This window comes from Salmo salar, chromosome 29 (assembly GCF_965601325.2).
Source record: "Salmo salar chromosome 29, fSalSal1, whole genome shotgun sequence".
Taxonomy (NCBI): Eukaryota; Metazoa; Chordata; class Actinopteri; order Salmoniformes; family Salmonidae; genus Salmo; species Salmo salar.
Genome location: NC_138319.1, coordinates 26,850,996 through 26,923,084, shown reverse-complemented (window position 1 = coordinate 26,923,084; position 72,089 = coordinate 26,850,996). Strand labels below are relative to the sequence as shown.

The 72,089-nt window shown below is 40.7% G+C and overlaps 1 protein-coding gene and 3 long non-coding RNA genes across 4 annotated transcripts in view; 3 read left to right on the top strand and 1 right to left on the bottom strand.

Moving 5' to 3' along the window:
• LOC145865781 (uncharacterized) overlaps nt 1-5,488 on the top strand; it is a 7,525-nt gene extending 2,037 nt beyond the window's left edge. The window contains exon 2 of the long non-coding RNA XR_014383087.1: nt 1,860-5,488. This is a non-coding gene — a long non-coding RNA (uncharacterized LOC145865781). The remainder of the gene's footprint in view (nt 1-1,859) is intronic.
• A 10,780-nt stretch (nt 5,489-16,268) lies between these two features.
• Nucleotides 16,269-50,541, bottom strand: LOC145865780 (uncharacterized). The gene is made up of 2 exons (XR_014383086.1): nt 50,463-50,541; nt 16,269-17,041 (listed from the first exon to the last, which is right to left on the bottom strand). It is a non-coding gene; the product is annotated as an uncharacterized LOC145865780 (long non-coding RNA).
• Nucleotides 50,542-52,900: 2,359 nt separating this feature from the next.
• LOC106590391 (uncharacterized) lies at nt 52,901-56,070 on the top strand. Its single transcript, XR_001325039.3, has 2 exons — nt 52,901-53,119; nt 55,280-56,070. It is a non-coding gene; the product is annotated as an uncharacterized LOC106590391 (long non-coding RNA).
• Nucleotides 56,071-61,800: 5,730 nt separating this feature from the next.
• On the top strand, nt 61,801-64,170 carry LOC106590392 (class E basic helix-loop-helix protein 22). The gene has a single exon (XM_014181365.3). It carries the CDS (start codon nt 62,382-62,384, stop codon nt 63,207-63,209), a length of 828 nt encoding a protein of 275 aa, XP_014036840.1. The 5' UTR covers nt 61,801-62,381; the 3' UTR covers nt 63,210-64,170.
• Nucleotides 64,171-72,089: the final 7,919 nt, after the last annotated feature.

The following is a 72,089-nucleotide window of genomic DNA, read 5'->3' as shown; positions in this document are numbered from 1 at the left end:
GAACTTAACATCTGCAGCAGAGGTAACTCTGTGTCTTCCATTCTTGTGGTGGTCCTCATGAGAGCCAGTTTCATCATAGCTCTTGATGGTTTTTGTGACTGCACTTGAAGAAACTTTAGAAGTTCTTGACATTTTCTGGATTGACTGACCTTCATGTCTAAAAGTAATGATGTACTGTCATTTGTCTTTGCTTATTTGATCTGTTCTTGCCATAATATAAACTTAGTCTTTTACGAAATAGGGCTATCTTCTGTATACCCCCCTACCTTGTCACAACACAAATGATTGGCCAAATGATTGGCTCAAACTCATTAAGAAATAAATTCCACAAATTAACTTTTAACAAGGCACACCTGTCACGTCCTGACCAGTAAAAGGGGTTATTTGTCATTGTAGTTTGGTCAGGGCGTGGCAGGGGGTGTTTGTTTTGTGTGTTTCGGTGTTTTGGGGTTTAGGTTCTATGTGATCTATTTCTATGTTTATATCTAGTTTTCTATTTCTATGTTGGGGTTTTGGCAATGACCTCCAATTAGAGGCAGCTGGTTGTTGTTGTCTCTAATTGGAGGCCATATTTAGTTGTGTTTGTTTCACTTGTGTTTTGTGGGTGGTTGTTTTCTGTATAGCCTGGGAGCCTTATGGAACTGTTTTTCATCGTTTGTTTATTTTGTTTAAGTGTTTTCTTTAAATAAATTAAGAAGATGAGCACTTTACCCGCTGCGCCTTGGTCCAATCCTTACGACGCCCATGACAACACCTGCTAATTGAAATGCATTCCAGGTGACTACCTCATGAAGCTGGTTGAGAGAATGCCAAGAGTGTGCAAAGCTGTCATCAAGGCAAAGGGTGGTTATTTGAGGAATCTCAAATATAAAATATATTTTAATTTGTTGAACACTTTTTTGGTGTACTATTTCATGGTGTTGAGATCTTCACTATTATTCTACAATGTAGAAAATAGTAAAAATAAAGCAAAACCCTTGAATGAGTAGGTGTTCTAAAACTTTGGACTGGTAGTGTATGTCCTATGTTAATGTTACAGTTTGTCCTATATCAATGTCACATTGTGTGCTATATCAATGTAACATTGTGTCCTACAGTATATCAATGTAACATTGTGTCCTATATCAATGTAACAGCATGTCATATATCATGTAACATCGTGTCCTATATAATCGTAACATTGTGCCCTATATTAATGTAACATTGCATCCTACAGTATATCAATGTAACAGTGTGACCTATATCAATGTAACATTGCATCCTCCAGTATATCTCAATGTAACAATGTGTCCTACAGTATATACATGTTACAGTGTGTCAAATAGTATATCAATGTAACATTGCGTTCTATATCACATTGTGTCCTATATCAATGTAACATTGTGTCCTATATTAATGCAACATTGCGTCCTACAGTACATAAATGTAACAGTGTGTCCTATATCAATGTAACATTGTGTCCTACAGCATATCAATGTAACATTGTGTCCTACAGTACATCGATGCAACATTGTGTCCTATATCAATGTTGCATTGTGTCCTATATCAATGTAACAGCATGTCATATATCAATGTAACATTGTGTCCTATATCAATGTTGCTTGCATTCTGTCCTATTTCAATGTAACAGTATGTCCTATATCAATGTAACATTGCATCCTCCAGTATATATCAATGTAACATTGTGTCCTACAGTATATCAATGTAACATTGCGTCCTATATCATAGAAACATTGTGTCCTATATAAATGTATCACTATGTCCTATGTTAATGTTACAGTATGTCCTATATCAATGTAACAGTGTGTGTTACATCAGAAATTTGGCTTGTCACCAAAAACACTCACAAACTTTTACAGATGCACAATCGAGAGCATCCTGTCGGGCTGTATCACCGCCTGGTACGGCAACTGCTCTGCCCACAACCGTAAGGCTCTCCAGAGGGTAATGAGGTCTGTACAATGCATCACCGGGGGCAAACTACCTGCCCTCCAGGAACCTACACCACCCGATGTCACAGGAAGGCCAAAAAGATCATCAAGGACAACAACCACCCGAGCCACTGCCTGTTCACCCCGCTATCATCCAGAAGGCGAGGTCAGTACAGGTGCATCAAAGCTGGGACCAAGAGACTGAAAAACAGCTTCTATCTCAAGGCCATCAGACTGTTAAACAGCCATCACTAACATTGAGTGGCTGCTGCCAACATACTGACTCAAATCTCCAGCCACTTTAATAATTAAAAATTGGATGTAATAAATGTATCACTAGTCACTAAACAATGCCACTTCATATAATGTTTACATACCCTACATTACTCATCTCATATGTATATACTGTACTTTATACCATCTACTGCATCTTGCCTATGCCCTTCGGCCATCGCTCATCCATATATTTATATGTACATATTCTTATATTCTTATTCACTCCTTTACACTAGTATGTATAAGGTAGTTGCTGTGAAATTGTTAGATTACTTGATTACGGTCGGAACTAGAAGCACAAGTATTTCGCTACACTCGCATTAACATCTGCTAACCATGTGTATGTGACCAATACAATTTGATTTGATTTGATCAATGTTACATTATGTCTTACAGTATATCAATGTAACATTGTCTCCTATATCAATATAACAGTGTATCCTATATCACTGTAACAGTGTGTGCTATATCAATGTAACATTGTGTCCTATATCAATGTAACATTGTCTTCTATATCAATATAACAGTGTATCCTATATCAATGTAACAGTGTGTGCTATATCAATGTAACATTGTGTCCTATATCAATGTAACATTGTCTCCTATATCAATATAATAGTGTATCCTATATCAATGTAACATTGTGTCCTACAGTTTAACAATGTAACAATGTGTCCTATAGTATATCAATGTAAAATTATGTCCTACAGTATATAAATGTAGCATTGTTGCATATATCAATGTAACATTGTGTCCTATATCAATGTAACATTGTGTCCTATATCAATGTGACATTGTGTCCTATATCAATGTGACATTGCGTTCAATTTCAATGTAACATTGTGTTTTATATCAATGTAACATTGTGTCCTATATTGAAGTAACAGTATGTACTATATCAATGTAACATTGTGTGCCATATCAATGTAAATCTCTGTCTTGTATCAATGTAACACTGTGGCCTAAATCAATGAAAAAAATGTGTCCTATATTAATGTAACAGTGTGGCCTATATCAATGTAAAAGTGTGTCCTATATTAATGTAACATTGTGTCCTATATCAACGCAAAAGTGTTTCTTCTATCAATGTAAAAGTATGTCCTATATCAATGTAACACTGTGTCCTATATCATTTAACATTGTATCCAATATCAATGTAACATTGTGACCTATATCAATGCAACAATGTGTCCTATATCAATGTGACTGTATGTCATTTATCAATCTAACATTGTGTCCTATGTCAATATAAAATTGTGTCTTATATGAATGTAACATTGTGTCCTATATCAATTTAACATTGTCGTATATCAATGTAACATTATGTCATATATAAATTTAACATTGTGTCCTTTATCAATGTAACAATGTGTCTTATAGAATGTAATAGTGTGTCCTATATCAATGTAACATTGTGTCCTACCGTATATCAAAGCAAAAATGTTTCCTACAGTATATCAATGTAACATTGTGTCCTATATCAATGTAACATTGGGTCCTATATCAATGTATCAATGTGTCCTACAGTTTATGAATGTAACATTGTGTCCTATATAAATGTAGCATTATTTCCTAAATCAATTTAGCATTGTGTCCTATATCAATGTAACATTCTGTCCTATATCAATGTATCATTGTGTCCTATATCAATGTATCAATGTGTCCTACAGTTTATGAATGTAACATTGTGTCCTATATAAATGTAGCATTATTTCCTATGTCAATTTAGCATTGTATATCAATGTCACATTCTGTCCTATATCAATGTAACATTGTGTCCTATATTAATGTAACATTGTCCTATATCAGTGTAACAGTATGTCTTATGTCAATGTAACATTGTTTCCTATATCAATGTAATAATGTGTCCAACAGTATGTCAATGAAACATTGTGATCTAATTCAATGTAAAAGTGTGTCCTATATCATTGTAACGTATTGTAATATATCTATGTAACAATATGTCATATATCAATGTAACATTGTGTCCTATATCAATGTAACATTGTGTCCTATATCAATGTAACAATGTGTTCAATTTCAATATAACATTGTGCCCTATATCGATATAACCGTATGTCTATATCAATGTAACATTGTGTGCCATATCAATGTAAATCTCTGTCATCTTTTAATGCATCATTGTAAAAGTGTGTCCTATATCAATGTCACATTGTGTCCTATATCAATGTAACATTGTCCTTTATCAATGTAACATTGTGTTCTATATCAACATAACAATGTGTCCTAAAGTATATGACTGTAACATTGTGCCCTATATCATTGTAACATTGTGTGCTATATCATCGTAAAATTGTGTCCTATATCAACGCAACATTGTGTCCTATATCAATGTAAGATTGTGTCCTATATCAATGTAACATTGTGTCCTATATCAATGTAACAGAATGTCATATATCAATGTAACATTGTGTCCTGTATCAACATAATTTTGTGTCCTATATCAATGTAACATTGTGTCCTATATCAATGTAACATTGTCCTATATCAATGTAAAATTGTGTACTATATCAATGTAACATTGTGTCGAATATTAATAAAACATTGTGTTCTATATCAATGTAAAAGTATGTCCTATATCATTGTAACTTTGTGATCTATTTCAACGTGATATTTTATCCTATAACAATGTAACATTGTGTCCTATATAAACGAAACATTGTTTCCTTTATCAATGTAACTCTGTGCCTTATGTAAATGTTACATTGTGTCCTATATCAATGTAACAGTATGTCCTACCGTATATGAATGTAACATTGTGTCCTACATCAACGTAACAATGTGTCCTACAGTATATGACTGTAACATTGTGTCCTATATCATTCTAACATTGTGTGCTATATCAACGTAAAATTGTGTCCTATATCAATGCAACATTGTGTCCTATATCAATGTAACATTGTGTCCTATATCAATGTAACATTGTCTCCTATATCAATATAACAGTGTATCCTATATCAATGCAACATTGTGTCCTATATCAATGTAACATTGTGTCCTATATCAATGTAACATTGTCTCCTATATCAATGTAACATTGTGTCCTATATCAATGAAGCAGTGCGTGCTATATCAATGTAACATTGTGTCCTACAGTATATCAATGTAACATTGTGGCCTATATCAATGTGACATGGTGTACTATATTTATGTAACAGTATGTCCTATATCAATGTAACAATGTCTCCTATATCAATGCAAATAAGTTTTATATATCAATGTAACATTGTGCATATATCAACATAAAATGGTGTCCTATATCAATGTAACATTTTGTCCTATATCAATTTAACTGTATGGCATACATCAATGTAACATTGTGTTCTATATCAATGTAACATTGTGCCCTATATTGAGTGATCAGTATGTCCTATATCAATGTAGCATTGTGTCCTATTTCAATGTAAAAGTGTTTCCTCTATCAATGTAAAAGTATGTCCTACATATGGGATGCAGATGGCATTTGCTGTATGATTGATGTGGATCTCCATATTGCAAATTTACGGCCCCTTACTAGACGTCCGCAAAGTTTTTTGAAATAAGCCGACGGCTTCAGGCTGTGCCTCAGGGCCAGATCTTCCGGGAAGTCATCAAATAAGACTCTCGGACATTTGGTTTCCGTTTTATCACATTTAAAATGTTTGGCCATTTTTCCGCTATCCCGGTAAATTCCACCAGATGGTGACTGGTTGCTTATTGCAAATGGACAAAACATCACCAAAGTGACATGGCCATTTCTCCTAAATGGAAAAGACTGAGCACAGGTTTGGCTAAATGGGTTTTTAGCCCAGAAACAAGATAGCGTCGAGGCCTCCGCACTTTTTGAGTTAAGGCCCATTTTCTGGGATGAAAGGTCAAAAACAATAATAGAGAGCTAATTTGACCACTTCACGTCAAAGTACATGAACCTATGGTGTCAGGAAAAAAAGAAACAGCCGTTTATCTATCGTAATTTATGAGAAATCGTACAATGTACAATTGGTGATGGTTAAAGAAATGTGTTTTCCCCAAAAAAAAGTTACAGATCCAGTTGCGTCGTGTTCAGACGAATCCGTTAACCTGTTATGGATAGGGGGCAGTATTTTCACAGCCGGATAAAAAACGTACCCAATTTAATCTGATTATTACTCCTGCCCAGAAACTAGAATATGCATATCATTATTAGCTTTGGATAGAAAACACTCCAAAGTTTCTAAAACTGTTTGAATGGTGTCTGTGAGTATAACAGAACTCATTTGGCAGGCCAAAACCTGAGAAGATTCTGTACAGGAAGTACCCTGTCTGACCATTTCTTGGCCTTCTTTGCCATCTCTATCCATTACAGAGGATCTCTGCTGTTACGTGACACTTCCTACGGCTCCCATGGTCTCTCAGAAGGCGGCAAAAAGCTGAATCGTGGCTTTGCAGGCTCTGGTTGAAACAAAGTAGCGCATTTGGGTAGTGGCTGGTTACAGTACTGTGAGACTCAGGCGCGTGCCCGCGTCGACCGAATGCTTTGTTTTCTTTCCTCTGTTTACCTAAACGCAGATTCCCGGTCGGAATATTATCGCTTTTTTACGAGAAAAATGGCATAAAAATTGATTTTAAACAGCGGTTGTCATGCTTCGAAGTACGGTAATGGAATATTTAGAAATCTTTTGTCACGAATTGTGCCATGCTCGTGACCCTTATTTACACTTCGGATAGTGTCTAGAACGCACAAACAAAACGCCGCTATTTGGATATAACGATGGATTATTTTGGACCAAACCAACATTTGTTATTGAAGTAGCAGTCCTGGGAGTGCATTCTGACGAAGACAACAAAGGTAATCAAACTTTTGTAATAGTAAATCGGAGTTTGGTCAGGGCTAAACTTGGTCGGTGTCTAAATGGCTAGCCGTGATGGCTGGGCTATCTACTGAGAATATTGCAAAATGTGCTTTCACCGAAAAGCTATTTTAAAATCGGACATATCGAGTGCATAGAGGAGTTCTGTATCTATAATTCTTAAAATAATTGTTATGTTTTTTGTGAACGTTTATCGTGAGTAATTTAGTAAATTCACCGGATGTTTGCGGGGGGTATGCTAGTTCTGAACGTCACATGCTAATGTAAAAAAGCTGTTTTTTGATATAAATATGAACTTGATTGAACAAAACATGCATGCATTGTATAACATAATGTCCTAGGGTTGTCATCTGATGAAGATCATCAAAGGTTAGTGCTGCATTTAGCTGTGGTTTTGTTTTTTGTGACATTATATGCTAGCTTGAAAAATGGGTGTCTGATTATTTCTGTCTGGGTACTCTGCTGACATAATGTAATGTTTTGCTTTCGCTGTAAAGCCTTTTTGAAATCGGACAGTGTGGTTAGATTAACGAGAGTCTTGTCTTTAAAATGCTGTAAAATAGTCATATGTTTGAAAAATAGAAGTTTTTGGATTTTAGAGGAGTTTGTATTTCGCGCCACGCCCATCATTGGATATTGGAGCAGGTGTTCCGCTAGCGGAACGTCTAGATGTAAGAGGTTAAGGTGGGTTTTGGAGCTCTACGTGATTTCTGTGATTTTCTGAAATCACACACACAGTCAATAGGGAGTGACACAGTGTGAGGCTAATAGACACACAGAGCCTGCAATAGTTACATGCGTTCAAACTATCAAAGAACCGTCAAACCTAGAGCTCTGAAACTTTATATACCTGTTCTAGAGCTTAAGTCGATCATCCACGGTGAGTTATGTGGCTCTAGAAGGTTCTCCACTGCAATTTCACTGGATGTTGGCCAGGTGGCATCCCACACCCCCTAGTGAGGTTAACATAGTGATATAAATAATTTGGTCAGTATAAATGCCATTTGGACATGGATCACTGACTTTTGTGTTCTGAAGCCGACTTCCATGTTTACATTTTAGTCATTTATTAGACGCTCTTATCCAGAGCAACTTACAGTAGTGAATGCATACATTTCATACATATTTTAAAAAAAAATTGTACTGGCCCCCCATGGGAATCGAACCCACAACCCTGGTATTGCACACACCATGCTGGCGTCGCAAACACCATGCTCTACCAACTGAGCCACAGGGCTTCCTATGATCGTATATGGCAAATGGACATAACATCCTGATGTGGCACTTTCAATACTTATGTATGGCATTTGGACATTTCTTATGCCATTTGGCCATGGTTCACTGACTTTTGACTTCCTATGGTCAAATATTGCAAACGAACAAAACATAGGCCTTATGGACAAACTCAATAAAATAAGACAAAGGTATGTTCATATGGTTGTTATATATGTATTATTGACAACAAAAAAATCCAAAAATCCAAAAACGGACCAGAAAGCACTTTTTTAGAAGGAGTTGTATTTTTGATTTCTTTTTTTATATTTCCAAATTTGACCTTTGCGTCTTGACTTTATGTCCATTTGCAATATGAAAATTTACAGTGGAGGGCGCTCGCCGTCTTTGGGATTTTTGCTGTATGACACTTGGCATTTGCCATATGCCAGTTGCCATAAGCTTTGAATGAACTGGCGTCCATTTGAGTGGTATTTGCGATCGTGTATATGTTTTGCCCAATGGCAATAAGTTGCCATTCATTTTTTCCATTTCATGGGGGTATTCCCTTACCTATATCAATGTAACATTGTATGCTATATCATTTAACATTGTGTGCTATATCATTTAACATGGTGTCCTATATCAATGAAACACTGTCTTATATCAATGTGACAATATGTAATTTATCATTGTAACATTGTGTCCTATATATCAATGTACCGCTCTCTTCTGAAGAAACTACCTTCTTATTTATCATCACTCATCAATATTAGAATTATAATTCCTAAAAACCAGGTCTCAAGCATGGATTACACTTGAGGCCCATGCGATTTCCACAGAGTTGGGTATGGCTGCCTTTTCCTGTTACGCTCCTTGCCTAAGGAATAGCCTGCAGACTAAACTTAAACTTGAGACTCTTGTCCCCCTTGCCCATTTTAAACATTTATTGGAGGATTTTTATTTGTGTATTGCTTGTAACTTTCGGGTAATGCAAGTTCTTGTGCTGTTAGGGGAATAACCTATGTGTAAATGCAATAATCTGCTGCTGTATTTTCTTCTGTGTTATCTTTGATCATTTTGTTTTGTCTTGTGTAGTTTCTTAATCATTGTACCTAAACTGTATATGTAAACATGTATACGTAGGGCCCAGCTGTAAAAGAGACCTTGGTCTCAGTCTGTGTTCCTTGTTGAAATAAAGTTATTGTCAATGGTGTGCGTACTGGTAGCGGAGTCAGGTGCAGGAGAGCAGAGAGTTGTGAACAGGCGCACACTTTATTGAGACAGGAGAAACCAACAGACGGACGCCACTGCGTCAAAACCTCCAGCCAATTGGCAAAAGTGCAAAACGCGCAAACAGTCACAATAATTATGTTCAAACAAATAAACATACCTCGTGACAAAACACGGAATATACGAACACCAGTCTGGCGCATCAACACTGACACGTAACACAAAACAATTTCACACAAAGACATGAGGGGGAACAGAGGAATAAATACATGCAGTGTGATTGGGGAATGAAAACCAGGTGTGCAGGGAACAAGACAAAACAAATGGATAAATGAAAAACGGAGCGGCGATGGCTAGAAAGCTGGTGACGTCGAACACACGAACGCCGCACGAACAAGGAGAGGAGCCGACTTCGGCAGAAGTCGTGACAGTTATAATAACATTGCCTTATATCAATGTAACAGTATGTCATATATCAATGTAACACTGTGTCCAATATTAATGCAACATTTTGTCCTATAACAATGTAATATTGTGTCCTATATCAACTTAACATTGTTTACTATATCAATGTAACTCTGTGCCTTATATAAACGTTACATTTTCTCCTTTTTCAATGTAACAGTATGTCCTATATAAATGCAACATTGTGTCCTATATCAATGTAACAGTTTGTCCTATATCAATGTAAAACTGTGTCCTATATCAATGTAACATTGTGTCCTATATCAATGTAAGAGAATGTCCTGTATCCATGAAAAATTGTGTCCTACAGTATAGCAATGTAACTTTGTATTCTATATCAACTTAAAAGTATGTGCTATATCAATGTAACAGTGTGTCCAATATCACTGTAAACATCTGTCTTGATTCAATGTAACAGTGTGGAGTATATAAATGTACATTTTTTTCCCAATATATTAAAATAACATTGTGTTCTATATCAACGTAAAAGTGTGTCCTATTTCAATGTAACATTGTGTCCTATGTCAATGTAAAATGATGTCCTATATAAATGTAACATTGTGTCCTATATCAATGTAAAAGTATGTCATACATCAATGTAATATTTTGTCCTATATCAATGTAACATTTTGTTCTAATTCAATGTAACATTGTGTCCTATATCAATGTAATATTGTGTCCTACAGTATATAAATATAGCATTGTGTAAAACAGTATATCAATGTAACATTGTGTACTACAGTTTACCAATATAACATTGTGTCGTATATAAATGTAACATTTTGTCCAATATAATAATGTAACGTTGTGTCCTATATCGATGTAACATTGTTGTCTATATCAATGTAACATTGTGTCCTATATCAGGATAACATTGCGTCCTATTACAATGTAACATTGTGTCCTATATCGACGTAACATTGTGTTCTAAATCAATGTAATATTGTGTCATATGTCAATGTAATATTGTGTCATATATCGATGTAACATTGTGTCCTATATCAATGTGAAAGTGTGTCCTGTATCAATGTTAAATGATGTCCTATATATATCGATGTAACATTGTGTCCTATATCAATGTGAAAGTGTGTTCTGTATCAATGTAAATTATGTCTTATATCAAAGTAATATTGTGTTCTATATCAAAGACACATTGTGTCCTATATCAATGTGAAAGTGTGTTCTGTATCAATGTAAATTATGTCTTATATCAAAGTAATATTGTGTCCTATATCAAATTTAAAGTGTGTCCTGTATCAATGTAAAATAATGTCCTATATCAATGTAACATTGTGTTCTATATCAATGTGAAAGTGTGTCCTGTATCAATGTAAAATTGTGTGCTATGTCATTGTAACATTGTGTCCTATATCAAAGTAACATTGTGTTCTGTATCAATGTAAAAGTGTGTCCTTTGTCAATGTAACGTTGTGCCCTATATCATTGTTACGTTGTGTCCTATATCAAGGTAATAGTATGTCCTATATCAATGGAAAAGTTTGTCCTGTATCAATGTAACATTGTGTCCTACAGTATATCAATGTGTAGCAAAATGGCTTTCATTCTATCTGACTGAGCCATGGTAACATAGTTTTCTGTGAAATGATGAACGTGATGCTTAATGTGATGCAATGTGATGCTTTAAAGTGGATCAAGTCTCTCTGTGAAGCTGTGATGAAGTATTACTTGCTGCAAAATAATTTCTGCAAAGTTGGAAGAATATTCTCTCGCTTTATACGGAAGAATGGTAAAAGGACAACACAATACTTATGGTTTAACTCCAATTGCTATTATTGAATCAATTTTACACCAAGAAAATGTCCTTAGAGTTGAGCTTTTTTGAACATTATCTACACTCTTAGAAAAAAATGGTTCTATCTAGAACCTAAAACGTTTCCTCGGCTGTCCCCACAGGAGTACACTTTGAAGAACCCTTTTTGGTTCCAGGTAGAACCCTTTTGGGTTCCATTTAAAACCCTTTTAGCACAGGGTTTTACATGGAACTCTAAAGGATTCAACCTGGAACCCTACGGGGACAGCTGAAAAAGCCTTTTGGAACCTTTTTTTCTGAGAGTGGTATGTAGTGTATGAAAGAAGCACATGACTACATAGCCATATCAGTATGACTGAATATACTATGGCACAGTGTCAAAGAAGACTCATCTAATTGTTTTACAGCTATTCATTACTATGACATATTTTCAATCACAAATATAAAAACCTGTTATTTTACACTTTTATTGCAATGAGGGGGAAAACAGACATTCTAAAAATGTCAAAGATTATGGGAACCAATTCCAACAACCACCATTAATAGATACATTATTTTCTATGGGAATGGAATGTTTTTATTACTAGCCACCAATTTGTATATATTGTGTAAAATCTATATTTCAAGTGAGCTGCATTTGTTAAATTCAAGGTGGAAAGAGGGTTTAGTATGGCAGCAGTGTGTGTGTGTGTGTGTGTGTGTGTGTGTGTGTGTGTGTGTGTGTGTGTGTGTGTGTGTGTGTGTGTGTGTGTGTGTGTGTGTGTGTGTGTGTGTGTGTGTGTGTGTGTGTGTGTGTGTGTGTGTGTGGCAGTGTGTGTGTGGTAGTGTGTGAGTGGCAGTGTGTGTGGGCAGAAGCAGCACAGAAGAGCAGGCTGCCAACTCCCCAGTCGATAATATAGTTTGGGTCTGTGCCCAGTGAGTGTGACCTCTGCCTGTTGGCTCACAATGTCATCCATTACCCGCCACACACTACCTCTCTCTCTCTCTCTTTCTCCATAATCACACACAGAAAAACACACTTGCTCACAAAAGTACACACACACACACACTGGCGTATCCTTTGGCAGGGGTACAGGCTGTGCATGCCAAGGCCAATGATGGACAGAATGGGTGTTCAACAGGTGTGTGTGTGTGTGTGTGTGTGTGTGTGTGTGTGTGTGTGTGTGTGTGTGTGTGTGTGTGTGTGTGTGTGTGTGTGTGTGCGAGCGAGAGAGGAAGTTTAACAGTAAGAAAAGAGGTGCAGGACTGTCTGAACAACAGCTATGACTGAGAGAGGACACACACATACACACACCTCTGCAGAGAGAGGTAGCTCAGGGGTGGAGGGGTGTGGAGCAGAGCAGAGTACCTGCACAGATGGCAGAATGTCTTACCACAGCGCCCTGCCTGCCTGCCCTCCTCCCTGCCTGCCTCCCTGCCTGCCTCCCTGCCTGTCTGCCTGTCTGCCTGTCTGCCTTCCTGCCGTCACACTGCTCCAAGGCAGTAGAAGAGGAGAACCAGTTTCATCTTTGTCACAGAGAGAGACTCACGGCTCAGTCTTTGAAGCTAATATCACTGCACACCATATAAATAGAAAAGGAAAAAACCTGTATATCTCAATGTTGCATACACTAAGGAGACCAATCATTCAATTATCATAATATGTCCCCTACTAATGAAGTGGCCTACAGCTACTTTGACCTTTGTCATTTTCTGTGGATTGTTGGGCACATTGTGAAGTGCTTTGTAAATTAAATAAAATTTGATTGAAAAATACCCTCTTGACAGGGAGACTTGAAACACTTCTCCTTTAAAAATGTCAGTAAATATTACTGTGCAATTACAGTATGTATTAATGTATTGATAATGTACTGCGAACCTGCCAATTCAAGCTATTTCCTTTTTTCCTTTTCCAAAGCTTACAGTTGAAGTCGGAAGTTTACATACACTTAGGTTGGAGTCATTCAAACTTGTTTTTCAACCACTCAACATATTTCTTGTTAACAAACTATAGTTTTGGCAAGTCGGTTAGGACATCTACTTTGTGCATGACACAAGTAATTTTTCAAACAATTGTTTACAGACAGATTATTTCACTTATAATTCACTGTATCACAATTCCAGTGGATCAGAAGTTGACATACACTAGGCCTTTAAACAGCTTGGAAAATTCCAGAAAATTATGTCATGGCTTTAGAAGCTTCTGATAAGCTAATTGACATTATTTGAGTCAATTGGAGGTGTACCTGTGTACCTTCAAACTCAGTGCCTCTTTGCTTGACATCATGGGAAAATCAAAAGAAATCAGCCAAGACCTCAGAAAACAATTGTAGACCTCCACAAGTCTGGTTCATCCTTGGGAGCAATTTCCAAATGCCTGAAGGTACCACGTTCATCGATACAAACAATAGTACACAAGTATAAACACCATGGGACCATGCAGCCATCATACTGCTCAGGAAGGAGACGCCTTCTGTCTCCTAGAGATGAACATACTTTGGTGCAAAAAGTGCAAATCAACCCCAGAACAACAGCAAAGGACCTTGTGAAGATGCTGGAGGAAACAGGTACAAAATTATCTATACCCACAGTAAAACGAGTCCTATATCGACATAACCTGAAAGGCCGCTCAGCAAGGAAGAAGCCACTGCTCCAAAACTGCAATAAAAAAGCCAGACTACGGTTTGCAACTGCACATGGGGACAAAGATGGTACTTTTTGAAGAAATGTACTCTGGTCTGATGAAACAAAAATAGAACTGTTTGGCCATAATGACCATCGTTATGTTTGGAGGAAAAAGGGGATGCTTGCAAGCGGAAGAACACCATCCCAACCATGAAGCACGGGGGTGGCAGCATCATGTTGTGGGGGTGCTTTGCTGCAGGAGGGACTGGTGCACTTCACAAAATAGATGGCATCATGAGATAGGAAAATGATGTGGATATATTGAAGCAACATCTCAAGACATCAGTCAGGAAGTTAAAGCTAGGTTGCAAATGGGTCTTCCAAATGGACAATGACCCCAAGCATACTCCAAAGTTGTGGCAAAATGGCTTAAGGACAACAAAGTCAAGGTATTGGAGTGGCCATCACAAAGCCCTGACCTCAATCCTATCGAAAATTTGTGGGCAGAACTGAAAAAGTGTGTGCGAGCAAGGAGGCCTACAAACCTGACTCAGTTAAACCAGCTCTGTCAGGAGGAATGGGACAAAATTCACCCAACTTATTGTGGGAAGCTTGTGGAAGGCTACCCAAAACGTTTGACCCAAGTTAAACAATTTAAAGGCAATGCTACCAAATACTAATTGAGTGTATGTAAACTTCTGACCCACTGGGAATGTGATGAAAGAAATAAAAGCTGATATAAATCATTCTCTCTATTATTATTCTGACATTTCACATTTATATAATAAAGTGGTGATCCTAACTGACTTAGGTCAGGGAATTTTTACTAGGATTAAATGTCAGGAATTGTGAAAAACTGAGTTTAAATGTATTTGGCTAAGGTGTATGTAAACTTCCGACTTCAACTGTATATGAGGAATCAGAGGAAATTATGCGGAGTATTCATTTATCAGACAACCATATACATAGAGCACTGAATCAACTTACATTTTCAAAATCCCTTTTCAAAGAAGTCTCATAATCTCATCCACAGTTTCATAAAAATAAAATGTTGTTTGCTGCGGCTCAGATAAATCGTATAGGAGATAGAGGGCAGTAGTACTGGAGATATACAGGGTTTTATTAGTATCAGCCTGAGAAATGTCATGGTGATTTATATACTGGCTTCACTCCAATATTTTACTGTGAACACACAAGAGAGTCTGGAAATATAGTCAAGGCCCTCTCTACCGTGTGTGTGTGTGTGTGTGTGTGTGTGTGTGTGTGTGTGTGTGTGTGTGTGTGTGTGTGTGTGTGTGTGTGTGTGTGTGTGTGTGTGTGTGTGTGTGTGTGTGTGTGTGTGTGTGTGCGTGCATGTGTGTGACTCTTATGCTCTACAACTATGCTATAGACAGGAGAAAGGGGTAAAGATATTATCAGAGTGCTGAAACAGAGTGGTTCAACCTAAATCTCATTGTAAAACTTCAAGAAGTCTATTACAGGAAATGAGAAAGAGTGGGCATCCCAACAAGGCTATCCTTTACTTTCCTTTGGTCTTCTCTGCAGCCCTTGTTGTGTACCTGTCAATAACAACCATTCATCTAGGTGTGTTCTGTTGACAAATTGCTGCATATTAGCCCTTCTATAGTGCATGCACAAGCATACACACACACCCTCGGGCATTCAGGGATGTGTGGCTAGACTGCTCTCCTTGATCTGCCCTTGGGAACAATGGGAGAGAAATGTCACTAAACCGGTTTACACAGTGGTGGAAAAAGTACCCAATTTTCATACTTGAGTAAAAGTAAAGATACCTTAATAGAAAATAACTCAAGTAAAAGTGAGTCACCCAGTAAAATACTACTTGAGTAAAAGTCTATAAGTATTTGGTTTTAAATATACTTAAGTGTAACGTTTGTCGTAAGGAGTGGACCAAAATGCAGCGGGTATATTTATCATCTTCTTTATTGAAGGAAAAACACTTAAACAAAACAAACGATGAAAACAGTCCAATAAGGTGCACAGACTATACTGGAAACAACCACCCACAAACACAAGTGAAAACACACACAACTAAATATGGCCTCCAATCAGAGATAACAACAACCAGCTGCCTCTAATTGGAGGTAATTGACAAAACTAACATAGAAATAGACAAGCTAGATAAACACATAGAAATAGATAATCTAGAACATAAACCAAAAACCCCGAAACACACAAACCAAACACCCCCCTGCCACGCCCTGACCAAACTACAATAACAAATAACCCCTTTTACTGGACAGGACGTGACAGTACCCAAGGTGCAGACCCCGAATGCACCTAAACACAAAAACCCCACAAAAATACCCCCAAACTTAAAGGGAAGGAAGGGAGGGTGGCCACCGTCAACGACAGCTCCCGTGCTACACCCCCCCTCCAACCACGGAGGTGGCTCTGGCTCCGGCCTTAGTCCCCATTCTAACCTGCCCACCCCCGCTGAGGTGCGTCGCTGGAGACTCGGGGCTGAGGTGCGTCGCTGGAGACTCGGGGCTGAGGTGCGTCGCTGGAGACTCGGGGCTGAGGTGCGTCGCTGGAGACTCGGGGCTGAGGTGCGTCGCTGGAGACTCGGGGCTGAGGTGCGTCGCTGGAGACTCGGGGCTGAGGTGCGTCGCTGGAGACTCGGGGCTGAGGTGCGTCGCTGGAGACTCGGGGCTGAGGTGCGTCATTGCTAAAATATACTTAAGTATCAAAAGTCAAAGTAAAAGTATAAATACATTTTAAATTCCTTTTTTATTTACAGATAGCCAAGAGCACTCTCCAACATTCATAATTTACAAATGAAGCATTTGTGTTAGTGAGTCCACCAGATCAGAGGCAGTAGGGATGACCAGGGATGTTGATAAGTGTGTGAATTAGACAATTTTCCTGTCCTGCTCGTTACATTCAAAATGTAACGAGTACTTTTGGGTGTCAGGGAAAATGTATGGGGTAAAAAGAACATAATTTTCTTTAGGAATGTAGTGAAGTAAAAGTAAAAGTTGTCAAAAATAGAAATAGTAAAGTAAGTACAGATACACAAAAAAATACTTTAGTACATTCAAGTATTTTTACTTAAGTACTTTACACCACTGGTTTTACGTTACAGACATTCCACCTGCCGATTGGCTGAGGGGTATCAAATTCTAAATCCTGGCAATAAATTTGCACTGGAAAGAAATAGAATGTGTTCAAACAACGTGAGTAGAAGTGCAACCTAGAAATGTGTAGACATCAGTGGACAGATTCTGAAGAAGGTCATTGAAGATCGAAATGTCAATCTTTTAAACGTCTCTAATAAACTGACACATTTTTAATGATGAGCGAGCGTTGTGCCTTTTCCTGTCCAATCAATTTGCACTGTGCATAATGCAATAAAATGTATTATTCCCTCTTTCTATTTAGAATAGAAATTGAGCGTAATAGATAACATGTTGTGTAGCAAAATGTGTATTTCAATAGTCTTTAAAGAAATGACCAGGTTATAGAGGAAAATAGGGAGTATGATTTGAAAATGAAATGTAAAAAAATGTAGCTGCAAGACAACACATAACAGGAAATAATGAGTGAATGTAAACAATGTCAGCATTTCCTTTACTAAAAAGCTGGAGCTGGAACACACCCAGAGAACATTGTTTAGTGTAGAGGTGCTGACTAACGGCAAATAAACTGGAAGCTATAAAAATAAATAGAGTCAAACAGTCTGTACAGTGCCCTCGGAAATACTTTTTCCACATTTTGTTATGCTACAGCCTTATTCTAAAATGGACTAAATAAATACAAATCCTCAGCAATCTACACACAATACCCCATAATGACAAAGTAAAAACAGGTTTTTAGAAATGTTGGCAAATGTATAAAAGTCCAGAAATACCTTATTTGCATAGGTATTCAGACCCTTTACTATGAGACTCGAAATTGAGCTCAGGTGCATCCTGTTTCCATTGATCATCCTTGAGATGTTTCTACAACTTGATTGGAGTCCACCTGTGGTAAATTCAATCGATTGGACATGATTTTGAAAGGCACACACCTGTCTATATAAGGTCCCACAGTTGACAGTGCATGTCAGAGTAAAAACCAAGTCATGAGGTCGAAGGAATTATCAGAAAAGGATTGTGCCGAGGCACAGATCGGGGGAAAGGTACCAAAAAAAATTGCAAGCATTAAAGGTCCCCAAGAGTACAGTGGCCTCCATCATTCTTAAATGGAAGAAGTTTGGAACCACCAAGACTCTTCCAAGAGCTGGCCACCTGGCCAAACTGAGCAATCGGGGGAGAAGGGCCTTGGTCAGGGAGATGCCCAAGAACCCAATAGTCACTGACTGAGCTCCAGAGTTCCTGTGTGGAAATGGGAGAACCTTCTAGAAGGACAACCATCTCTGCAGCACTCCACCAATTAGTCCTTTATGGTAGAGTGGCCAGACAGAAGCCACTCCTCAGTAAAAGGCATATGACAGCCATGAGAAACAAGATTCTCTGGTCTGATGAAACCAAGATTGAACTCTTTGGCCTGAATGCCAAGTATCACATCTGGAGGAAACCTGGCACCATCCCTATGGTGAAGCATGGTGGTGGCAGCATCATGTGGTGGGGATGTTTTTCAGCGGCAGGGACTGGGAGACTAGTTAGGATCGAGGAAAAGATGAACGGAGCAAAGTACAGAGAGGTCGTTGATGAAAACCTGCTCCAGAGCGCTCAGGACCTCAGACTGGGGTGAAGGTTCACTTTCCAACAGTACAATGACCCTAAGCACACAGCCAAAATCCTCCCGCGCCGACAAAGATGGCCGCCTCGCTTCGTGTTCCTAGGAAACTATGCAGTATTTTGCTTTTTTATGTGTTATTTCTTACATTGTTACCCCAGGTAATCTTAGGTTTTACTACATACAGTCGGGAGGAACTAATGGATATAAGAGCAACGTCAACTCACCAACATTACGACCAGGAATATGACTTTCCCGAAGCGGATCCTCTGTTTGGACCACCACTCAGGACAATGGATCGGATCCCAGCCGGCGAGCCAAAACAACGGCGTCGTAGAACAAGCGGCAGATGGAGCGGTCTTCTGGTCAGGCTCCGTAGAGGGGCACATCGCGCACCGCTCCCGAGCATACTACTCGCCAATCTCCAGTCTCTTGACAACAAGGTAGACGAAATCCGAGCAAGGGTAGCATTCCAGAGAGACATCCGAGACTGTAACGTTCTTTGTTTCACGGAAACATGGCTCACTCGAGACACGCTATCTGAGTCGGTACAGCCACCTGGTTTCTTCACGCATCCGCCGACAGAAACAAGCATCTCTCTGGTAAGAAGAAGGGTGGGGGTGTGAACTCAAGTCATTTTGTTCACCTGACTTAGAATTCCTCACTATCAAATGCCGACCGCATTATCTACCAAGAGAATTCTCTTCGATTATAATCACAGCCGTGTATATCCCCCCCAAGCAGACACATCGACGGCCCTGAAAGAACGTCATTGGACTCTATGTAAACTGGAAACCACATATCCTGAGGCTGCATTTATTGTAGCCGGGGATTTTAACAAGGCTAATCTGAAAACAAGGCTCCCCAAATTCTATCAGCATATCGGTTGTACTACCAGGGGTAGCAAAACCCTAGACCACTGTTATTCTAACTTCCGCGACGCATATAAGGCCCTCTCCCGCCCTGCCTTTGGAAAAGCTGACCACGACTCCATTTTGTTGCTCCCAGCAATAGACAGAAACTAAAACAGGAAGCTCCCACTCTCAGGTCTGTTCAACGCTGGTCCGACCAATCCACGCTTCAAGATTGCTTCAATCACGTGGACTAGGATATGTTCCGCATTGCTGCGAACAACAACATTGACGAATACGCTGACTCGGTGTGCGAGTTCATTAATAAGTGCATCGGTGATGTCGTACCAACAGTGTCTATTAAAACATTCCCCAACCAGAAACCGTGGATTGATGGCAGCATTCGCGCAAAACTGAACGCGCGAACCATTTTATATTTTAGTCATTTAGTAGACGCTCTTATCCAGAGCGACTTACAGTAGTGAATGCATATATTTCATTTCATTCATTTAAAAAATAAATTGTACTGGCCCCCTGTGGGGATCGAACCTACAACCCTGGCGTTGCACACACCATGCTGGCGTTGCAAACACCATGCTCTACCAACTGAGCCACAGGGAACCACTGCTTTTAATCAGGGCAAAGTGACCAGAAACATGACCGAATATAAACAGTGTAGCTATTCCCTCCGCAAGGCAATCAAACAAGCTAAGCGTCAGTACAGAGACAAAGTGGAGTCGCAATTCAACGGCTCAGACGCAAGAGGTATGTGGCAGGGTCTACAGTCAATCACGGACTACAAAAGAAAAACCAGCCCCGTTGCGGATCACGATGCCTTGCTCCCAGACAGACGAAACAACTTTTTTGCTCGCTTTGAGGACAATACAGTGCCACTAACACGGCCCGCTACCAAAACCTGCGGGCTCTCCTTCACTGCAGCCAACGTGAGTAAAACATTTAAACGTGTTAACCCTCGCAAGGCTGCAGGCCCAGACGGCATTCCCGGCCGCGTCCTCAGAGCATGCGCAGACCAGCTGGCTGGTGTGTTTACAGACATATTCAATCAATCCTTATCCCAGTCTGCTGTCCCCACATGTTTCAAGAGGGCCACTATTGTTCCTGCTCCCAAGAAAGCTAAGGTAACTGAGCTAAATGACTACCGCCCTGTAGCACTCACTTCCGTCATCATGAAGTGCTTTGAGAGACTAGTCGAGGACCATATCACCTCCACCTTACCTGACACCCTAGACCCACTCCAATTTGCTTACCGACCCAATAGGTCCACAGACGACGCAATCGCCATCACACTGCCCTAACCCATCTGGACAAGAGGAATACCTATGTAAGAATGCTGTTCATCGATTACAGCTCAGCATTTAACACCATAGTACCCTCCAAACTCGTCATTAAGCTCGAGACCCTGGGTCTCGACCCCGCCCTGTGCAACTGGGTCCTGGACTTCCTGACGGGCCGTCCCCAGGTGGTGAGGGTAGGTAACAACATCTCCACCCCGCTGATCCTCAACACTGGGTCCCCACAAGGGTGCGTTCTCAGCCCTCTTCTGTATTCCCTGTTCACCCACGACTGCGTGGCCATGCACGCATCCAACTCAGTCATCAAGTTGGCAGACGACACTACAGTGGTAGGCTTGATTACCAACAACGACAAGACGGCCTACAGGGAGGAGGTGGGGGCCCTCGGAGTGTGGTGTCAGGAAAATAACCTCACCCTCAATGTAAACAAAACAAAAGAGATTATCGTGGACTTCAGGAAACAGCAGAAGGAGCAGCCCCCTATCTACATTGACGGGACAGTAGTGGAGAGGGTGGAGAGTTTTAAGTTCCTCGGCGTACACATCACGGACAAACTGAAATGGTCCACCCACACAGACAGCGTGGTGAAGAAGGCGCAGCAGCGCCTCTTCAACCTCAGGAGGCTGAAGAAATTCGGCTTGTCACCAAAAACACTCCAACTTTTACAGATGCACAATTGAGAGCATCCTGTCAGGCTGTATCACCGCCTGGTACGGCAGCTGCTCCGCCCATAACCGGAAGGCTCTCCAGAGGGTAGTGAGGTCTGCACAACGCATCACCGGGTGCAAACTACCTGCCCTCCAGGACACCTACACCACCCGATGTCACAGGAAGGCCAAAAAGATCATCAAGGACAGCAACCACCCGAGCCACTGCATGTTCACCCCGCTAACATCCAGAAGGCGAGGTCAGTACAGGTGCATCAAAGCTGGAACCGAGAGACTGAAAAACAGCTTCTATCTCAAGGCCATCAGACTGTTAAACAGCCATCACTAACATTGAGTGGCTGCTGCCAACATACTGACTCAACTCAAGCCACTTTAATAATGGGAAAATTAATGTAATCAATTTATCACTTGCCACTTTATATTAGATAATGTTTACATAACCTACATTATTCATCTCATATGTATATACTGTACGCCATACCATCTACTGCATCTTGCCATCTTGATGTAATTAGATGTATCACTAGCCACTTTAAACAATGCCACTTTATATAATGTTTTCATAACCTACATTACTCATCTCATATGTATATACTGTACTCTATACCATCTACTGCATCTTGCCATCCTGATGTAATGTATCACTAGCCACCTTAAACAATGCTGCTTTATATGTTTTCATACCCTACAATACTCATCTCATATGTATATACTGTACTCCATACCATCTACTACATCTTGCCTATGCCGTTCGGCCATCACCCATTTATATATGTTTATGTACATATTCGTATTCATTCCTTTACACTTGTGTGTACAAGGTAGTTGTTGTGGAATTGGTAGATTACTTGTTAGATATTACTGCATGGACGGAACTAGGAACTAGAAGCACAAGCATTTCGCTACCCTTTCATTAACACCTGCTAACCATGTGTATGTGACAAATAACGTTTGATTTGATTTGAAGACAATGCAGGAGTGGCTTTGGGACAAGTCTCTGAATGTCCTTGAGTGGCCCAGCCAGAGCCTGGACTTGAACCCGATTTAGCGTCTCTGGTAGGATCTGAAAATAGCTGTGCAGCAACGCTCCCCATCCAACCTGACAGAGCTTAAAAGGATCTGCAGAAGAGAATGGGAGAAACTCCCCAAATACTGGTGTGCCAAGCTTGTGGCAACATACCCAAGAAGACTTAACGCTTTAATCGCTGCCAAAGGATGTTCAACAAAGTACTGAGTGAAGGGTCTGAATACTTATGTAAATGTGAAATTGTGTGTAGATTCTACATCTGCATTGCTGTTTGGGGTTTTAGGCTGGGTTTCTGTACAGCACTTTGTGACGTCGGCTGATGTAAAAAGGGCTTTATAAATAAATTTGATTGATAAGAATTATTTTTTAAATCTAATTTAGATTGAGGCTATAATGTAACAAAATGTGGAAAAAGTCAAGTGGTCTGAATACTTTCTGAAGGTACTGTATATATAAACTCCCAATAATCTATTGCGTAAAACACCAACATTTTGGCATCACTCTGCCATCTTCCACTACCAAATAAACAGAAATAGAACATTCCTTTATTTCCCAGCTGAGGCCTGCAGGAAAAGCATCAGTAGCAGCAACAGCAGCAGTGATTTCTGTACATCCCAACCCTATCATCAGCAGGTTCAATGCAAACAAAGACATCCCTCCTTCACACGCCCACATCCTGGGGCCTAGGACGTGCACACGTATCGTACCCCCCCCCCCTCAAATCACAGTTTTACCGTACTTAGATCCCCCCCGCGCCCCACCCCACCCTCCCCCTTACCAGTGACACTCACATACACACACCACACTCACACTCACACACACACTCACACACACACCACCGCCTGCCTGCCTAAACCATCAGAGAGCCGCTGCTCGCAATTCATGTGCATCGTGTCAGATAATTTTGCGGCAGCGAATCAATAATGCAACAGTAAATTTCATTTAAATAAACATTAGAGGCCTTCTTAATTAATGAAACCTCATCTGCAATTTCTCAGTGTCAGGAGCGCTATCCCCTTTGATGTTGGTGTGAATATTCCTCTTTAGAAAATGAGCCTCTGACACTATTAGTGATCTGTAATGTTAGCTCCCCTCTTCTCCTCTTGCTGTATAATACTGTGCAAGGCTTATCGAGCGCAGCCTGTACAGCATAACCAGATTAAAATCATTTACTGTGCGCCTGAGGACAATGAGGGGTGGTAAAATGAATGTGGAGGAAACACGGTGAAGAATAGTGTAGGGAATATCTAATGAGTCTAATCTACATACAAGCCACCTGATCAAATGCTTGAGCAATCTCAAAGACCATGCATCAAACACTACATGACATTAACATCCAATCAAAATCTGGACAGTCTATGCCCATAATCCATAATGCAGCACTGTTAATAACTAAGAGGGATATTCAGAGAGTAATACTCAGGAGAAATAGAAAACAACATGGTACATGGTAATGTTAGATGAGATTGTGGGGCCTGACCTGTCCTTGCCTGTTCACCAGTGCAGCTAGATGAATGGCACACACAGCTATTTCTGGTTCACATTCTATGATGGATCCATTATTCAGTGGCTATATGTGACTTTCACTACTACGCTACAGTACAGCTAAAGTCGAACCACAGTTCATTCCTCTTACTGTCTCCATGGAGCCAGAGCAGATTTGGCTCCAGTTTATCACGTCACATTATGGGAATGTGTGTTGCAATACAGTCAGCTTCCTCTGTTTTCAGAGCGATGCTGCATGTACTGTACTCATACACACATACACACACACCCACACAGAGGATGGAATGTGCTATTTATTGTTAGACTCAGTAAATGTAAGTGTCACACTGATATTGTTGATGCATGATGCAACCAACCGCCAACACCTGCCAAGGTGAAGTATGATCACCTGCTACATCGGATCAACCTGTATTCCAACACGACCAGGTTGCACCACATCAGATCAACCTGTATTCCAACACGACCAGGTTGCACCACATCAGATCAACCTGTATTCCAACACGACCAGGTTGCACCACATCAGATCAACCTGTATTCAAACACGACCAGGTTGCACCACATCAGATCAACCTGTATTCAAACACGACTAGGTTGCACCACATCAGATCAACCTGTATTCCAGAACCAGGTTGAACCACAGAGAGAGTTAACACCCTCCACATCCCTGTGATCTAGGCCAGTCTGATCCTGCTGCACATCCCCCTAAGCCTGGGAGACCAGAGAGAGAGAGAGAGAGAGGGGAGGGAGGAAACGGGGGATACAGCAGCGAGCGGCGGCAGCATAGCAGCCTTAAGTGTGCTATCATAGGCGTCTCTTGTGCCTGCCTGCTTTATTTGCTGTAGTCAGGTTAATGAGTCCACCAGCCCACTTGATGTTGAGAGGCCTGTCACAAAGAGCTGCCTAATTAAAAGCTAGCCTGGCACGCCGCTCCCAGACAAAGGCACATTCACCACAAGCTGAATGCCTCCACTGCTCCTCAATGCCTCCAGCCCAGAGGGCCCTGGCCATGCCATACCTCCCTGCACACGTCCTGCTGGCACCTGGCCAGGCACACAGTCAACGACTGACCCACCTAGGCCTGGCGCTGGGTCTGCCTGGCTGGATGGCTGGTTGCTGTGGTACTGCTGGTGGTGTGTATTTGGTCAGCTGACGGATAAAAGTTTGTTAGCTTTAGAACAAACAAACACCATTACCAGTCAATATACTGTAGACCTTACCAATACACACACCATGTACCAGTCCATATACTGTAGACCTTACCAATATACACATCATGTACCAGTCCAAATACTGTAGACCTTATCAATATACACACCATGTACCTGTCCATATACTGTAGACCTTACCAATAAAAACACCATGTACCAGTCCATATACTGTAGATCTTACAAATATACACACCATGTACCAGTCCATATACTGTAGACCATACCAATAGAAACACCATGTACCAGTCCATATACTGTAGACCTTACCAATACAAACGCCATGTACCAGTCCATATACTGTAGACCTTACCAATACAAACGCCATGTACCAGTCCATATACTGTAGACCTTACCAATAGAAAAACCATGTACCAGTACATATACTGTAGACCTTACCAATGCAAACACCATGTACCAGTCCATATACTGTAGACCTAACCAATATACACACCATGTACCAGTCCATATACTGTATACCTTACCAATATACACACCATGTACCATTCCATACACTATAGACCTTACCAATATACACACCACGTACCAGTCCAAATACTGTATACCTTACCAATATACACACCATGTACCAGTCCATCTACAGTAGACCTTACCAATACAAACACCATGTACCAGTCCATATACTGTAGACCTTACCAATATACACACCATGTACTAGTCCATATACTTAGACCTAACCAATACACACACCATGTACCTGTCCATACACTGTAGACCTTACCAATATACACACCATGTACCAGTCCATATACTGTAGACCTTACCAATATACACACCATGTACCAGTCCATCTACTGTAGACCTTACCAATATACACACCATGTACCTGTCCATATACTGTAGACCTTACCAATATACACACCATGTACCAGTCCATCTACTGTAGACCTTACCAATATACACACCATGTACCTGTCCATATACTGTAGACCTTACCAATATACACACCATGTACCAGTCCATATACTGTAGACCTTACCAATATACACACCATGTACCAGTCCATATACTGTAGACCTTACCAATATACACACCATGTACCTGTCCATATACTGTAGACCTTACCAATAGAAACACCATGGACCAGTCCATATACTGTAGACCTTACCAATAGAAACACCAAGTACCAGTCCATATAATGTAGATCTTACCAATATACACACCATTTAAAAGTCCATATACTGTAGAATTTACCAATTCAAACACCATGGACCAGTCCATATACTGTAGACCTTACCAATACAAACACCATGTTCCAGTCCATATTCTGTAGACATTACCAATACAATCACCATGTACCAGTCCATCTACAGTAGGCCTTACCAATACAAACACCATGAACCAGTCCATATACTGTAGACATAACCAATATACACACCATGTACCAGTCCATATACTGTAGACCTTGCCAATATACACACCATGTACCAGTCCATATACTGTAGGCCTTACCAATATACAAACGATGTACCAGTCCATACGCTGTAGACATAACCAATAAACACACCATGTACCAGTCCATATACTGTAGGCCTTACCAATACATACACCATGTACCAGTCCATATACTGTAGACCTTACCAATATACACATCATGTACCAGTCCATATGCTGTAGACCGTACCAATACAAACATCATTACCAGTCCATATACTGTAGGCCTTACCAATACATACACCATGTACCAGTCCATATACTGTAGACCTTACCAATAGAAACACCATGGACCAGTCCATATACTGTAGACCTTAGCAATATACACATCATGTACCAGTCCATATACTGTAGACCTTACCAATACAAACACCATGTACCAGTCCATATACTGTAGACCTTACCAATATACAAACCATATACCAGTCCATATAATGTAGACCTTAGCAATATACACATCAGGGACCAGTCCATATACTGTAGACCTTACAAATTCAAACACCATGTAAACCTTACCAATATACACGCCATGAACTAGTCTTAATACTGTTAACCTTAACAGTACAAACACCATGTACCAGTCCATATACTGTAGACCTTACAAATTCAAACACCATGTAACAGTCCATATACTGTAGACCTTAGCAATATACACATCAGGGACCAGTCCATATACTGTAGACCTTACCAATACAAACACCATGTACCAGTCCATATACTATAGACCTTACAAATTCAAACACCGTGTAACAGTCCATATACTGTAGACCTTAGCAATATACACATCATGTACCAGTCCATATACTGTAGACCTTAGCAATATACACATCATGTACCCGTCCATATACTGTAGACCTTAGCAATATACACATCAGGGACCAGTCCATATACTGTAGACCTTAGCAATACAAACACCATGTAGACCTTACCAATATACACGCCATGAACTAGTCTTAATACTGTTAACCTTAACAGTACTAACACCATGTACCAGTACATATACTGTAGACCTTACAAATTCAAACACCGTGTAACAGTCCAAAAATACAGACCTTACCAATACAAACACCATGTACCAGTCCATATACTGTAGACCTTAGCAATATACACACCATGTACCAGTCCATATACTGTAGACCTTACCAATATACACACCATGTACCAGTCCATATACTGTAGACCTTACCAATATAAACACCATGGACCAGTCCATATACTGTAAACCTTACCAATATACACATCATGTACCCGTCCATATACTGTAGACCTTAGCAATATACACATCAGGGACCAGTCCATATACTGTAGACCTTAGCAATACAAACACCATGTAGACCTTACCAATATACACGCCATGAACTAGTCTTAATACTGTTAACCTTAACAGTACTAACACCATGTACCAGTACATATACTATAGACCTTACAAATTCAAACACCGTGTAACAGTCCAAAAATACAGACCTTACCAATACAAACACCATGTACCAGTCCATATACTGTAGATCTTACCAATATACACACCATGTACCAGTCCATATACTGTAGACCTTACCAATACAAACACCATGTACCTGTCACGGGCTGGCTCAAGAAAGCAGGAGAGGTAGAGTCAGGCGCAGGAGACAGAGAATTCTTGACCACACTTCTTTATTCCAGAAAGTAGATATGGTCGCCAAAAATAGGGACGCAGCCCTTAAATACTTCTGCGGTGGTGAACACAACGAAACCAACCACAGGAAGAGGAAAAACAGCACACGTTCCTCAAGCACACAAAACGGACAAGAAACATAATCACGCACAAACACAGACATCCTGCGCTAAACTAAATAACCCCCCCTACTAATAACTAACCCAAAACAGGTGCGTGCCTACCTAGACCTAACCAACAGAAAGTGAAACAAAAAAGGATCGATGGCAGCTAGTAGGCCGGCGACGACGACCGCCGAGCTCCGCCCGGCCGAGGAGGGGCGCCACCATCCGTCGGTGTCGTGACGGTACCAGTCCATATACTGTAGACCTAACCAATATACACACCATGTACCAGTCCATTTACAGTAGACCTTACCAATACAAACGCCATGTACCAGTCAATTTACTGTAGACCTTACCAATATACACACCATTTACCAGTCCATTTACTGTAGACCTTACCAATACAAACGCCATGTACCAGTCCATATACTGTAGGTCTTACCAATATACACATCATGTACCAGTCCATATACTGTATACCTTACCAATATACACACCATGTACCAGTCCATACATGGTAGACCTTACCAATACAAACACCATGTACCAGTCCATATACTGTAGATCTTACGAATATACACACCATGTACCAGTCTATATACTGTAGACCTTACCAATATACTCACCATGTACCAGTCCATACACTGTAGACCTTACCAATATACTCACCATGTACCAGTCCATATACTGTAGACCTTACCAATATACTCACCATGTACCAGTCCATATACTGTAGACCTTACCAATATACTCACCATGTACCAGTCCATATGCTGTAGACCGTACCAATACAAACACCATTACCAGTCCATATACTGTAGGCCTTACCAATACCTACACCATGTACCAGTCCATATACTGTAGACCTTACCAATAGAAACCCCATGGACCAGTCCATATACTGTAGACCTTAGCAATATACACATCATGTACCCGTCCATATACTGTAGACCTTAGCAATATACTCACCATGTACCAGTCCATATACTGTAGACCTTACCAATATACAAACCATGTACCAGTCCATATACTGTAGACCTTACCAATATAAACACCATGGACCAGTCCATATACTGTAAACCTTACCAATACACACACCATGTACCAGTCCATATACTGTAGACCTTAGCAATATACACATCAGGGACCAGTCCATATACTGTAGACCTTAGCAATACAAACACCATGTAGACCTTACCAATATACACGCCATGAACTAGTCTTAATACTGTTAACCTTAACAGTACTAACACCATGTACCAGTACATATACTATAGACCTTACAAATTCAAACACCGTGTAACAGTCCATATACTGTAGACCTTACCAATATACACACCATATACCAGTCCATATACTGTAGACCTTACCAATACAAACACCATGTACCAGTCCATATACTGTAGACCTAACCAATATACAAACCATATACCAGTCCATATACTGTAGACCTTACCAATACAAACGCCATGTACCAGTCCATATACTGTAGACCTTACTAATGCAAACACCACGTACCAGTCCATATACTGTAGACCTTACCAATATACACACCATGTACCAGTCCATACATGGTAGAACTTACCAATACAAACACCATGTACCAGTCCATATACTGTAGACCTTACGAATATACACACCATGTACCAGTCTATATACTGTATACCTTACCAATATACACACCATGTACCAGTCCATATACCGTAGACGTTACCAATATACTCACCATGTACCAGTCCATATGCTGTAGACCGTACCAATACAAACATCATTACCAGTCCATATACTGTAGGCCTTACCAATACATACACCATGTACCAGTCCATATACTGTAGACCTTAGCAATATACACATCAGGGACCAGTCCATATACTGTAGACCTTACCAATACACACACCATGTACCCGTCCATATACTGTAGACCTTAGCAATATACACATCAGGGACCAGTCCATATAATGTAGACCTTAGCAATACAAACACCATGTAGACCTTACCAATATACACGCCATGAACTAGTCTTAATACTGTTAACCTTAACAGTACTAACACCATGTACCAGTCCATATACTGTAGACCTTACAAATTCAAACACCGTGTAACAGTCCATATACTGTAGACCTTACCAATATACACACCATGTACCAGTCCATATACTGTATACCTTACCAATACAAACACCATGTACTATTCCATATACTGTTGACCTTACCAATTCAAACACCATTTACCAGTCTTAACAATGTTGACCTTATCAATACAAACCGCTTGTACCAGTCCATATACTGTAGACCTTACCAATATACACACCATGTACCACTCCATATACTGTAGACCTTACCAATACAAACACCATGTACCAGTCCATATACTATAGACCTTACCAATATACACACCATGCACCAGTCCATATAATGTAGATCTTTGCAATATACACACCATTTACCAGTCCATATACTGTAGACCTCACCAATACAAACACCATGTACCAGTCCATATACTGTAGACCTTACCAACACATACACCATGTACCAGTCCATATACTGTAGACCTTACCAATACAAACACCATGTACCAGTCCATATACTGTAGACCTAACCAATATACACACCATATACCAGTCCATATACTGTAGACCTTACCAATATACTCACCATGTACCAGTCCATATGCTGTAGACCGTACCAATACAAACATCATTACCAGTCGATATACTGTAGACCTTACCAATACACACACCATGTACCAGTCCATATACTGTAGACCTCACCAATACAAACACTATGTACCAGTCCATATATTGTAGACCTTACAAATTCAAACACTGTGTAACAGTCCATATACTGTAGACCTTACCAATATACACACCATGTACCAGTCCATACATGGTAGAACTTACCAATACAAACACCATGTACCAGTCCAAAAATACAGACCTTACCAATACAAACACCATGTACCAGTCCATATACTGTAGGTCTTACCAATATACACACCATGTACCAGTCCATATACAGTAGACCTTACCAATACAACCACCATGTACCATTCCATATACTGTAGACCTTACCAATATAAACACCATGTACCAGTCCATATACTGTAGAGCTTATCAATATACACACCATGTACCAGTCCATATAATGTAGATCTAAACAATATACACACCATGTACCAGTCCATATACTGTAGACCTTACCAATATACACATCATGTACCAGTCCAAATACTGTAGACCTTATCAATATACACACCATGTACCTGTCCATATACTGTAGACCTTACCAATAAAAACACCATGTACCAGTCCATATACTGTAGATCTTACAAATATACACACCATGTACCAGTCCATATACTGTAGACCATACCAATAGAAACACCATGTACCAGTCCATATACTGTAGACCTTACCAATATACACACCATGTACCAGTCCATATACTGTAGACCTTACCAATACAAACGCCATGTACCAGTCCATATACTGTAGACCTTACCAATACAAACGCCATGTACCAGTCCATATACTGTAGACCTTACCAATAGAAAAACCATGTACCAGTACATATACTGTAGACCTTACCAATGCAAACACCATGTACCAGTCCATATACTGTAGACCTAACCAATATACACACCATGTACCAGTCCATATACTGTATACCTTACCAATATACACACCATGTACCATTCCATACACTATAGACCTTACCAATATACACACCACGTACCAGTCCAAATACTGTATACCTTACCAATATACACACCATGTACCAGTCCATCTACAGTAGACCTTACCAATACAAACACCATGTACCAGTCCATATACTGTAGACCTTACCAATATACACACCATGTACTAGTCCATATACTTAGACCTAACCAATACACACACCATGTACCTGTCCATATACTGTAGACCTTACCAATATACACACCATGTACCAGTCCATATACTGTAGACCTTACCAATATACACACCATGTACCAGTCCATCTACTGTAGACCTTACCAATATACACACCATGTACCTGTCCATATACTGTAGACCTTACCAATATACACACCATGTACCAGTCCATCTACTGTAGACCTTACCAATATACACACCATGTACCTGTCCATATACTGTAGACCTTACCAATATACACACCATGTACCAGTCCATATACTGTAGACCTTACCAATATACACACCATGTACCAGTCCATATACTGTAGACCTTACCAATATACACACCATGTACCTGTCCATATACTGTAGACCTTACCAATAGAAACACCATGGACCAGTCCATATACTGTAGACCTTACCAATAGAAACACCAAGTACCAGTCCATATAATGTAGATCTTACCAATATACACACCATTTAAAAGTCCATATACTGTAGAATTTACCAATTCAAACACCATGGACCAGTCCATATACTGTAGGCCTTACCAATACATACACCATGTACCAGTCCATATACTGTAGACCTTACCAATATACACATCATGTACCAGTCCATATGCTGTAGACCGTACCAATACAAACATCATTACCAGTCCATATACTGTAGGCCTTACCAATACATACACCATGTACCAGTCCATATACTGTAGACCTTACCAATAGAAACACCATGGACCAGTCCATATACTGTAGACCTTAGCAATATACACACCATGTACCAGTCCATATACTGTAGACCTTACCAATATACACACCATGTACCAGTCCATATACTGTAGACCTTACCAATATAAACACCATGGACCAGTCCATATACTGTAAACCTTACCAATATACACATCATGTACCCGTCCATATACTGTAGACCTTAGCAATATACACATCAGGGACCAGTCCATATACTGTAGACCTTAGCAATACAAACACCATGTAGACCTTACCAATATACACGCCATGAACGTCTTAATACTGTTAACCTTAACAGTACTAACACCATGTACCAGTACATATACTGTAGACCTTACAAATTCAAACACCGTGTAACAGTCCAAAAATACAGACCTTACCAATACAAACACCATGTACCAGTCCATATACTGTAGATCTTACCAATATACACACCATGTACCAGTCCATATACTGTAGACCTTACCAATACAAACACCATGTACCTGTCACGGGCTGGCTCAAGAAAGCAGGAGAGGTAGAGTCAGGCGCAGGAGACAGAGAATTCTTGACCACACTTCTTTATTCCAGAAAGTAGATATGGTCGCCAAAAATAGGGACGCAGCACTTAAATACTTCTGCGGTGGTGAACACAACGAAACCAACCACAGGAAGAGGAAAAACAGCACACGTTCCTCAAGCACACAAAACGGACAAGAAACATAATCACGCACAAACACAGACATCCTGCGCTAAACTAAATAACCCCCCCTACTAATAACTAACCCAAAACAGGTGCGTGCCTACCTAGACCTAACCAACAGAAAGTGAAACAAAAAAGGATCGATGGCAGCTAGTAGGCCGGCGACGACGACCGCCGAGCTCCGCCCGGCCGAGGAGGGGCGCCACCATCCGTCGGTGTCGTGACGGTACCAGTCCATATACTGTAGACCTAACCAATATACACACCATGTACCAGTCCATTTACAGTAGACCTTACCAATACAAACGCCATGTACCAGTCAATTTACTGTAGACCTTACCAATATACACACCATTTACCAGTCCATTTACTGTAGACCTTACCAATACAAACGCCATGTACCAGTCCATATACTGTAGGTCTTACCAATATACACATCATGTACCAGTCCATATACTGTATACCTTACCAATATACACACCATGTACCAGTCCATACATGGTAGACCTTACCAATACAAACACCATGTACCAGTCCATATACTGTAGATCTTACGAATATACACACCATGTACCAGTCTATATACTGTAGACCTTACCAATATACTCACCATGTACCAGTCCATATACTGTAGACCTTACCAATATACTCACCATGTACCAGTCCATATACTGTAGACCTTACCAATATACTCACCATGTACCAGTCCATATACTGTAGACCTTACCAATATACTCACCATGTACCAGTCCATATGCTGTAGACCGTACCAATACAAACACCATTACCAGTCCATATACTGTAGGCCTTACCAATACCTACACCATGTACCAGTCCATATACTGTAGACCTTACCAATAGAAACCCCATGGACCAGTCCATATACTGTAGACCTTAGCAATATACACATCATGTACCCGTCCATATACTGTAGACCTTAGCAATATACACATCAGGGACCAGTCCATATACTGTAGACCTTAGCAATATACACGCCATGAACTAGTCTTAATACTGTTAACCTTAACAGTACTAACACCATGTACCAGTCCATATACTGTAGACCTTACAAATTCAAACACCGTGTAACAGTCCAAAAATACAGACCTTACCAATACAAACACCATGTACCAGTCCATATACTGTAGATCTTACCAATATACACACCATGTACCAGTCCATATACTGTAGACCTTACCAATATACTCACCATGTACCAGTCCATATGCTGTAGACCGTACCAATACAAACACCATTACCAGTCCATATACTGTAGGCCTTACCAATACCTACACCATGTACCAGTCCATATACTGTAGACCTTACCAATAGAAACCCCATGGACCAGTCCATATACTGTAGACCTTAGCAATATACACATCATGTACCCGTCCATATACTGTAGACCTTAGCAATATACACATCAGGGACCAGTCCATATACTGTAGACCTTACAAATTCAAACACCATGTAAACCTTACCAATATACACGCCATGAACTAGTCTTAATACTGTTAACCTTAACAGTACTAACACCATGTACCAGTACATATACTATAGACCTTACAAATTCAAACACCGTGTAACAGTCCATATACTGTAGACCTTACCAATATACACGCCATGAACTAGTCTTAATACTGTTAACCTTAACAGTACAAACACCATGTACCAGTCGATATACTGTAGACCTTACCAATATACACACCATTACCAGTCCATATACTGTAGACCTTACAAATTCAAACACCGTGTAACAGTCGATATACTGTAGACCTTACCAATATACACACCATGTACCAGTCCATATACTGTATACCTTACCAATACAAACACCATGTACTATTCCATATACTGTTGACCTTACCAATTCAAACACCATTTACCAGTCTTAACAATGTTGACCTTATCAATACAAACCGCTTGTACCAGTCCATATACTGTAGACCTTACCAATATACACACCATGTACCACTCCATATACTGTAGACCTTACCAATACAAACACCATGTACCAGTCCATATACTATAGACCTTACCAATATACACACCATGCACCAGTCCATATAATGTAGATCTTTGCAATATACACACCATTTACCAGTCCATATACTGTAGACCTCACCAATACAAACACCATGTACCAGTCCATATACTGTAGACCTTACCAACACATACACCATGTACCAGTCCATATACTGTAGACCTTACCAATACAAACACCATGTACCAGTCCATATACTGTAGACCTAACCAATATACACACCATATACCAGTCCATATACTGTAGACCTTACCAATATACTCACCATGTACCAGTCCATATGCTGTAGACCGTACCAATACAAACATCATTACCAGTCGATATACTGTAGACCTTACCAATACACACACCATGTACCAGTCCATATACTGTAGACCTCACCAATACAAACACTATGTACCAGTCCATATATTGTAGACCTTACAAATTCAAACACTGTGTAACAGTCCATATACTGTAGACCTTACCAATATACACACCATGTACCAGTCCATACATGGTAGAACTTACCAATACAAACACCATGTACCAGTCCAAAAATACAGACCTTACCAATACAAACACCATGTACCATTCCATATACTGTAGACCTTACCAATATAAACACCATGTACCAGTCCATATACTGTAGAGCTTATCAATATACACACCATGTACCAGTCCATATACTGTAGACCTTACCAATATAAACACCATGTACCAGTCCATATACTGTAGAGCTTATCAATATACACACCATGTACCAGTCCATATAATGTAGATCTAAACAATATACACACCATGTATCAGTCCGTATAGTGAAGAACCTTGTCAATATACACACCATGTACAAGTCCATACACTGTAGACCTTACCAACATACACCATTTACCAGTCCATATACTCTTGACCATAACAATACAAACATCAAGTACCAGTCCATATACTGTAGACCTTACCAATACAAACACCATGTACCAGTACATATACTGTAGACCTTACCAATACACACACCATTTACCAGTCCATATACTCTTGACCATAACAATACAAACATCAAGTACCAGTCCATATACTGTAGACCTTACCAATTCAAACACCATGTACCAGTCTTAACAATGTTGACCTTATCAATACAAACCACTTGTACCAGTCCATATACTGTAGACCTTTCCAATATACACACCATGTACCAGTCCATGTACTCTTGACTTTACCAATATTTTCACCGTTTACCAGTCCATATACTGTAGACCTTACCAATATACACAACATTTACAAGTCCATATTATGTAGGTCTTACCAATATACACACAATTTACCAGTCCATATACTGTAGATCTTACCAATACAAACACCATGTACCAGTCCATATACTGTAGACCTTACCAATACACACACAATATACCAGTCCATATACTGTTGACCTTACCAATACAACCACCATGTACCAGTCCATATACTGTAGACCTTACCAATAGAAACACCTTGGACCAGTCCATATACTGTAGACCTTAGCAATACAAACACCATGCACCAGTCCATATACTGTAAACCTTACCAATAGAAACACCATGTACCAGTCTATATACTGTAGACCTTAGCAATACAAACACCATGTACCAGTCCACATACTGTAAACCTTACCAATACACACACCATGTACCAGTCCATATACTGTAGACCTTACCAATACAAACACCATGTACCAGTCTATATATTGTAGATCTGACCAATATACACACCATGTATCAGTCCATATACTGTTGACCTTACCAGTACAAACACCGTTTACCAGTCCATGTACTGTAGACCTTACCAATATACACACCATGTACTAGTCCATATACTTAGACCTACCCAATATACACACCATGTACCAGTCTTAATACTGTTGACCTTACCAATAGAAACACCATGTACCAGTCCATCTACTGTAGATCTTTCCAATATACACACCATGTACCAGTCCATATACTGTAGTTCTTAAGAATATAGAAACCATGTACCAGTCCATATACTGTAGACTTTACTAATACAAACACCATGTACCAGTCCATATACTGTTGTCCTTACCAATACAAATACCATGTATCAGTCCATATACTGTTGACCTTACCAGTACAAACACAGTTTACCAGTCCATGTACTGTAGACCTTACCAATATACACACCATGTACTAGTCCATATAATTAGACCTAACCAATATACACACCATGTACCAGTCTTAATACTGTTGACCTTACCAATAGAAACACCATGTACCAGTCCATCTACTGTAGATCTTTCCAATATACACACCATGTACCAGTCCATATACTGTAGTTCTTAAGAATATAGAAACCATGTACCAGTCCATATACTGTAGACTTTACTAATACAAACGCCATGTACCAGTCCATATACTGTAGACCTTACCAATACAAATACCATGTACCAGTCCATATACTGTAGACCTTACCAATACAAACACCATACTGAGCTGTACTGAACTGTATTGTACTGAACTGTACTGAACTGTACTGTACTGTACTGAACCGTACTGAACCGTACTGTACTGTTTTGAACTGTACTGAACTGTAATGTACTGAACTGTACTGTGCTGTACTGAACTATAATGTACTGAACTGAACTGAACTGTACTCTACTGTACTGAACTGTACTGAACCGTACTGTACTGTTTTGAACTGTACTGAACTGTAATGTACTGAACTGTACTGAGCTGTACGGAACTGTAATGTACTGAACTGTACTGAACTGAGCTGCCGATGCTGCTGCCGCATTCTGTGCTGCTCCTCCCACTCATTTAACCTCTTCCCTTCCTCCCAGTCCACTAAGCCTCTTCATCCCTCTCGCCTACACCATCCTATCTTCCTGCTTCTTGTTTTCATCCTGACTCATAATGAACCAGTTAGTTAGGACCCTTATGCTCCCCTCTGAATGGGGATCAGTAGACAGATTGTGGGGAGGACGGCTGTCTGTGACACACACCAGGCAGTTATCAGCCACCAACCAGGTGCACCTCTTTAATGGGAATCTTGCAAGGCATCCTGGGAAGCCGACCATCATCTTCAAGTCCTATGGTCGCCTTTGCTCTCCTGTGCTATTCATTAAATGACGTGTTTAACAGCTGCATGAGTGCAACTCTTTTGAAATCAAATCAAATTCGTGGAGGTGATATCATTTTTGGGGACGTCTACATTTATGGTTCAATATGGAATAGATTATAATACATTTCCTTTCCTGTACTTTTCTTCTTCTGTGAGTGTTCATATTTTTGCATTATTCTGAACACGTTTCATATATTCATATGAAACATAACGTGCATACTACTGTAATGCGTTTTTACATACTCATAATCTACATGGTTTCAAGACTGAACATCCCTGCTGGACAATTAAGCAGTAAGGCCTGAGAGGGTGTGGAATACGGCCAGTATCCCATGGCTACGGGCTGTTCTTAAGCACGACGCAACACGGAGTGCCTGGATACAGCCCTTAGCTGTGGTATATTGGCCATATACCACAAACCCCTGAGGGGCCCAATTGCTATTATAAACTGGTTACCAATGTAATTAGAGCAGTAAAAATAAAAAAATGATCTGATATTCCACGGCTGTCAGCCAATCAGCATTCAGGGCTTGACCCACCCAGTTTATAATATCACACACAGCACAAGTAAAACAAGACAAAAACATAATTAATGATCAAAACCTTTGTTTATTTATTTTTATAAAAAGATATGGAACATTTCATAACATTTTCATCTTAAAATCAGCATCCTGAATGTTACAAAATGTCTTCCTGTCAGTGTTTTGCTTATACAGTTGAAGTCGAAAGTTTACATGCACTTAGGTTGGAGTCATTAAAACTCGTTTTTCAACCACTCCACAAATTTCTTGTTGACAAACAATAGTTTTGGCAAGTCGGGTAGGACATCTAATTTGTGCATGACACAAGTAATTCTTCCAACAATTATTTACAGACAGATTATTTCACTTATAATTCACTGTATCACAATTCCAGTGGGTCAGAAGTTTACATACACTAAGTTGACAGCTTGTAAAATTCCAGAAAATGATGTCATGGCTTTAGAAGCTTCTGATAGATGCGAAATATGCAAATCAATCCCAGAACAACAGCAAAGGACCTTGTGAAGATGCTGGAAGAAACAGGTACAAAAGTACCTATATTCACAGTAAAAAGTGTCCTATATCGACATAACCTGAAAGGCCGCTCAGCAAGGAAGAAGCCACTGCTCCAAAACCACCATAAAAAAGCCAGACTACGGTTTGCAACTGCACATGGGGACAAAGATCGTACTTTTTGGAGAAATGTCCTCTGGTCTGATGAAACAAAAATAGAACTGTTTGGCCATAATGACCATCGTTATGTATGGAGGGAAAAGGGGGAGGCTTGCAAGCCGAAGAACACCATCCCAACCGTGAAGCACGGGGGTGGCAGCATCATGTTGTGGGGGGTGCTTTGCTGCAGGAGGGACTGGTGCACTTCACAAAATAGATGGCATCATGCGGTAGGAAAATGATGTGGATATATTGAAGCAACATCTCAAGACATCAGTCAGGAAGTTAAAGCTAGGTTGCAAATGGGTCTTCCAAATGGACAATGACCCCAAGTATACTCCAAAGTTGTGGCAAAATGGCTTAAGGACAACAAAGTCAAGGTATTGGAGTGGCCATCACAAAGCCCTGACCTCAAACCTATAGAACATTTGTGGGCAGAACTGAAAAAGCGTGTGCGAGCAAGGAGGCCTACAAGCCTGACTCAGTTACACCAGCTCTGTCAGGAGGAATGGGACAAACTTATTGTGGGAAGCTTGTGGAAGGCTACCCAAAACGTTTGACCCAAGTTAAACAATTTAAAGGCAATGCTACCAAATACTAATTGAGTGTATGTAAACTTCTGACCCACTGGGAATGTGATGAAAGAAATAAAAGCTGAAATAAATAATTCTCTCTACTATTATTCTGACATTTCACATTTATATAATAAAGTGGTGATCCTAACTGACCTAAGACAGGGAATTTTTACTAGGATTAAATGTCAGGAATTGTGAAAAACTGAGTTTAAATGTATTTGGCTAAGGTGTATGTAAACTTCCGACTTCAACTGTACCTAATATGTATACCATAATCCCCAGCACTTCTTCATAAACCCTGTGAACTAATCCAAAACATACAGTACACACTGAAATATACAGTACACACAAAAAACATACAGTGTGAGTAAACTAGCACACATCATGATTAGTGCACATGCTACATCCCTGCATCTCTGCATCTTTTAATCAGAGGAAACAAGAGTCCAGTATCTTTCAAGACATGGATGGGTCAGGCGAGTTAAACCTTTTCTGAATAGGAAATTATCAAATATCTCGCTTTCTCTCCCTCGCTCCCTCTCTCTCTCTCTCTCTCTCCCCTCTCCCTATCTCTCTCTCCCCATCTCCCTCTCCTATCTTTCTCAGTCTCTCCTCTTTCTACCAATCTCTCTCTCTCTTTTTCCCTCTCTCTCCCCTCTCCCTCTCGATCTCTCCCCCTCTCTCCTTCCCTCCCCTCCCCCTCTCTCTCCCTCTCTCCCCCTCCCTCTCTCTCCTCCTCCTCTCCCCAATCCCCCTCTCCCTTTCTCCCCCTTTTTCCCTCTCCCTCTCTCTCTCTCTCTCTCCACACTATTTATAGATGGGCAGAAACAGCTGACTGCAGTGATGTCACTTGGTGCTGATGTAAGGCTTTGTTCCACAGCGTATGCATATGCCACCTGGGTCTGAGGCTGAGGCTGAGGCTGAGGGAGAATGGAGCTACGCTCCTGGAGCCAAGATGGACGACAGTTTGGTTTTCCTTGCCTCGTTATTGTAGTGTGAAACACCCACCATTACTGTATCTATCTGCAGTGGCTAGGCAGGCAGCTCACTAATCCCTGATTCCACAATCCACTCCTTTATGAAAGCACTGAGTCTTTTGTCTAGCATGTATTTTCCCTCTCATGAACGGCATATTTATTTGATGCAGTTGTTTAGAAATTCCACCATAGACACTGATACCACAAGCTCAACTATTGCACTCATTCCAATTTACAAATGTGTGCCTGCCAGGGTTTGCAGTTTTTCATATTTTTTTGTGTTACAAAGTGGGATTGAAATAGATTTAGTTGTGATTTTTTTTCATTGATGTACACAATATACTCCATAACGTGAAAGTGAAAAGAAAATTCCACACATTTTTACAAATGAATACAAAAAAATGTAGTCATTGATAGGTATTCACCCCCTTTGTTTAGGAAAGCCTAAATTAGTTCAGGACAAATAAGTTATGTGGACTAATAGGGGCTGACATGATTTTTGAATGATTACCCTTTCTTCTGTCCCCATACATACAGTACAACGTCTGGAAGGTCCCTCAGTCAAATATTGACATTCAAGCTCAAATTCAACTACACAGACCAGGGAGCTTTTCGAAAGCCTCATAAAGAATGGCAGTGATTGGTAGATGGGTAACAATAACAAATCAGACATTGAATATCTCTTTATGCATGGTCAAGTTAATAATTAGGCTGTGGATGATGTATTAAACCACCCAGACACATCAAAGATACAGTCGTCATTCTGAACTGAGCTGCAGATCAAGAAGGAAACTGCTCAGCATTGTCATCAGGCCATTGGTGATTTTAAAACAGCTACAGAGTTCAATGGCTGTGATGGGAGAAAACTGAGGATGGATCAAATACATTGTAATGACTCCACAATAATGACCTACATGAGAATGTGAAAAGAAGAATACAAATATACAGAATACAAATATTCCAAAACATACTTCCTGTATGCAACAAGGCACTAAAGTGATACTGCAAGAAAACACAGTAAAGGAATACACTTGTTGGCTTAAACGCAAAGCCTTATGTTTGAGGAAAACAAAACACATCACTGAGTAACTGCCTCCTTATTTTCAAGCATGGTGGTGGATGCATCATGGTATGGGTATGCTTGACATTGGCAAATACTGGGGAGTTTTTCAGGATAAAAACAAACGAGATGGTGCTAAGCACAGGCAAGATCCTAGAGGAAAACCTGCTTCAGTCGGCTTTCCACCAGACACTGGGAGAGGTCACCTTTCAGCAGGACAATAATCTAAAACACAAGGCCAAATGTATAGTTGCTTATCAAGAAGACAGTGAATGTTCCTGAGTGGGCAAGTTACAGTTTTGACTTAAATCTGCTTGGAAATCTATGGTAAGACTTGAATTGCACTCTAGCTATGATTGCCAACACCTTGACAGAGCTTGAAGAATTTTGAAAAGAATAATGGGCAAATATTGCACAATCCAGGTGTGCAAAGCTCTTAGAGACTTACTCCAGAAGACTCACATCTGTAGTCATTACTAAAAGGTGTTTCTAACATGCATTGACTCAGGGGGTGAATACTTATCTAATCAAGGTGTATTAGTGTTTTATTTTTCATTCATCTTAATTCATTTTTTGAAATCTTCTTCCACTGACATTACAGAGTATTTTGTCTAGATCTTTCACAAAAATATCACAATTAAATCAATTTGAATCCCACTTTGTAACACAATAAAATGTTAAGAAATCCAGAGTGGGTAGGGGGATGCTTATGATACCCCCTATAACATGAGCGTGGCTGAGGCGTTGACGGAGTATTATACCCCCTTATATATTTTTGGAAGCCTTTGGGCACTTTCGGTGTCCCTAAAAGAACAGGGTTGCCTGGCAACCCCTTATTGTTGCCATGGAGATTCACGTATTGGCAGCTGCTGCAATCAGCATTAACTCAAGGCGCATATTCTCATTCTGATAGGCAGGCGATGGAGATGGGGAAGGCAAATAAGACAGGGCAGTCAGAGAGGGATGGTAATCAGTGTGAAACATATGCTCATCCATTACTCGCTGCATTAATACAATTATATCAAAATAAATGTATGGCTGTGCTTTGGCAGCAGCATATCATTGCCCTCCCCTCCTTATTGCAGACCCCTAGTTTCAGTCAAGGAATTGTATAGAGTAGAAATGCAGTTGCATGCAATGGTGGTTGATGCCTTCAAAATACATTTACATTGAGAATTTCAGTGCATATAGACGCATATTAATATTTTGTCCTCAGTCTCATTTAAAACCTCCAAAGTGAAATGTGATATTCAGTTAAATAGATATAGGTTGTTCTATGTGATAAATAAAGCAGATTTTCATCGTGGCATATCACTTGAGTTGATATAAACCAAACCGTATTGAATAACTGCATCTCTATCTATCAGGTCTTAAAGAGATGATGGGACGTTATAGCGTCTTCTATATCAGAAAACATTTAATATAATTTACCGACACTACTCCACAAAGAACGTCATTGCATTATGTTCAGAGTTTAACAAAAATTTGGAGTCAATTAAATGCTAAATTATACCACTTTCAACTGAATGAATCCTCTTTGTTTGCAGGAGCTCTGTAGGAGCCTGCACTGTTTCATTTGAAAGGCCGTAGGGATAACTTATATTTTTTCCTCTTTCCATTGTTTTTGCATGGGTATGGAATCAAACACACCCCTTCACAGATCTTAATAACAATTATTTCCTTTTGGGTTTTTCAGGGCTCTCTGACTCCCTCTCTCTCTCTGGCTCTCTCTCTTGCTCTTTCTCTCTGACTCCCTCTCTCTCTCCCTCTCTCTCTCCCTCTGACTCCCTCTCTCTCTCTGACCCTCTCTCTCTCTGTCTCTCTCTGACTACCTCTTTCTCTCTGACTCCCTCTCTCGCTCTCTGACTCCCTCTCTCTCTCTCTGACCCTCTCTCTCTCTGTCTCTCTCTGACTACCTCTTTCTCTCTCTCTCTGTCACTTCACAGCTGACATCACAGACAACACACCCGTTGACCCCCATTTCATAACCTTTGTGGGTACATGGGCGAAATCCATTTACACACACACACATATATACACACACACAGACGGGAATGCATGTGCACGCACACACACACACATGCACACACACAGGCACACATACACACACATACACAAAATAATTGTGCTTTAATGTAGTACATACTAGTAAACACAGTGGAAGTTCTAGGCCTTGAAGTGTGGTCTTAGTTGTTAAGAGTATTGCGAGATGATCACACAAATTTCCATTCTAGCTAACTTTACAGCTGAATAATTAATCTAGAAGAAATATGGTGTATTAACAATTACAACGAATTGGTGTCAAATAATCCTGTTTTATACACACCACTTCTGAGCCGAACATTTACACTACATTATTCTGGGGTCAAACTGTACCATCAATTAAACAGCACGTGATATTGAATACTTTCAAAGCACACTACGCAACAAGAATTAAAACAGTTTCAGTAATTAGGGCAAAACCAGTGACTCCGGTGTTGCCAAAAACTGCATCTGTGTATAGCCAATGGAGTGCTGCAGCCTAAAAATACAATCATTATTAGAGCACAAATAATGACCTCACATACGAGCACCTGGGTGCACAGTGAATGAATCCATGTTTTTACTGAATTGATTCACTGTGTTTGGACAGCAATGAGTGTGAGGCTGCAGGTTACATTGTGAAGAGCTGCAGGAAGGTGACATTACATATAGCTGAACTATATACAGTAGAACATGTACTGTAGGGTGTGCAGTAACTGAAACTACGCTTGCTAAAGAACAGGTTTCTCAGATGGGGGAAAATATACACATCCCAGTCTACAACTACAGTATATTGAGGTATTTTCCATTTCTACTGTATGATACCAGAAGAGTTCATGTCTGTAACATTTCATTTTCCTGTCTCCTGGCTTTAGTTGCCCTACAAAAGAGAAACATGGCTTAAGGAGTCAAATGTGATGATCTCTCCACATCAGCATTAGAATAGAGAAGCCTTTCTCCTGCTTCAGCTGATAGTTAGCATCACAGAGAGAGAGAGGAGGAGGACGAGGGTGAGGTGGTGGAGGAGGAGGAGGAGTTGTTGGTGGTGGTGAGGGTGGAGGAGGAGGAGGAGGAAGAGGAAGAGAAGGAGAAGGAGAAAGAGAAGAAGGAGGAGGTGGTGGAGGAGGAGGAGGAAGAGGAGGAGAAGGAGAAGGAGGAGGTGGTGGTGGAGGAGGAGGAAGAGGAAGAGGAGGAGGAGGAGAAGGAGGAGGAGGCGGAGAAGGAGAAGAAGGAGAAGGAGGAGGAGGAGGAGGAAGTGTTGTTGGTGGTGGTGGAGGTGGAGGAGGAAGAGGAAGAAGAAGAGGAAGAGGTGGAGAAGGAGGAGGAAGAGGAGGTGGTGGTGGAGGAGGAGGAAGAGGAGGAGTTGGTGGTGGAGGAGGAGGAGGTGCCCTTACATGCATGTTTGACCCCTCAGTGATGTCAGAGGAGGGGAAGGTCCCGAACACAAGGCCCGTGGTCTCTTTACATCTCCCTCACAGAGAAATACAAGATGATATATTTCATGGTGAAATGGAAACTGCGTGTTATTTACATTATTCTAGTGGAATGTTGTCGTGATTGATATTTGGTGGGGTATCTTAAACAGGAATTCATTATGATTGAAAATGTATGAAGCATTTGATTAGACTAATAATGTAACAAATATTTTTATCTGGACTATATATAACAATCTTTAAATCACTGCTTTATGGATATGAATTCATAAAATAATAGCCCATTGATAATACCATATTTGTATATATATATATATATATACTCAATGACTACAGAGTGTCAACATCTCTGAAGGTATCACAGTGCTAAGCTATACATATTTATTTGAGGACATATTGACATGCTTTTAAGACTATATGCTAACCATGGTCCTTTCAACTCCAGATGGCTCAAACAAACTGAATGAATGACCCAAACTGGGGGTTGCTGACACTGCTACCGTTACATTTGACCTAGAGTACATTCATTTATATGTATTCATCTTTTAGAAATGGATATATTTCAGATTTCATTCTAAAATATATTACCACTAAAATAGATGTGACTTTGAACGCAAGCTATTGTATTTGGCATTAACAATTTAATTCCATTAAACTGGGTATTTTAGGAATAATTTGAAGCTGATCTGGTTCTGTTCACGATACCAACAACAACACAACAACTGTTTGGTATTTGGTGCTACACAACCCTGCCTGGGATAACATCCAGGCCTATCTGGGATAACATCCAGGCCTATCTGGGATAACATCCAGGCCTATCTGGGATAACATCCAGGCCTATCTGGGATAACATCCAGGCCTATCTGGGTTAACATCCAGGACTATCTGGGATAACATCCAGGCCTATCTGGGTTAACATCCAGGCCTATCTGGGATAACATCCAGGCCTATCTGGGTTAACATCCAGGACTATCTGGGATAACATCCAGGTCTATCTGGGATAACATCCAGGCCTATCTGGGATAACATCCAGGCCTATCTGGGATAACATCCAGGCCTATCTGGGTTAACATCCAGGACTATCTGGGATAACATCCAGGCCTATCTGGGTTAACATCCAGGACTATCTGGGATAACATCCAGGCCTATCTGGGATAACATCCAGGCCTATCTGGGATAACATCCAGGCCTATCTGGGATAAATATAGGGGGACAACTCAGATCAGGATTTCATTGAAATACAGTTATGATGACAATACCATCTAAGGATATCGTTCCAAACAAAAAAGAGTATGACTGGATGCCACTACTGTATTGTATAATAATGATACATTGCATTAGACTAGAGCAGGCCTCAACTATAGTCTAATAATAACCGCTGTAACTACATATTAACAGATGATCATGAGGCCTACATACATTGATGGTGGAGAGAGGACCGCTCATTCAAAAACTAAAACAACATGTCATGACAAGCCATCTCTCATAGTCTGTATACTACTGTACACTCCAGTCATTACAATGATCAATGACATACCAGAGCCATACATAGCCTAACATACATTATTATATATATATATATAAAGAGAGAGAGAGAGAGAGAGAGAGAGAGAGAGAGAGAGAGAGAGAGAGAGGAGATAGAGGGAGAGAGAGAGCTTCTATCTGCATATTTGTCAAAATGTAGTTATTGACATAACCTTGTCCTGTTCAACGATCTCTACCTATATAGTACTCTAAATACCCTAATTTGTGTTAAAAATGTTCTAAAGTATATCATATAAAAATTGCTGACACCATTCAAACCAATGAGGGGTCGGAACTATGCCAATTATCCCAGAATCCTCTTTTTGCAGATAGAACCTTCTAGTCCCAAGCTTTCGATATGACTCTGGGAAATAGTATTTATGAAGAAACACAAACAGCAGAGCAACCTTTAGACAGACTGTATATGCCAATGGTCACACTGTCTGTCATGGCTACACAACTCAACATGACAAGCAATATGACGACAGCAGAAATCATCCTGAAGTCACTGAAACACTACCTTATTATGCCATTGATTTGTAATATGACCACCATGACTACTTAATCATGTTTCCATCTAGTATTTCCCAGATACAATCTGATACTTCATGTTACTCAAATACTCACTAAGTTATATGGTTAGATCTTGGCTATCACTGACAATAATATAACCGTTAGCAATAATTGTTACCTCTATTTGAATAGCAAAATGGAATGATGGAGGTTAAATGGACTGATTTACAGATTCATTAAGCTTTTATTGTGTTTGTATCTTGTTAGTATACTGAAATAAAAAATAAATAAGGTTATCAAAAATGGAAATGTATTCCTAAATACGCAAAACATGAGATGTATTTGAAAGTATATATTTTTTGGTAGATAATCAGACACCCAATCGCCCCACTTCTTACCCTTCCCTATTCTTCATCTTCAATTCACAGCTATGCTTAGCTCACTCCCTCTCCCCCAATAGTCTCAATATCTTCCATTTCAGAATAACATCAGGTATCAAACAGCAGGCTTCTCAAGTCCATCTCTGGGTCTCAAATATTTACATGATCATTTGTACAGTAATGCAATCCACATTTCATGATATAATTGAGTGTTTGTTTTATCAATGCAAATATGGATAATCATATTGCTAATATTGACCATAAAATGTGTTTCTCATAGAAAGATTCCTGTCTGAAATCTAAAGATTATGATATGGATTGATGCAATCAAATGTTCATATTGAGTGGTTAATCAATGCTAATGTGGATAGCCTATCAAAGTGGTATTAATGAGATCCCCATCATTGCTTCTACAACCTTTGAGGTAACCAATTGTATATGTAATTTATTTCAGTGAGGTTCTGATGCTACAAGGTTAGGGGATAGAAGCCTATGGGCCTTTGTGTCTGTATAAGGAGGGTGGTCACAGTCTACATATACCCCGTTGTCAATTCCATTATACAGAAAACCACCGCGCTTATCGACTGTAAGAGGCTAAAGGCTTTAATAGCAACACATTTGAACAGAGACTATTTGATATTTCGATAGTTTTATCGTAGACTACATTTTACAACATCAGACAACACACTCATTATGTTCACATGAGAGAGTAACGTTAGTGTCTGAATGTTGCTAATTTACAGAAAATGTTCCCAGATTTTTCGTCTGGAATCGATTCAAATGTAATGTGAATATTCAGTCTGATACAACCACTTTAAATAGTTTGATTTGTTTTGAACCTATTTACATGCCTATTGACATTCATTACCCTACTACAAAAGTATTTACAGTTCAATAAAAGTATGTATTCCTACTGCGCGTGCATTTATAACCCATTAGTAACGTTTCCTAAATAATATATAATTCATCAATATGCTAGCTAGATAAAATGTGATTAAAGTACAGCTAGGTTTCTTCGTTTAGACATACATTTAATGACCAAACGATTGTCAAACCACTAGACTTCGATTTAATTCAGCCATTTGTGTTATTGTTTTTATGTTATAACGAATAATTCTAAAATGGCTATACTATAGCTTTTTGAGTCACTCAGAATATGTAGCGACAATTTTCACCTGCACATGGCTTACATCCACAACTTACATCAATGTATTTTCAAGTAGCCTAATATTTTCGAGTATTTAGTAAACCACCCCGTCAATTTGTATTGGCTCATGAAGAATGACTTGTGAGTTATGGTAATGCCACAATGCAAAGCACCACTTTTCCTTCGCCCATTGGATATCTAGTCTAGGCTACGCAAACAATAGCAGTTAAACCGAGCACTACAACCTCACACCGATTTGACCAAAGTATATTCTGCACAACACAATCCAATCTAAAATTGAACGAAACGTACTAGAACAAAATCTAACCTAAGGGTTCCAAATGCAGTCTTACTTGAGAGACCATAGCAATATCTCCATCCTCCGATTGAAAACCAGTCGCACACATTCCTCTACACCGACTGTTGGACTTGGGAAACATTTCAAACTTTTACATGTCCCACCTCTGGCCTTGGTGGAATTTGCATCTGCAGGGGGTAGTCATCCCCCCCTTTACCCTCTCCCCACCTCTCTCTCCCCCTCTAGGTTTAGTTTTCTCTGTGAGACAAGGGGCCCTCCGGTCGGCCCTTGATTAATACATGTTTATCTGTTTTGAAGTGCGGGACAATAGGGGATGGCCTGTGACCCCGCGGAGTCCCGACCTCGCGCAGGTTCATTGTGACGCGCTGGGAAAGGGGCTTTGGGATGGAGACCCCGGGCACTGACCCGCGCACATCCTAGAGCCTCGCCATTCATGCGCGCACCGCTGCACGTCGCCCGCAGCTTCCATTGTTTCAGTGGGGACAATAGCTTTTTTCCCTTTCTCTCCCCTCACAGTGAAAAAAAGTGCTTTAAAATGTCCCTCCAAAGTTGTATCCAGATATGTAGCAATGTACCACTGTTGCAACAGTATTGTGTTTTCACACGTGGATGAATCAATAGGCCTACTAAAACTGTAGATGACAACGCCTCTTCCAGATATTATATTAATATGTGTTATATATAGTATTGTCCGCTGATGTGGCATCACTAAACGATCATTGAATTCTCACAGCAATCGTGTGTTTAAAGGCCCGCTGTAACAGAGTGTAGTAGCCTAGATAGTATCCTCAATAGAGGGCAAGCATGTACCCTAGATAGTATCCTCTATAGAGGGCAAGCAGGGAGGTAGGTGTCACGTAGGGAGAGGAGAATGCCTGCAGCCTCCATCCACGGCGTCAAGAGAACAGGGGGAGAAGAATGGGAGAAATAGAGCGTGTTTTCGAGCACGCAGTAGCTTCTGTATTCATAGAAAGTGTGTGGACACACAGGCTATATTGACATATCATATGCAAAAATCAAATCAAGTGAAATATTTTTTTTAGTAACACCTTGCATGTGCGTGTGTGATTCGCTATGTGTTCGGGTCGTTTTCTTGAGCCATTAGCGTTAGAAAGTTTAGACCGGCTATAATGACATCATCTTTCCATGGGGCCAAGTGTGGGGATCCATACTGGGTTGTGTTTCCATTGGATATTTTGCCCCTGAGTCGATCTCGGCAGGAAGTGAAGGGAATTACAAACCAGTAGCACCGAACACAGGGGTGGCACTTAAATTAATTATTAATTGAATATTAAATAGCTCGTGTATAGACCTAATGTATTTTTTTACACTCATTCTGAAATTTGTTGAACCAAAATACGCAGGCCTGTACGAGAAGCTACCATCCATAACGTGACTGATATCAACGTGACTCCGTTTCATATCAAGACATGGACTGATGACTCGTTTGGAGAATTAGTCTCCTATAGACTGCCCTCACATTTTACTTGCCTCGGGGTCTACAATATTTGACATTTTTCAAAAACCCAGTGTTTTATAAAGCAGAATTGTTGCTATATTTGATTGTACTGTAAGAGCTGCAGCCACTTTATCTAATTTGGCCTAATTAGGATAGCTGCCGTTGGCCTCCCTCTCCGCATGAGAACTACACAGGCCAGAATATCCATGACATCTATGCTTGTAAAAGGGTGCTACGCATGGCGTATTCACAGCAAATGAAGGCCTATGCAGCATTATAATGTTCTACAAATATAAGAAGAATGCTATCCATGTAAATAAATGCTCCTGGGTGAATACGGCTCCCATTGATGTCCAATTGGCTAACTTAGAAGACCTTCAAGTATAGGTTAAGTACATTGCAATAAACTGGGTCGAGATGTGTTAAGTGCGTTCCGATGAACTGGGTCGAGATATGCTTTAATATCTCCAATCGTTAGGAGTTGTAAATATGCATTTTTACCTATTTAAGGTCGTGAAATAAATTTACATTTATATCTGGCCCATGAATCACGTGCGGTCTGAGGGCTCACCATCTCATTGGAACAGATTCAGTGAGATTGAGCTGCGGTCTAGAGGCAGAATGCGTGGAACTACAACGTACTAATGGAGCTCTCAGGACAAACGCTATTAAACATGACAAATTGCACCCAGCACACGAAGACGTCGATTCAATGGTGTACCTTTATTACGCACATTCCTAGTCTAGGTTCAGATTATCTTTGATGACACAAATCTAGTCCGCTATGATTTGGTGCACTGCTACATTTAACATCTTGAAAGAAACAAACACGACAAACAAAATGCATATATAGGCTAACAAACGTGACAAAATCCATTCATGTTATATTGACATTTGATATTTCCAACAGTGTGTGTGTGTGTGTGTGTGTGTGTGTGTGTGTGGGGGGGGGGGGGGGATTTAACTCATTGTAATGCACAGAACGACCTGCCCTCTTTTGAAAAAAGGGAAAAAGGAGCCATGCTTTGCAGAGCATCGCTCACACTGGTAGAATCCGCTACTCGCCCGCCGGAGTCCCCTGATTGTCCATCACTACACCGAGATAACCGGGAATAGGCCTACAAGCCGTTTGCTAACAACAAAACGAATCATATCATACAATGACGTGAAAGAAAACAAAAAGCGAATGGATACAGGACAATACCATGGGACCATCTGGCCTGCGAGAGAGGGTGAGTATGGAGCATCCATGTCTTCACTGGGTCGGTATTTCATATCATATATGACAAGGAAAGAAATGTGCTTTGTTAAGTGTCGTCCATGTGTAACATTAAAACTGACCATGCACACTCACTAGCCTATATGGTGTTGGGGTGTTGGCATGATTCGCTCAAAGCATAGGCACTCAAAGATAACGGACTTGCCTCCGACGTTGCACTTGCCATTGTTATTGCGGGCGTTAAAAAAATGCCTCTAGTAATTATGGATATGAATAAGGTTGACAAAGAGCCAGTAGAATCACTATACACGTTACTGCACAAGTGGGCTCATATATATGGGCTAGAGTTAGTCTACATAATCGATAAAAACGATGGAATGACTGCATGCTCATTATGCACTTGTTTGTTCGTCGCGCGGCGCTTTGAGACAATGGGTCCGCGCACGGACCTACTGGGTTTAGTTCTCAATGGTTACCGGATAGCGGGAAGGTAAACTATCAAGCGGTTTTGTTACACACTCCAAATATCGGTTCATAAAGGACTGTATCATTTAGATTTTTCATATGGGAGGGGGGATTTCCTCCCCCCCCCCCCCCCCATCTAAAATGGCGTTTCCCTTTGTTTCTCCATCCCAAATATTGAATGGGTAATGCGGTGCAATAATCATAGCCGTCTGAATACAAACTGCGTTCAAGCCTATACTTATATACATTAGTGAATATAATCTGTGTAACGGCAGAAATAGCTCCCAAAGCCTATTGGAACGCTTAGCAGCACTGTTGAGGCAGCAGCCTAGTTGCTGTAGTAGACAGGCTAGTCCTAATAGTAGTAGTGGAGGTAGTGGGGTTGTAGCCTTGACTCAATAATTGATCAATTCCATTTCAGTATACTTTGCACTGGTTTCATGAGGCAAATTGATGGATATAATGACGATTGGCATGCAGTTTCAAACGCGTTAATCATGCGCTATAAACACTATGGCGTTTTATATTCTATATATGCAAATAGTTACTACGCACAATTGATTTAATGAATGCACATTCTCTTGCTTAAAAGACTAAATGTAAAATAGTTTGCATAGTGAATGTAATGACATGAACAGATACATTGGTTCCATGTGCTGGCTTTGCACTGGTTTCAAAACCACGGACAGCGAATAGGGTCTGCATTGGACCTAAACACATTGTTCCACGAAATGGTTCTAATGGCTCACACACATTAAACAATTCGACACAATTGAAAAAAGAAAATCGCGCGCGCGTGTGTCCATTTTTAGAACAGTGCATCATTGCGTAACTGATTATATAGTCAGTCAATTTCAAACCTTTAGGCTAAACCAATATCCTAACTCACCTAGTGATATTATCAAACTAGCCTACTCACACAGATCGCTGTGCATTGGCATGACAAAACAGGATTTAAAATCCTCTTTCTATTCGTTCTATGTCCATCACTATACACTTTAACAAGGTGCGTCGAGTAATTGCAATAGCTAAGAAACAGGGAGATTAGGTTTAAACTGAGACTGAAGTGATTTTTCCTTAGTTTCAAGGGCACAGGAAGATGATTGGGGACGTTAGCTATAGAGAGAGAGGGAGAGAGAACATCTGTTTGCCCAGTGACGTCACCGTCCCCCATGCAATCCTCTTGTGCAGAAGGCAGATGCCTTATTTGTTTGGCTAGAGCGCCATTAATCCTGAAGTCAGCCGGCGAGGGGAAAAGACCGGGCTGAGGGAGATCAGTCTCATTTAGTGGTATCGAAAATGGGACATGTACAGCTCAGCTCAGCTCGTCCTCGGTCCCAGATGGATTTGTGAGGAGAGGAGCCTATATACCTTTGCCTTCGGTGGTTCCACGGTGCGTTGATGGAATGCAGGAGGAGGGCAGTTTTGAGGCTTTCGAATTGCCTCATTCGCGCTTTGCGGAATCTTTTATTTTTTATTTTTTTACTTGACCTGCGAGTAGACTGGTGCTATGCTTTCTCTTGTAAAGTGCCGTTCCATTTTTCCAAGCAGAAAGCGACCTTTATGGATCTCTATAGGCTTCTTTTTTTAATGTAAGACGAACACTTTTCCCCTGTTTGTAGGCTTTTCTCTCTTTCCCGTACAGGATTTTGTATTGACTTTCTAAGGTTTGTGACGCATTTGGTGTGTTCTTCTCTTTTTTTGGTAGGTGTTTGATGGAGGAATACGACGTGGTTGAAGCCTACTCCTGACGCTTTTTTTTTGCCAAAACAGACATCCTTTGAAGAAGATCAAATGGCCCGTCCCCCTTTTTGCCTCCGAGACGGATTCGGACTAATCATCAGTTTGAATCTAGCCCCCAAAAACAGTGCTAGTGACGACTTTAACCCATTACGCACGGGTGTCACCAAGCTCAATGGCCGCCGTGCTTCAATGTTTAATAGTTTTTTTCTATCAAATTACATTCAATTGTCATTATGGGGTAATGTATATAGCATACATTTATCAGCAGCTATGAGATGATGTTTGATAGTCTACACGAGTAACCTTCCATTACAGAATGCCACTCCAACTTCAAAGAACACTGACATCGGCACATAACTGTTCGCACTGAAGGTCTGAAGAAACGGGTGGTTGGTCTATATAGAACAAGGAATATTATGGGCGGAAATGGCAAAGAATGAATGTTATGGGTGGAAATGGCAAAATGTAACACACACACACACACACACACACACACACACACACACACACACACTGAGTGTTCTGAGGTTCTGGTTCTCCGTGTTCACAGCGGACCTTGATTTAATGTCTTACAATTAAGGCACGCGGTGAATGCCAAGAGCGGAGCCTGCTGTCATCTACGCGAGCGCACACAGCTTTCACTAAAGCGAGACACTAAAGCGATAACGGAAAAGGTTTGTTGTCTGCAAATTCCCCTGTAGTCTATGTTGTATCGTTTTCGTTTTTTCAGAGTAAATAAAGCACCCAATACTACCAGCTCATGTCTTCATATGATAACTGATGTCATTTCAAATGCATGTAGCCTACACTGTCGATATGCAACATGATCTATTGCAGCTAAAACATATGCAGCTTAAACATGTTAAAATATGTGGGAGGATGTTGTAAATGTGCCCTGTGGTCGAGTGTAACTGAAGGACCTTTGGTTGAGGTAGAGGCCTTGCATATACACAATCCGCTCTCAAGGCGCTGTCCACAACCACTGGTGCTGAAAGCAGTCCGCCGCAGAGCAGCCCATTTTGTTTTAGTAGGCTTGCGCTATACGCGAACGCTTCAGAATAACATTATTATACACGAAATATACAGTAAGCTATTATATTGAATAGGCCTACATGAAAGCAGGGCACAACCGGATGTATCTAAACAAAGGCACACAGCCTACATGCAGACCCACGCATACATATACACGCACATCAGGACTCACATAAATATGCACACAAACACACACGCCACAAGAATGCACGTACACAGTTACAGCCAAACAGTTCTACATTTCACTTAAAAATAGTAGCCTTCTTGTCTCCTTGTGAGGTTTATGTGTGATGACATTTGCAAGCAGTGACAACATAGCCTAATGTAACGATCAACCCGAATCTGTAGCCTCCTATGCATGGGATACGTAGGCTAAAACTTAGGCCTGCATATTTAACCGTCCATTCAACCCATAGCCTATTTCTGATTTTAACTAGGATAATTTGAGTCAGAATCTGAACATATAATCCAGATTTAAATATAGACTTCATCTCGAAAATTTGGAAGAGATATGGAAATTGTATTTGTCAAAAACATTTATACATATCCAATCAAATAGGCCTATGTTGAATCGTTTCTTCGTGGTTTGCAGATTTACAATAATACCCATAGGTATGCTATGCCACCTAGTGGCCGTTGCATACATGGGCAGACTTGAATACACTGTAGGCCCCTAACACAACACAGAGTGAGGGTCAACATGGCATGTCAAATCATTATATCAAGTTGACAAGGTTTCAGGGTAATCGCTAGCTTACAATATAGGATACAATTCATCAGAACTTGCTGTGGGAATGTGTGTTTGATAGGTCTATAGGTATACAGTGTGTCATTTTAAAAAGTATTAAGTTAGCTGTATCTTTCTCTGACAAACAGACAGGAAGAAGAGAAGGCATTCCCAGGTGATGTAATACCTGTATCACTACCCTTGGGTACCAGTGATTTGCTTGTTTTCCTATTTGACCAATGTTGAATTAGGTCATGAAGCCTCTCCCTCCTTTGATCAGAAGTACAAAATAACAGGTTTTTGGCTGAGAGACAGAGAGAGAGAGATTGAAAATTAAAAAAGGGATTCTGCATAGTCTGTTAGACACCCAGTAATATAAAGTCATCTTGGGTTATCTCTAATGACTCTGGTGTTTGGCCAATGAAAATAATGGCATACGTCCTGAGTACTTTTAGGTTATTCTACTGCTGCAGTAAATCATGGGCCTCTATGAATGACCTCAGATACATAAAGAGAGTCTGTTATCTCAGTGTTGAGTCAGTCAGGGCAGGACATGGCACAGTGAATAGCCCCACTGACCTGACCTGAATACTACCTACTCTAAGAGCAGAAGCAAACACAGTAATTGATCTGAAATGACCACTCTGGCATTGGGAAATCGCTACTCAATACAAAAATAAATCTCTTCATGTGATTGTGTTGCCATGCAACAAAACAGTTGTTCTACATTCTAGCTGCCTATTAAAGCAGAGGTTGACTGCTCTCTGATGATAAGAGCCACCATAAAACAGCATTTAGACATCGTTAATGCCCTAAGTCACATTCCTGGGGATAAGGCCGGTGGCTGTAGTTCAGCTATAGGCACTTTAAAGTCATAGAGATGTCTACTCCATGGTTCACTCTGGCCTTGCAAGTTGCCTATGTTTTGACCAGGGGCCAGGCACTCCGAGGCAGCAGGAGAGAGAACAGAGATACGGATGATCATGTAATGACTGTCTCGTCTTTGGAACGGGGCAGATAGATAACTTGTCAGTCTCCCTCTGTGCTGCACATGATTTTTGTTTAATAAACCAATGAAAATGTAAGTTGTTTACCATATCCTTGTATTCATAATTTCCACACCTTGGGGAAATGTATGATTCCTGACAAGACATCAAATATTATTGAATGATCATTTATTACATAAGTATAAACACAAATCAAATGATATTCATGAATGAACAACAGCAGTTATTTTTCAACGCAGAAAATTGAGGAAGTTAAATACATTTAAATTCCTGGATTTCAATCTCCTCTAAATTGCCTTGAATTCTTTTGAATTTCTAACATGCATATCCAGGTCTATTGTATCATAGTGGTTGTTGTGTGCCACCGTGTGGTAGAAATGACTTACTACATTAAGACTCGAATATGAGACGGAGAAAAATAATGGGGATTCCTTCAGCACATTATAGCTCAGAGACAGAGCAAAGGAAACACTGTAAACGTGTGAGATGACAGTTAATAGTCGATGTAGAGTGACCAATTGGAGGATGGAGACACAACAAACACACCCTCTCAAGACAGACATTTGGATCCATCATGTGTAGCTGGATCAGGAGCCATGTGGCCCTCTATTGAAGTATGAAGATTTCTGACACACTTTGATTTGGGGGTGAATTGTGATTGTGACCCTTTATGATGTGCAATTAGACTCCTCAAGATATTTCTCCCATCTTTAAGCTGTAAAGAGTACTACACTGAACAGAAATATCAAGGCAACATGTAACATGTAAAGTGTTTGTCCAATGTTTTGTGAGCTGAAATAAAAGATCCCAGAAATGTTCAGTACACACTAAAAGCTTATTTCTGAGATTTTGTGCACAAATTTGTTTACATGCCTGTTAGTGAGCGTTTCTCCTTTGCCAAGATAATCTGTTTTTCTGACAGGTGTGGCATATCAAGAAGCTGATTAAACAGCATGATCATTACACAGGTGCACTTTGTGTTGGAGACAATAAAAGGCCACTCTAAAATGGGCAGTTTTGTCACACAACACAAGGCCACATATGTCTCAAGTTTTAAAGGAGTGTGAAATTGTCATACTGACTGCAGGAATGTCCACCAGAGCTGTTGCCAGATAATTTAATGTTCATTTTTCTAACTTAAGTAGCCTCCAAAGTCATTTTAGAGAATTTGGCTGTACGTCCAACCAGCCTCACAGCCGCAGACCACATGTATGGCTTCATATCAGCAAGCAATCTGCTGATGCCAATGTTGTGAACAGAGTTCTCCATGGTGGAGAGAGGGGGGGGGGGGGGTTATGGTATGGGCAGGCATAAGCTACGGACAATGAACACAATAACATTTTATCAATGGCAACTTCAATGCACAGAGAAACCGTGACGAGATCCTGAGGCCCACTGCCGTGCCATTCTTACACCACCATCACTTCATGTTTCAGCATGATAATGCACGGCCCCATGTAGCAAGGATCTGTACACAACTCCTGGAAGATGAAAATGTCCCAGTTCTTCCATGCCCTGCATACTCACCAGACATGCCACCCATTGAGCATGTTTGGGATGCTCTGGATCGAGGTGTATGACAAAGTATTCCAGTTCCCGTCAATATCTATCAACTTCGCAGAGCCATTGAAGAGGAGTGGGAGAACATACCACCGGCCACAATCAACAGCCTGATCAACTCTAAGCGAAGGAGGCATGTAAGGTTTTTTTGTAAGGTATCTGTGACCAACAGATGCATATCTGTATTCCCAGTCATGTGTAATCCATAAATTACGGCCTAATGAATGTATTTCAATTGACTGATTTCCTTATATGTAACTTAACTGAAACTCAGGAAATGCACCTGTCCTGAGGAAATGCACCTGTCCTGTAATCACAATGAGGTCATCAAGCCCTGCTCTAGATGGTCCCCTTCGTCCCTACACTCTCTCCATGATCAGCTAAGTGCTGACTGTGTGATGAGAGAAGAAATGAGGCAGGAGGGTGCTGAGCCTGTGAATGCTGTTTCTACATCCAGCCCCATCTTGTCTCATTAGCCCAGACTGATTGGGCATGAAGGTGTTCCCTCGCTGTCTCAGGATAAAGTGAGTGTCTTCGCCTCTCGCCAGACCATCATTCTTTAGTATTCCAGCGTCAGTGCAAGCTGAGAAGCCCCTCACAGACACTACAGTATATCATTACCAGAAGCTGTGTAGGAAGCCTAATTGACCTGGTTGAAACCCAGAAACATTGACCTTGAGATTACACCTCAATACCATGAGGATGCTGCTGACAGATAGGGGAGTGTGTGTGTGTGAGAGAGAGAGAGAGAGAGAGAGAGAGAGAGAGAGAGAGAGAGAGAGAGAGAGAGAGAGAGAGAGAGAGAGAGAGCAAGAGAAAGAGAGAGAGAGAGAGAGAGAGCAAGAGAGCGAGAGAGAGCGAGCGAGCGAGAGATAAAGCAAGAGAGCTAGAGAGACAGATAAAGAGGCAGAGATAAAGAAAGAGAGAGACAGCGAGAGTGAGTGAGAGAGAGAGACATCGAGAGAGAGAGGGAGAGCAAGAGAGCGAGAAAGAGAGACAGAGAGAGAGAGAGAGAGACAGAGAGAGAGAGAGAGAGAGAGAGAGAGAGACAGAGAGAGATCGAGAGAGAGAGAGAGCACATCCAATATCCAAGCAGTGTTGCTAATTCTGCAAAGTTTGGTTAAGGGGAAATCTTTATTTCGGGGGTAAATAAATGATATGATCCCTCAGGATCACAGTTCTGAGTTGTTTTCATAGATGTAGGATATACTTTATGTCAGTAGATGGCAATGTCAGCCCAAGTAATGTCTAGCCAGCATGACTTCTTTGGATGGTTTTGTTCTCTCTGAAGCCCTGAAGTCTGAGGGGTTGCAAATAATTGATTATACTCAATCATTCAATGTATGCAGTTATTTACTTATTAAGATTACTTATTATAACTTTATTTATTGTGAATAATACCTCAGAAAGCAAATCAGTACATTTTTTTGCAGACAATTTAGTCATCATGCCATGAGTATCTTATTATAAGACAGCTACGACTGCACATCTATTGTCTGGACAATATAAGCTCCTTATGGGGAGAGGAACGCGTTAAAGAGGCTTGTATCTGGGGGCCATCAACGATTTGTAAAAATGTAAATCATTTTAATCGAAGCAGAAATATAATAGCCTGGATACCAGTTAGTTGAGTGTATCATTCCACTCCTTGCCTGTCCTTGTCGTGTCAAACATTTGGCATGACACAGAATACAAGGAGTGGAATGTTAGCAAAAAATATTATGCAATTCAGGCTAAAAACTGTAGGCTATTGCATGAATTACAATTCTCACGACACAGTTTGAACTGGCTTAAAATAATAGACGCGTAAACTTTGAGTGGAGTCAATATAGTGTAAGTTCTAAATGAAGGTCGTTTGATGAAGACAGCGGAGAAAGCAAGGAGGGAGAAATTGTCAAACTTGAGGATAAATATAGTCTAGTGTCTCAGTAGTCAATGAAGAGTTATATTATCCGCCTGACTTATCCATCATTCAAAAACGGAGAGGCGCATTTAGATTGCGCATTGACGGGTGAATGTCGCCACGGATGTCACTTTTAAAAGCAGTGGTTTGGGTTTCTAATAGGAGGCAGCTCCTTTCAAACATATGTACTCAAGCGTGTATACAGATGGTAACTCGAATAATAGACCCGAGCGCCCCTTTATAACGCTGTAAGCAGCTCCTCAGATCACAACGTGTGTGCGCGCAGAGCCACTATACCCAAACGGAGAGGGACAGAGAGATACAGAGGGAAGAGGGAGAGAGCACGCGGGATTGTTTGTTACCGTTTAAATCCCATTAATTCAAACGTTAACCTGATTGGGTACAGAGAGGGAGGAAGAGAGAGTGAGAGAGAACTGTGTCCCAATAGGCGAATCCTCTTCATATTAACCCGCCTCGAGATAATGATGTAAAAGACCCCGTTCTTGCGCGTGAAGCTGATCGCCGTAGAGATCTGCTGAAGGTGAATCAGAGCGAGATAAGGAGCGCGAGCGCAGAGAGCAGAGGGAAAGAGCAGAGCAGAGGGAAAGAGCAGAGCAGAGGGAAAGAGAAGAGCAGAGGGAAAGAGCAGAGCAGAGGGAAAGAGGGCCGACCTGTCTCCAGCATCTTAGTTGACAAGTCGAGCAATAATAAGCGATCAAGAACAACTCAGTCTCTCTGACAGCGCACAAGGCAAGAAACGTATACAAGAGCCGTCGCCGGGAGAGAGTCTCCAGAAACTGCCACCCACTAAAGCAGAGTCTGGAGGAGAGGAAGTGCTATGGACAGGAGAATGAACTTGAACGGACCAGGAGATATTTTCCACAAAACTCTCAGCGCCGTCTCCAACAAAAAGATGGATTCCTTCAGGTCGACGGCTGGTGTTGACCTGCCGGGGTCCAGGGACCACCAGTCACCCATCAGCTGTTTCGACCAGACCGACTCGGACCCGATTCAACCCGGTGGACTGGCTGGGGGTCGAGGGGGACCGCTGGGTCTGCCTACCGGATCTTTGTGCGTCAAATTCGGAGAGAGCAGTAACAGGACCTCGGCTGCAGAGAGCAGTGGCGGGGAGCAGAGCCCGGACGATGACAGCGACGGCAGATGTGAGATGGTCCTCCTGGCCGACGGGAGAACTGTGGCCGCCGGTAAACCGGAGGGAGGTAAGAAAAACAAAGAGCAGAAAACACTCAGACTAAACATCAATGCGCGGGAGAGACGGAGGATGCACGACCTGAACGACGCGCTGGATGAGTTGCGCTCTGTCATCCCGTACGCGCACAGCCCCTCCGTCCGGAAACTCTCCAAAATCGCCACTTTGCTGCTCGCCAAAAACTACATCCTCATGCAGGCGCAGGCTCTGGAGGAGATGAGGAGGCTGGTGGCCTATCTGAACCAGGGCCAGGCCATTTCAGCGGCGTCCATACCCGCCACCACGGCCCTTGCTGCACCGGGTCTACCAGGTCTGAGTGCGGGGATAAGTGCGTACGACCAGCCGCCTGTGTACCCCTTCTCCACCGGATTGGCCGGGTCTTCCTGCCCCGACAAATGTGTCCTTTTCAACAACGTCACCTCGAGCCTGTTTAAACAATGCGCGGACAAGCCTTAACAGCATCACAACAACGAGCAAGTACCAGAGACTCAGAGAAGCAAATGCCAGAGCGAACAACACTTTTTAAAACAAGCGGCGACTTTGGAGAGAAGAGGTTCGAAGTCAGTGTAGACCGAGAAAAGTGAATGCGATGATGAGTACATTTATAACATTTACAAATGCATTGGAAAAGCTTTTTGTTAAGACAACGCCTGATTGTGTATATATAAAGCATCCTTTAAGTGCTTGTATGAATGAAAGTGAAAAACCAAACAGAAATGTATGAGTGTCTCGCAAGTGGTGATGGATTGACAGTTGTTTACCACTGCGCAAATATGGACCCTATGTGAAAAGTTATGACCTGACAAAAACATGCGACCGTTTCACTTGAATAGATGGAACAACTTAAGACATTAGTTAATATAAGAAACCACAACCTTGCTGCTTTACTTACTTTATTTATAACTTAAGAAGGTGTTTTCTTATTGGTGGTTATTTGGTGATCTTTTGAGAATGTGCTGAGCAACTAAGAGTCTGAGGGAAAGCAAAATGAACTAAAATGAATACGAAAATAGTTGTTTTAATCTCTCAATACAGAGTTCATAGTCATTTATATATTTTTGTTGTATCAAACACTTGTGCTACATTGGCAGTTTCCTTGGCACTGTAAAATAATTACATTTGAGTCTCTAAAAACCTGTATGTTCAGTTCATGTTCTTTTCAATTTGTCCGTTTTTATTTATTGATTTGATACATTTTATTTGCATGGTGGTACTGTATTCTGCATTAGCGACGTGTCTAATTTGCGTAATTTCCTACACACTCATGCAATAAGGCCGAGGTCTTGAGGGATCAGACGCGCTGTCAGGTCAAGCAGTGGATTATTGTAGATACATTAGTAATTATAAGAATAAAGAGGGCCATTTGTATGTGTTGATGTGTTGGAAAGCTTTATTAAAATATTTTGAACAAAACGAATACCTTCGTCTGGTCGTCTGATGAAATCACTGAAACTGGAGTCATTTAAGAAAACGAAGCCGGGACTGAAATATATTGTTCAGAGAAAGGCCACTTTGTCTCATTTATCTTCGAAAAATCTGAACGTGGGATAAGGAAATAATAAACATTTCTGAAGAAATGGGATTGTGCACCTTATTATCAACTATAAATATTCTAACATTATAATTCTCTATTCATGGCCCATATCCTAAATAACGATTCAATTCAATTTCTCCTTATCTCAGGTCATGTTTTACTAAAACCATAAAGTGCTTGTTGATCTTCGGAAAGTCGCCACATGCCAAGCATGTTGTAAAAATAATAATGAGATGATACTTTTATGCTCCATCACAAACGGTAACTTTTCTGGACCTTGAGATGTAAAGTCACACGAAGCCTTGGGAGCAAAGGCCAGACGTGGTGGGCAACGTTGCCCTGCGGCTAGAAGCGCATGTCTGTTAGTATTACACCACGAAGCTCAGCCAGGTTTAATTATTATTATTAAAACAATTTCCATGACGCTGTCTAATAATTTGTTAATTCGACAACAACTGTGTATGAAAACTGTCGACTGTAATACCTACATTCGTTTAATGAAACACATCGTTAAGGCAATTAGACCTCCAGAATGTGATTAAGGAACGTAATTACGACACTGTTCATTGCAGTAATTGGGTGTCTTTAATCACGACGTAGCACAGTGATCAGCGGCACTGCCGTTGGTGTGTTTTGTCCTGTATTGTCCTGCTTCTCTTGTCCATCAGCAGGACTGAGATTAAAAGACAGGGCCAAAGGACAACCCCGGAAAATTGTGTTCAAACTGAAGCAATTGTGTATTATGCTAGAAATCACACATTTAATCCAATTCATGTAGGATAGACCACAATAGGATGTGGTCAAAGAGAATATCTAGGAAATTGGATAAATCATCTGATCTACATTTTTTAAGCCTTCAACTTTTCTTTCTGTTGCAAATGATTGCGACAACAACAGGCTATTTGATACTGTGACGTTTCACAGCATCAGTAGATCTATTAAACCTTTTTTTGATCAGCTAAAATAAATTAAGAAATGAAAACAAAAGCAAATGACAACAAAAAAATGAACACAAATGATCATTATTGACAAAATAATGGTAATTCAAGATAATATAAAATAACAAATTGTTTTATATATTTTTAAATATTTGGTACTATAGCTTTTATTTGATAAAGTATTCTATGAAGTATCAAAATCATGTTTTGTTTATATCCATATTGAATAGCTGAGCCACTCTAAGAACAAGTGAACAGTTTGATGGCAGTAGTCGTCAAAGCAGCGTTTCAGCACCATGGATAGCACCATTCTTCAGTTTGAGACGTTGTCAGTGGGGCTCGCTGAAGACAACTGCAGAACGTTTGTTTCAACTGAACAACTACTTTAGAAGCAGATAAACATGGCTATATTGACACAGCTCTGTCAAAGACCCTTTCTTCAGTCAACTAGGGGATAAATCTACTCTCGCTGGCCAATAGACAGAGAACTAAACTATTTATCTGGTAAGCCTATAAGGCTGTCTATAATAATGGAAAACAATTACTTGTAATTTATTTTGATTCATCTTTGAAATAAACAATTCAATAGAATTATAAAATACATGATAGTCTTTTTAATTTAAATGTATTTCACATAAATTCGAAATAAACTAAACATGTATTGTTTCTAAAGCAGAAACATGGATTTAGCAAATAAATGACAGTGAAATATAGCCCAGTATGCCTCTATGTACATGTTGTCCATTTAAATCATTTACATCTGATACAAGAAGCTCAGAGAACTGAGGGTATTACACACTGGCAGTGTGTCTCACCGTAGAATATTCTAGATTATAATACAACAAAAAACCAAACACACGTTTATAAGCAGTGTTTCCTTCAAGTGAGAGCTGATATCATACAAAGTCTTGTACATTTGCCATCACTATTCTAAGCATCTGAATGTCCATCTGACATGGTGTATTCTACCTAGTTCACGGCTTTGTCATATTTCTGTGCCAGTTTCCAATCTAGAGCCCAGTGTGTGTATGTGAGCCATTTAGACAACAGGGTCATTACACTGTCCTATCTAATCCCATCAAGAGCATAAACGGTTTGAATCACCACACAATGAACCTTAATCAGGAGGGGAAATAATCAGACACACATCAAGAATGGCTCTGGTATAGAAATACTGTCAGCAATTACTGCCAGAAATCAACTAGTTTCAGGAGCTGACACACAAGACTGGATTGTTTCAGCTTTCAGCACTTTTTCCAGTAGTAAAATAACTGCAGTGCACATTTTTACACCCACCATAGTAATGACAGACAGCAAATTGGGCTATTGGAAACCGAGACTTCACAAAAACATTCATTATGCAATATGCATTAATGCATAAATGACTGGAGAATTTAAACCATACTAATACTCACATTAGCCCAATAGACCCTCTTCCCCTGGGGAGAGAAAGAGCCATGTGTGTGAAGAAGAACCAGAACAGTATCAACAGGAAACAGGAAGAAGGCACCTATAGTTCAAAGCAGCTAAACTGAAAATATTATTCAGAATGTGATGACTTCTACAGTGGTACATTGTGTGAGGTAGCTTGATATCATTGTGTTTGATCTGTTATCTTATTCGGAGTCTTTTGTTGTTTTCACTGATTCAGACATTCAAGTTTGTTTAGGAGGGAGTGCAGGAGAGTTTGACTGTAATGTTTCCCCCCATCGCATCAGTTAATTCTGTATAAGTCATAGCGATAGATGAGTGTAGCTGTGGTGTACTGTCTGAGCCAACATGAGGGCAGATTCCCAAACTCTGAACCGTACATTTATGGTTCTCTGGCTCCTGTATGGTAGGACAGTGGTAAACTAAGAGGAATACAGGTAGGTATCTGACTGTACCACCAGTGCTCAGTAGCCAGCAGGCTAACATTAGCCAATAGCCAGTTTATGGCTAGACTCAGAGGTCATGAATAAAAGGGGAAAGATAAAAAGCCCCTTTTCATAAACCATCAAATATTCAACTGACCATATCTAGTGCCACCAGGATACCTATTCATAACATTAATGTGATGTATGCTAAGGATGGTAAACATAAAATACACATAAGCGCAGTGAATTCAACATATCAGTAACAGGCAAAAACTCTGGGAATTGTATGACCCACGTCATGTCATAAAGGGGGAGTGAAGATACATGTCCTGCATTGGGCTCAGACACCCAATATCAACTGCTGGGCTGTACAGATGTAGGATCTTCTTTTGATCACTCTTTTGTTGCTGAGAATTTTCTTGCCAGCAGGAAATGCAACCTTGTAGTGTATTTGAAGTTTAAAAAGGCTTCTAAAGTTTGTCATTTCCACTTTGACAGTTCTGGCTTGATTTGCCCAAACTTAAAGTGTATCAACCCCTACACAAATGTCCATTAATTATAATCCACATAATAATTGACATTTCCTGTTACTGCAGGATTATTTTCCTGCCTTAGCAAACCTGCTCACATTAAGATACTACATCTGTAACTCCCTTTGGTCAGGCACAAGCTACCAATGTGTCATGTAGGTAACCTGGGCATGCAGACTACACTGTTCAATGCAGATCTACGGAATTCTGAAAAAGGGGCAATACTGAGACTAGGACTGGGGGGCTTATCGAAAGAAATTACAAAGTAAACACAGCAAGTGAGATCAGATTAGGATTATGTTAATATACAGAGTAAGAATAGTTCATGTATGCTTATCCTAAGACTCTGTATTGCAATTGGAATGTGTTTTGCGCATTTGAAGGCAGACTCTGGTCACATGGAGGATGTTGTATGGTGGACCTAGGAAAACTCTACCCCCCGAAAAAGTCATTCCAGTGGCCTGAAGTGAACTGTTGGCTGTGTGGTTTCTCTGACTGAGTAAGAACTCATATAGAGTACGAGATGAATAAGTAACACAATCATTCTTCTACTGTCCATTGCTTTTTATCTTCCTTTCATTCATACATGATCTACTATCAATATGTCTACATGTTTACAGACATCAGTTACACATACAGTATTTATCTAATATGAACAATCAGTGATGCGTACATGTATTCATATATTTATTGTATGTGCTTGTCTTTAGAGTGATTGTAAAGAGGATGTTTGAGTGTCAGCCTTGAGGTCAGGTGAACATATGGCCCTATGTTTGTCCCTGACTGGTTGACTGACTGGCTGGCTGACTGGCTGGCTGGCTGACTAAGTGGCTGGCTGACTGGATAACTGAATGACTGACTGACTAACTGACTGGTTGACTGGCTGACTGGCTGACAGGCTGACTGGCTGACTGGCTGACAGGCTGACAGGCTGACTGGCTGACTGGCTGACTGGCTGACAGGCTGACTGGTTGACTGGATGACTGTGTCCTATACGTGACCTAGTAGTGTGAATATCCTCTCATCTGAAATATGTAATTATACAGTAACATCCAGAAACCTTCTCCCTCCCCTCCATATTAATCAGATTAAGCCCTATTCAGCGTAATCTCCCAATCCCAGTTCAACGGTGGCGCTTTCCTTTGTGCTGTAATCTGATGTTCTTTTATTCCCCCGGGATTACAGCAGTAATTTGTGGTGTTGTTAGATTTGGGATTGGCAGAAGTTGTTTGGTTATTTGGTTGTTCAGTTGTTTACTCCACTGAACCAATTCAACGTGAGGACAGGAGGACAAAGCCATAAGAACAAGGTTGATGGTCCTGATTATTATAGGAGCAACATGTCATATTTTTTGCATTGAGATTTCAGAAAAATATTGGATTAAATGTCCTTGTGCTCATAGACTGTCCCTGTGAAGCCAGGGAACTAGATCAGATGACCAATACTCTAGGAAAAGCGTTGAGGGTTTATCACAAATTGTTGTAAACAATTGTATCTTGAATTATAAAACTGTCAACAACAAAAAACATAGCCTATTTCACAATGAATTGTGTAAGCATAATAATAACTTTGGATCCAGAAATATGCAAAAATATATGCATGTGTGTAATAACTTAGCTACCTCATCAGTATGCGTGTGGTGACCTTCCCTGGGTTTCTCAGAGCTGTGGCCGGGTGGGATTAATCTCCTCTCGGTGATATTCATTAACCAGGGCTTCCACATTACACTAAAGACATGAAGATGACACAATTACCATGCAAGTCACTCACCACGCGCTCATCATCATCATCATGATCACACACAGCTACTGCTCATCATGTGACCATAGAGGGAAGAGACCAATGGAGAGGCCAGACTGAGGGGCAGACCAATCTATGACAGAAGGACATCTTTTAGGAGACTCCTGCTTTGGGTAGTTTTAATTGTGAATATTTACACATCAATCTGCTCCGTTTTACATGTTTACATATTTGCCCAAACATTTAACCTTTACCTGATTTTATTGTCTATTCTTTATTACAATCTGATCTAAAGATTAGGATTATCGGTCAAAAGCATGGCAGAGGTTGTCTTTGTTATTGTAAATACAAACATCAAAACATTAAAATAAAGGAATTGTTTTCAATTCCATAGGGGGGGAAAACCTAGATAGATTTGTATTTTATTTAAAATATTTGATTTATACATTTTCAGTTTTACAAACAGACAGATAACAACAGCCAACAAAACCTAAATAGATTTCAAGCTTTTTCAAATGCTGACAGCTAAACTTTCAGTCTAAAATGTAATATTAGAACCTCTTAAAAATGGATTTGCCTTCAGGAAAAACACAAGCAAAGGAGACAGAACAGGAGTAATCTTTGAACAAAGCCAGTGAAGCCTTTTGGGACCAATATCAAAACATTAGAACAAACCCAGGTGTTCTGTTCACTGTAATACATTGTGTGTTTAATATCCATTACTAGATGTAATATGAATGTTCTGTGTGTGTGTGTGCGCGTGTGTGTGTGTGTGTGCGCATGTGCGTGTGTGTGTGCGTGTGTGTGCGTGTGTGTGTGTGTGTGCGCATGTGCACGTGTGTGTGTGTGTGTGTGTGTGTGTGTGTGTGTGTGTGTGTGTGTGTGTGTGTGTGTGTGTGTGTGTGTGTGTGTGTGTGTGTGTGTGTGTGTGTGTGTGTGGTGTGTGTGAGAGGTTCCTAAAAGGCGAGAATGGCGTGCATGGTGGATGTGGATCCGGGGCCAGGCCAAGCATAACGAGCGCTGCCCTGTGTCCTTGGCTTCTCCACAGACTTCACCTAACACTGCTCACACTCCCTGCACAACCCATTTTATGGCTAATTTCCGGCAATTTACCCTGGCAGTTTCAGAAGAGATTCCTGCGGGAATAATGTGCATAATTTGCATAAATCAGCCTGATAGAATGCATATCAGCGTGTAGCGGCCTGTCCGACGCCGAAGCGCTTACTTTGTAATCAAAACTGACTCTCTTCCACCTGCAGACACACCAGGGCCATGAGATGAGGCCCCGGGTTTAGGAAGGTAATTACAATGGAGTCAAACACACACACACACAAGACAGACAGACAGACAGACAGACAGACAGACAGACAGACAGACAGACAGACAGACAGACAGACAGACAGACAGACAGACAGACAGACAGACAGAAAGACAGACAGACAGACAGACAGACAGACAGACAGACAGACAGACAGACAGACAGACAGACAGACAGACAGACAGACAGACAGACAGACAGACAGACAGACATTCTCTACTGCTCCTCTGTATTTCGGCTGATCTTTCCAGTCCTCGGCTGATGTCTTGGCTGATCTTTTCAGTCCTCGGCTGATGTCTTGGCTGGTTGTGCTCTGTGTCCTGAAGCTATGTGTTCTGTCCTACCATAAGGACTGTACTGTGGTGTAACAGGGTGAGCTCTCAAACAGTGACAGAGCAGTAGCAGTAACAGTGTGTCTGTTGGCCTTCTGAACCTCGCTGTGTCTGGTTGAGGAGAAGAGACTGTGGTCAGCCCTCCTTCTGCCTTCTGCTGTTATCTAATGTGACGGACAGTAAGACTTTACATATTCTACTGGACTGCCTTCGTTACTATAATCACACAGTCAAATCACAGATAGAACAATGAGACAGATATTTCACAGGATCTATAAATATGAAGCATCCGGTTGGCTTTTCCACTCACTACCAAATATGGTAGTGAGAGGAAGCCCACTGGCAGGCAGTGGGAGAAGATGGAACGAGATGGAAATATGCAGATGCATGCTAGAATGCGCCAACAGGATATCGCTAGCGCGTGCTTGGCTCTGCCTACCTCCTTGCTTGTTATGTCCACTATGACTCATTTGTTCCCATTGGAAATGACAGGCAGTGGTCTATCTTGGTTTGGTTAAAAATCATTGTTCAAATCGTCTTTGTTGGAGAGGAAGAAAAGAAGAAAGAGGGGGAATGAAAAGGTAACCAGGAAGAAGCTCTACGGGACAACCCATTCCCATTGGTCCTCTACTGTTGACTTGATGAGACCCTATCTCAGATGACAATCGTGTGTGTGTGTGTGTGTGTGTGTGTGTGTGTGTGTGTGTGTGTGTGTGTGTGTGTGTGTGTGTGTGTGTGTGTGTGTGTGTGTGGGGGGGGCGTGTGTGTGTGCTTATGCCTGTATGTGTGTGTGACAGTGGTCCGCTATGAGGACGTTAATCACAGTAATGCAGGCAGCAGAATCAGTGGCTCACTGATGGAGCGCTAAATGACATGCCTGCCCTCACCCACCATAACCAGCCCATCTGAGGGGTTCATCCACCGAGACCAGCCCCTGTCTGGGGGAGAGGAGATGGAAGAGAGGGGGTGGGGGTATGAGGGGGTGGAGGTTCAGGCTGGTGCTGAGGCGCCATCCAGACAATAATTACTGGATGACTGCGGTCACATTAGGGTTCAGTCAAAGCAGATTAATTTAGACTGATAGCATT

Coding starts and splice junctions, on each gene's coding strand:
- LOC106590392 (XM_014181365.3), top strand. CDS start 62,382: ATGGACAGGAGAATGAACTTGAACGGACCAGGAGATATTTTCCACAAA.